Source organism: Arvicola amphibius, chromosome 14, assembly GCF_903992535.2.
Source record: "Arvicola amphibius chromosome 14, mArvAmp1.2, whole genome shotgun sequence".
Lineage (NCBI taxonomy): Eukaryota > Metazoa > Chordata > Mammalia > Rodentia > Cricetidae > Arvicola > Arvicola amphibius.
The window spans coordinates 18,522,021-18,594,109 of NC_052060.1; the positions used below are offsets into that span (position 1 = coordinate 18,522,021).

A 72,089-nucleotide genomic window follows, 5' to 3' on the forward strand; every position below is an offset into this window, starting at 1 on the left:
AGTTTTTCCCTTTTATTTAATTTTTCTTTTTCCTTTTTTCTTTCAAATTTTTGTTTTATTTGGGGTGTGCGGGGGGGCAGGGAAGGGCAAATGCGAGTGGATGGGGAAATGAATGGGTTAAAAAAACCCACTATGTAAGAGACACATAGGATATTATTTTAAGAAGAGGGAGACCTGCCGGGGCGTGGTGGCGCACGCCTTTATCCCAGCACTCGGGAGGCAGAGGCAGGTGGATCTCTGAGTTCGCGGCAGCCTGGTCTACAAGAGCTAGATCCAGGACAGGCTCTAGAAACTACAGGGAAACCCTGTCTCGAAAAACCAAAAAAAAAAAAAAAAAAAAAAAAAGAAGAGGGAGACCTGGGTATGGTAAAATGGCTCAGCAGGTAAAAGTGCCAAACCGGTAACCTGAGCTGGATCCCAGGACCCCATATGGTAGAAGGAGAGGAAACAATCCCCACAACTCTGACCTCCACAGTATACCCTTGCATCAGCACAGACACACAAAGATAAAGAGCTGCAGAATTTTTTTAACAAATATATATATACATATATACATATATACATATATACATATATATATAGAGAGAGAGGGAGAGAGAGAGAGAGAGAGAGAGAGAGAGAGAGAGAGAGACCTTCAGCCAAGATAAGATAAATGGAGAGGGTCTAGCCTCAAGATTCTGAGCCAGCTCTCAGCTCTCTCAACAAACGGAGTGAACAGGGAAGAGCCCAGACACAGCAGAGGGGAATGAGGTGTTTGACGGATGGCCTTCGATGGCCTTTGGGTCCTAGAATAGGTGAAGAGAAAAGAGCAGGATGGAAGTTGGACCAGGAGAACTGCGTCGACGTGGATGCCATTTGCCAAGGTGACACACACAGGAAGGAAAATGCAGCCCCGGCTCCCAGCAGGAAACAGGGAGCCCAGCTGAGCTAGTCTCTTTCCTCACTGGAGTGATAAAATGCCCAGGAGAGGCAACCTAAGGAAGGGTTTGTTTTTGGGTCCCATTTGAGGATGTAGTCCATCACGGTAGGGATGGAGCAGGTGGCAGGAGCGGGGGAAACACAGAAAAGCTGCTGCTTGCTCCCACAGCTTCCCTCCTCCCCTCCCCACCTTTCTATTCAGCCCACGATCACCCAACCAGGGAAGGTTGCTTGCCCACAGCCAGGGTGGGGTCTTTATTTCTTTGCCAAATCTCTCCGGAAATACCCTCACAGACATCCCTACCCATCTCCTAGGAGATTCCAAATCCAGTCAAATTGGCCATGAAGTTTAACCATCACACCCATCAAATGAGGGTTGGCCATGAAGGTGCGGGTGTCACACAGGCTAAATACAAGTGGGCACACAGGACCCTGGGGCTACGGCCAGCAGAGTAGAAGGGCTACTGCCATCACCCATGGAAGAGCAGCCAGGAGCAGAAGGGGGAACGTCTTCTATAAAACATCCCTTGAGCAGAAAGGCCAACCCACCCAGGGATCTCACAAGGGAGCGTGGCAGCGAAGTTCAAGCCCAGTCTTGCCTCTGTCACATGTCCCTCCACTGACAAAACCCAGTCAAAAGGCAGCACCAGGACCAATGTCGCTGAGCTTCCAGGTCAGCCTCCCAGGACACAGGGGAGGGCAAAGGTAGACAGTGGGACTGGAGAACTGATGGGTGTTGAAGGGAAGACGTGGAGAAGTAGAGCCAGTGTGGCCCTGGAGCAAGTCAGGCCCTGCTGATATTATTGCAAACAGCTGGAAGTTCTTTGGTTCTGTTTGGACGAACATCATGAACAGGCTAGAAGTAGCTCCCTTAGTGTGGGAAGCCCAGAACACTAGAGGATCATGGGCCAGACTTTCAAACCCAGAGGTTAGTAGCTCTAGGCCTTAGGAATCAGACTTGACTTGCAACTCTAAGCCTTTTTGCAGGAGGGGGCGGTGATGGGATTTCGAGACAGGGTTTCTCCATGCAACAGTCCTGGGCTGTCCTGGAACTCGCTCTGTAAACCAGGCTGGCCTCAAACTCAGAGATCCTCCTGCCTCTGCCTCCCGAGTGCTGGGTTTGAAGGCATGTGCCACCACTGCCTGGCTTGCAACTCTAGACTTTTAAAGCCAGCTATTTATAGCTCTAATGTCTCAAAGTCAGAAGCTGATAACTCTGGACTTTTAAGGCCGGAGACTTGTGGCCATAGGTGCTCAAGTTAGAGGCTTTTTATTCTAGACTTTGAGAGCCCTCCGCTGTGAATCCAGCAACTAATATTGCAGTTCTAAACTTCAGGTATTGGCGCCCTCAGCTCTTAGACGCCAGAGACTCTGGAACTAACTCTTCCAGTGGCTGCCGTCTAGTTCTCCCACTTGGCTTTTGCAATCTCTTGCTTTCTGCCGACTCAGTTCTTCACGGCCTCTTGCCTGATGAGTCTCAGCTCTCTGCCGTCTGCACTTTGCCGTCTTTCGGAGCCTCTGCTCTTAGGAGTCTCTCTAGAGCTCTTCAGCCACATTCCCTGCTAAGCAAGCCAAAGGTGTGCTTCCTATACCAGGAGCCCTGGGAGCCCTGGGAGCCCTGGGAGCCCTGGGAGCCCTGGGAGCCCTGGGAGCCCTGGGACAAATCATTTCCAGCTGCCCTTCTAGCTGCTGCAGCTCTTGAGTGTCTTGGGCAGAAGAAAAAAAAATCCAGGATTTTGCCTGCTGTTCTTGCAAACCAGCTCAGCACAATCAACTCATGATAGAGATAAAAGTCCATTCAGCCTTTGTACACAAGAGCACAAGGTCCCTTCTCAATGTTGTCTATCTAAGTACAGACTTCTGTAAGTGTGTGATACAGTCGGGTGGGGCCTGGTAGATAGCCAAGACTTGCTTGGGAATGAGGGAAGGAGGAGAAATATACTGATAAACCTAGTGTTTAGGGAAAAACTTTAACTCAGGGAGCAGTCAGACAAAGTTAGAGACAGATATGAGCCTACAGGAGTTTCTGGAGGTCTACGTGCCTGGCCTTGAACTTCTAGCTGCTGGGCATGGGCTCTAAGGGGCTCTAAGAGCAGGATGAAGTGGCTTTTGAGGTAAACACTGGTAAGTGTGTGGTAGTTGGGTAGTGTTATCATAGCAATTGTGACGGAACTTCTTCCCGGGTTCCACTAAGCCAAGTCATAGCTCAGGCTATCAGTGAGGACACAAGTCCCCCCTGGACAAACCAAACCCTTGAAGATTAGGGAACCCAGCCCCTCACCTCCCCTATACAGCATACAGCCTGCTTACCTCCTCCTCATAGATCTGACTACATGGGAAAGCTGAGAGACATAGCAAGGCCTGCCACAGCCAGTTCCCATGCTCAGCAACAATAAATCCAAAAGATCACCTGGAGGCTGTGGTAAGAAAGCTGCCATGAGCCGGGCGGTGGTGGCGCACGCCTTTAATCCCAGCACTCGGGAGGCAGAGGCAGACGGATCTCTGTGAGTTCGAGGCCAGCCTGGTCTACAAGAGCTAGTTCCAGGACAGGCTCCAAAGCCACAGAGAAACTCTGTCTCGAAAAACAAAAACAAAAACAAAACAAAACAAAAAGAAAGAAAGCTTGCAGTGGTCACTTGCTAGACCCTGGAAGGCACCTCAGAGAGCTTCATGATGACCCTGGCTGAGCCACACAAACACTTGGGGGTTAAACCAAGATGGTTCCTGTATGATGTAGATGGCGTATCAATGCAGACAGAACCTATTTTACCGCCCATCTGAACTCCACACCAAGGTCTTACCCTGGAGAAGACATTACTTCCATCCAGTGTTGATTGAATGCAGCAATAAAACAAAGCTGCCTGGGGACTGCTGAAATCCGAGGCTTTAGACTGATGATAAAATCTACACTAGCCAATATCCCACTACAATTAGTCAGCCACACGCCCCTGCAGAGTCCCCCCGGGAGACAGGCGCTGGCCTAGTTCAGGAACTCACCACCTCTCATTAAAGAATAATCCTTCAATTTCTTAAACTGCATAGAGAGTGCATGGGCTATTGCTATGGCATTATTATCTAATGCAAACTTACATGGCCTTTCATACATTTGAGAAGTTTCACTGAACTAAATAAAAGCAGTTAAAAAACAATTCCCTGGTGACAGATTAGAAACCTTCCTCTACATGACATTTGCAACTTCCTTCTTTTTCTCCCCAAACAAAATTTGGCAGTTGAACGTGCATTTCTTTAAGAGGTGAGATTCGGGGTGTGGGGGACTTCCATACAGTCTGCATTCCCTGTGTGGCCTGAAGACCTGAGCTACACACATAGTAGCAGTGTCAGGAATCTGTCACTTGGTGTCCCTGACCAGCCCCGATGCTGAGCTGCCCTGTGTAGAGGAAGAAAGACTCTCAGAGTAGGAGGGGCAATGTCTGCGGCAATGCCAGAAGATCTACATCTTGACTTAAATCCAAAAACAACGAGGCAAGAAAAAGAATTCTTGCTTCTGTTTAAACACAGCGTCCTCCATCTGTCCCTCCTCTTCTGTTCTATGAGAAACAAGTGAGCAAACGTGAGGTCTTCCGTATTTTATTCAACAAGAACTTAATGCACAGTTTATCCTGGGATGGAAATTAGTTCAGAAATAGCCAAGAGCTTCGATCCTGAGGGCAGGGCTGGCTGCTTCACAACAGCTGGGAGAGAAGAGCCTGGAGACCGAGTTTGAAGCCACTCTAGGCTCAGCAGGAAGGTGCCAGTGTTAACCATTGGTGTCTGCTCGAGGCAGTTTAAAAATGGAAGCTTCCACGAGTGTATTTCCTAACCAAGGGAATCTACAAAGAAACTATCCATTTATCCTTTTTAAAAAATGAAATAAAAAAACTATAGGTTCAGAATCAAAGGAATTTCAACTCCTAGGGGGAGCCCCAAGGTTATGTTTTTGTCTATGATCACAGAAATCAATTCAAGAATGCAGTTCGCCCCCAAGTTCAGGTTCCCTGCTGGAATCACATGTCTTCCTTTGGGAGTTGCCTGTGGACTGATGATGTAAGGATTAGATTCTCAATGCTTTCCTCTTCCATCCCGAATGGTTCACAAAATAAAGCAATTCCTGCCCGAGTGTGGCGGTGCACACTTGTAATCCCAGCACTTGGAGCACCACGGCAGGTAGTTTAAGTATAACCTGGGCTATTTAGCAGGGCCCTACTATGCTCGCCTTTAAACACCAGTGCTCAGGAATCAGAGGCAGGCAAGACCCCCGTGAGTTATAGGCCAGCCAGAGTTTCATGGCAAGACCCTCAAAGGAACTGATGTACTGGAAAACAAACAGAAATAACAAAATCAACTTTTTAAGAAAAGGCTTTTGGTAAAGAGCCAAGGTCAGCCCTGGAAAAGGGCTGATTAGGGGACAACAAGATGACTTCAGAGGGTAAACGTGCTTGGTGATCTGAATCTGAGGAGAAAAGAAAGCCTAGCTGCAATGGCACACACCTGTGATCCCAGCAGCCTGCGCCTGCGGGGAGATGGGAGGTGGAGGCCGGAGAACTGCCTGAGACTCTCGCACAGTGCAGTGGAAGATGCAACAGGAGAGACCCCGTCTCAGCAAGGTGGAAGGTAAGAACTGATTCACAAAGGCTTGTTTCCTGACCTCCACACACGTGCCATGGCGTATGCATGCGTGCAGTCACACATATAACAAGGGGCAGGGGAGGGAAGATTAACAATAATACTTTTTTAAAAGAACTTTTTAAAAGGCTGACTGGTGATTCCATCTCTTTGAATACAAGTTCCTTCTAGAAACATCACCACATTCTAGTCATCTTGGACAGAGGTCATATGACCTAAACACAGTAGCCAGCATGACTCCTGTAGGATCAGAGATCTTTTTTCCCCCCAATGTTGAGGTAGTCTTGATTCTTTCCTAGGTTGATAATTATTCTCTCAGCATGGTTCTTTTCAGCACTGAGAAAAATAAGATCTAGTGGCTTCAGGTCAAAGTCAATGGTTCCCATCATGCCCACAGAAGTGCACATTTGAGAATTGTTTCTCAGAGGTCACTGGCAGATTCCCTCCAGGAATGGAACCGGAGTGGAGCTAGCCATCCTGATGGGGATGTGCACACCTTACCAGTTCTGAATCTGCTGTGCACATGACTTGAAGGCATACTCTGGCTGGAGTATCCTTCCAGCAAGAGCACTCACAGTGTGGGTCCATTTCTCCTGTTCTCTCCGACAAACCTTGAACATGATAACAAATCCACGCTAAACACACTTGAAAGGATTATGGAAAATTAGAGATGCTGAGAGAATGTCCGTGTCTTTGGGGACACTGCGAAGCCGCAACAGGAACCACCTTGCAGGTTAATGGGCGACTAAAACAAAAGGTTTGTAGTTAAGACAGTTAAGAATAAGTACCCGTTTCTCAGACCTGTTGTATACTGCAAAATGGGTTTCTCAGCCTACACTAAACCTGTGACCCCAATCTCACAATGCATAGTTCCTTCGTTGTGTTTGTCTAGTAATGTAGATCAGCCAACTCCCCCCTTGAACACCTTAACTCTCTTATAAAAAGGACCTCAAGAGACCAGTAGGGGTTGCTCTCTCTAACCCGACAGGGTGAGACAGCCTGCGGGCCAGTCCTGGGTGCACCCCAAAATACAGCTTGCTTTATTTGACAATCATGGATTTGGTCTTTTCTCCTCACAATTCTCAGGTTTAACAACACAGCCCAGAAACCAGGTCTGGGATTAGATATAGGAGGAGAAAGTTGAGCAGAACCTGCTTTGGAGCGTTCTTAGACGTGTCCCTGGTGATGGTTTTAAACATGGAAACACCTCGCGTAGCTGCATTTTGCCTGTGTGTGCATGCATGCACAGGTCTGAACAGAGGGGAAAACAGCTTGGAAGGAAAGCGCTGATCTTCTATTTCAACGCGGTGAAAACGCCCAGATCTGGGTTGTTTGGATTGTCTCGATTTTCTGTTTGAGCACATTAAAACCAGTTAAATCTTATTTTAAATAATTATAAAAGGGAGGGGAAATGAAATGTAAAACAGAACGTGAGTAGTAAGTCATTTAGAGCTGAGCGCTGAGTCTCATGTTTTGGGTCTTTATTAGCTGACATTCTTAGACACATTATTTCACTCTTCCAGGCCTTTAATTTAATCTTCCCTTAGATCACTGAAGTACTGCATGCTTAAAACAAAAGGCCAGACCTACGACTCTGCTGTTTCCAGCGCAGAGGTTCTCAGCCACCAATCAAAGGTGGACAGTGCTGAGAAGAGATTCTTAGTTTCCTTTGTAGAGACTGAAGGTCTAGAGAGGAATGAAGCCATTCCCAAGGAACCAGTGGCTGGAGTTAGGGGACACTCCCTCACCATTAGGACAGCCTGGGGAACAGCAAACAAAAGCCAGTCCAGCAGAAAGACACCAGGTCCTTCTGTGGCTATGACTAATGTAAGCTGACGCACAGGAATCTGGAACTTGTCTCCACAGGCAGACAGAAGACTGGTTCTGAGGCCCCCCGTGAGTGCTTTTGAGTGGAGCCGGGCGGGGGCGGGGGGGGGGGGGGATGTAGCGGGGGGGGGGGGGGGGAATGCGGGCGGGGAGGGGAGGCTTCAAGCTGTCCAGAGAGAAGTGAGTAGGTGGATGTGCCCGCAGACCAGTGAGACCCATGCTCAAGTGAAGTAGCTAGCCCGTCAAGGCACCAGGGTAAAAGACGTGCAGCAGGGGCACATGCGGGGACGCAGCAGCACATGGCTTCAAAGGCGTGTAAGGACACCACACTGCATAGGAAAAGAGGTGGCAATATCCACAGGGACCCAGAGGCGCCTGCCAGAAGAGCAGTTCCAGCCGGCTCCACTCTGCCGTGTAAATCTCGCTCCAAAGCACTCAAATTAATTTCAGTAAGAGCTCCCTGGAGCTCCCAACTGTGTCACCCAGACTCCTCCTGTCCTTAAGAAAAACTAGAAAAGGAAAGGCAGAATTTGTCAAGAAATTAATTGAAACAGCAGTAAGAGGTTCATGTATTTGTAATAAGACAGCAATTTGCTTTCTCAAGGACAGACTCAGCGGCTCACTCTGTGCCATCTGGGGCCTGCTGACCCAGGGCCCCCAGGCTTCTGGGAAAAGACTTCCTGCCACAGCCAAACAGCTGTTCCTTGGCTAGCAAAGCAACGGAAATGTTCACCCTCACCCCTACACCACCTCTGCGCCAGCCCAGGAGCCAGACACGGGCTTCAAGTAGTATCTAGAAAAGCTAGAAAAAAATGCCTCTGGGTGTCGCGTGGGTCTCAGACAGGCTCCTCATCTATTTACCATGCTTGGTTTGCGTGTTTGCATTGAGTAATGTCCTGTTTGTGCGGGTGGTTAAACCAAACCAGAGCGTAAACACTAACCAACTTGGGGGAAGCACAGAGATTGACCTCAGACCCCAGAGCCTAGCAGGCATTTGGGACTTGGGTGCAAGCTTGTCGTTTGATACAGAGGAAAGTGAGACACTGGGCACTCACAGGACCCGTCAAGGTCACGCAAACAATGGGAGCACAGGCCTGCAGTCCCTGGCTCACAGCCCTGCTGCTCCATCTTCTAGTTAACAAACCTGTTACGAGTTGAAGAGACAAAGAAGAACAGAAGACACAGCTCCCAGCCTCAGGAGACTAGTGGGGAAAACGGAGCATAAATGACTGCGATGTTAAAAAATAATGCTAATAATCCAAGCCTTGGCAATGAGACCGTGGGAGAACTGCGTGTGCTCCCAACCTCATCTGGGGTATTGTTTCACTAGCCTACCCAAGGGCTGCCTAATGACCTCGGGGACTGCATCTCCCCGCGAGGCCTTATGAAGCTGCATGCTACCTTGTAGATCTTGTCCAGGGAAAATGTCGAGTACCCCGTGACTAGACGGCAGAGCAGACAGCATCCTAGACTGCATAATTTTTCATTCTCCAGTTTTGTTTCAGTTTTTAAATTTTTAATTGTGCTAAAATACACACAGCACAGAAGTCCCCACTGCAGCTGCTTTTCGGCGCGCGGGTCGGTGGCATAAAGTGCATTTACGGTCACACAACCATAGCCACCAATCCTTGTGGAGCGCTTTCTTCTTACAAAACTGAGAGGCCATCCACTGAATAATTGCTTCCCGTTCCAGCCCTTCGGCATTCTGTCTCTATGAATCTGGCTACTGACAACTCTAGGTACCTCATATTAAGAGGAACTAGTTGATATTTGTTCTATATTACTAGTTTATCTTACATAGACCAGTGTTCTTCCATGTGACGTGTAATGTGAGAATTTCCTTCCAGTTTAAAGGCTAAAACACATACACTATACATTATTCTTCCATTTTGCTTTTTTCATTCATCCACTGTGAGACACCTGGAGTGCTCCTGTTGTTATTCAGTTATTGTTCTGACTAGCATTTTGTCAACTTGACACAGCTAGGGTCATCCTGGAAGAGGAAATCTTGTTAAGAAAATGCCCCCATAGGATTAGCAAGAGGCAAATCCATGTGATGTGGGAGAGCCCATCCCACTGGAGCCAGGCCAGCCCTGGGCAGGCGTTCCTGGGTGTATAAGAAAGCAGGAGGAACAAGCCAGAGGGGCAGAAGGCAGCAAACAGAGCTCCTTCATGGCCTCGGCTTTAGTTCCTGCCTCCAGGTTCCTGCCTTGAGTTCTTGCTCTGACTTCCATGAATGATGGCCTATAAACTGTAAATTGAAATAAACCCTGTCCTCTCCAAGTTGCTTTTGGTCATGTTTCTTATCATAGCAACAGAAAGCAAGCTAGAATACTATTATAAATAATGATTATATGTATGTGGATATACACAAGTATGTATGAAAAACTGCTTTCAAGTCCCTTGTATATATACCCAGAAATGGAATTACAGGTAATAACCTATGTTAGATTTTTTGAGGAAGCATTATATTATTCTCTATGAAGGCTTACCATTTTACTAACAATTTTTCTACCTCTTTGTTAACAATTATTTTCTGATTTTTTTAATAGTATTATAATGATTCTGATGATTATGGTCTTATTTACAATTCCCTAGTGACTAATGATATTAAAATTCTGTCCATACTTTTGGCTATCTGCATACCTTCTTGGAATAAATGCCTATCCAAGTTTTCTGTCCAATTTTCAAATTGAGTACATTGTTGAATTTCAGGAGTTCTTTGCATATTTTGGCCATTAAGCTATTATTATACTTATGACTTGCAAATGCTTTCCCCTATTAATTACTGGGTTGCCTTTTCACCCTCTTGACAGTGCCCTGCGGTGCACTAAAGTGTTTGATTTTGATGTGGTTCAACGTACCTACTTTCCTTTTGCTGTTTACACATTGGACCCTGCACATTAACGCAGGCGATCCAACGCCATCAAATTTTCATCTGAAGGTGTTTTGTCATAGTTTTAGCACATATGTTAATCTTAGGTTCATTTTGAGTTTGGTTTAATACCTGGCAAACAGGTCCGGCTGGATCTATTGCACATGGAGACAACTCCCCAACAATACGGTGAAAAGACTGGCTTTTCCACTGATCACCTCGGTATTCTCGTCAAAAACAATCAATTACATATGCAAGGGCAACCAGTTTTGTTTGGGGGCTGGAAATTAATGGCTATAATTTCCTTTTAAATGCCTATAAGCGCCTAGCTCCCTCAAATGCACTTCAAACCACCTCTACCGTCTTACTGAGGCCTTCGTCAGCTCCTTAGTCCTTGGCAGGTGTCCTTTTTATGTTTGTAGGAGAACCACACTGTAAAAAACAAAAACCAACTCTCAAACCCTGTGCTTTATCAGTAAAGCCAAGTGTGATGGGAGTTAGGGTGAGGGTCACTTCTCCTTGGAGATTTACAAAGCTTGTCTTTTCTGAGATCAACCTTGTGAATTCTTAGGCTCCTGGAGGGAAAAAAATGGAACACATATTTCAGATGCTGGGAACAGCAGGAAGTAAATTTTCCACCCCCTCTATCTCCTTACCCAGCAACAGAGGAGCCCATCTTCACAAAAAAGCCCAGGAAGGAGCCCCATGGCTCCCTCTCTGCGGGGCTGCCACCCCCTCGCCCAGCTCCCAGGGCACACTTGCCCTACCCCACAAGCTTAGAAGGCCTAGGCCCGTCCATCACAGTTCCCTTCGACTCCCATTCAGCTTCAGCTAGGAGTCACATTTCCTAGCTGTTTCTACCCACTACACGGAGCATCTGTGAAATATTTCCTGACAGACTCTAAATGTTACCAACATCAATCACAGGGTAAGCAGCAAACAAGCATGAGACAGAACAGCCATCTCTGTCAGATCCAAAGTGGTATTCATTAGGAAACGAGGAGACCTGTAGTCTAGCAGTGAACTGGGCTTTGGCCCCAGCCAGGGTCTTTCCTCTGAAGGATGTTTCTCCCCTCGGTTGGCATGAAATCTTGCTTAGTTTTTTTTTAATTCACAACATTGTAGTCCCCTGAGCTTTTTATCCCATAGTCATGGCATCTCCCGAGGTTCTCAGAGGTCACTGTGGTCAGACACTCGTCGTGGCTGGATATGTTAGATGGTTAGTTTCCCGTGGCCCATGGGTCTCTTCTCTTTCCCTAGAAAACCATTACAGGACCATCCAGGAGGAGGCTCAACTCACTAGCCCTGAAAGCTGCTGAAACCCTTGGCCTGTGGCTTTACCCGCTGCTATTGGAACTATAGCTGTCCAGACCCCTGACCAGAAACCTCACCCGTGTCTCAGCCTTGATAGTTAAGAAAGGGTACCTCCTCCTTGATCTGACTGAGGCTGGCTAGACCTGATCACGGACAAACACAGGGGGTGGAGAGAAGACACAAGGCTCTTAACTTCGGGAGATGCACTGTTTGCGCCTCCTGTGTGTGGGGAGTGACAGGCTTGAGGTCTTCCATCTATGTCTGATTTTACCCTCTACTAGCTGAGCTTGGGCAACTAGCTGCTGAAACTTTCCTATCACCCAGTGACACCGGTCATCTTAACATTTTAGTATAGCATGCTCGTGCCTGTGGTGATGCTGGTGAAAAGAGACTGCTGTGTTGTTAATCACATAAAAACAGCTATAGTTTGGTACAGTACTTAGTGCTTGGTGAAGGTGATGAACGACAGTGCTGTTAACTCGCGTAGATACTACACCACTCCTTCTCTTACTAGCTTGGCATGCACTCCGTTTACTTATAAAGACAGCATGCGGTGGGGGGTGGGGGGGGAATCTCCTGTCCTGCCTATGCAGTCTCGTGCATCTGGTTTCCTCCTCACTTTTGAGCACATCACTACCTCTCTTGCTCGATTCAATCCCACCTCATGTTGTCTATCATGGCCTCCAAATAGACAAAACTCTGAATATGGCCGGTAAGAAGCCTTACTATGACCAAATTAAAAGTGACTTAAGACAACAAAGCTGAAGGAGTCAATAGGAACAACTCACCCCTCAGCATATCCCAGGGCACCTTAGCCTGAAGAACAAGAGTGAGTACCATGAGCCGCGAAGAACCTGTTTCACTGAAACAAGGACACAAACAAAATTTAAGAAGGCTCCATATCAGGGCTGGCAAAATGGATCAACAGATAAAGACCTTTGCCACCAAGACTGACAACCTATGATCAGTTCCTGCGTCCCACAGGATGGAAGGAGTAAACTGATCTCTGTGGGTTGTCTTCTGGTCTACACACATGCAATAGCATCTTTGTGTGTGTGCGTGTGTTCAGTGCTTGGTAATAATCAACAATTAACAAATATTAGTTAGTCCTTTAGTGCAACAGAGTAGTTTTTCTTCTATCTGTATGTGTAGATACATTAAAAAAAAAATCAATGTCAGACAGGCATGGTGGCTCCTTCCTGTAGTCCCAGCACTCAGAAGACTGAGACAACACACACACACACACACACACACACACCACACACACACACACACGGGGGGGGGCTGGGAAGAAGGGAAAGAAGGAGGGTGAGAGGAAGGGAAGAATGGAGGGAAAGGAACGAGAAAAAGTAGCATAATGCTGGAACAAGCAGGTGGAAGAAGGGCCAGAGATCTTGCTGTACGTCTCTGATTAAGACTTTCCCCAGCTCATAAAAGAGGTCACACTGTGTTATTGGAACAGCCAGGCATGTGCTCAACAAAGGAAGCCTTGCTGAGAAATGCAACAGTGGATGACTTTGTTCTGTGTTCACAGTGTGAGTGTACAAACCGAGATAACACAACTCTGAGAGGATTGATTTATTCCATAGTCCCTTGTCCAGAGAATGAAAAACTCTCCTTAAAGTGATCTACACTGTTCTCAAATCAGCCCGCTCCACCGTGACAGATTATACTCGTCTCCCTTCTCCTCTGGCAATGGAAATACCAGTGAGACATCAGTCTCCCTGCTTCTCATTTTCTCCTGAAGTAGAATGCCAATGGCCCAGAATTAATGTGGCAGTTGATTTACTGTGTGGTGTCTGAAGGCACCTGCTCAAATCCTCGGGTACCTGGGAAGGAAAATGAGAAGGCAGTCTGTGACCACTTTATGGGACTGACTCACTGGCCTGGGCCATGGAAGCTGACTGAGTAGACAGAGTGCAGAGAGGCTGACTCACTTGGGATAAACATCCTGACGCATAGATGGCCCCAGCCTGGGAGTTCCACGGTCTCGAACACTTTCACATTCTATGCCCTTGATGAGCCAGTTAACCTTCCCATACCTCAGTCATTTTATCCACAACACGGAGGTGGAACTTGCTCCTGGGATGACCGTGGGCTTAAAATGAGATAAGAGGTATGAACAGGTCAGCTTTGCAAAAGCTGGCTTTCATCTCTAAATACGAGTGAACATCAAGTTCACAGATATTAAGACCGAGATCTGAAAGTGGAAATCTGTAGCAGTTATATGGTGTGGGATTCCCCTCTGTATGCTGTGAATATGTTTTAATACCATTGGTTAATAAAGAAGTTGCTTTGGCCTGTGGCAGGGCAGAATAAAGCTGGGTGGGAAAACTAAACTGAATGAAGAAAGACACCAGAAACTTACTGGTAGGCCACAGCCTCATGGTGATACATAGAGTAATAGAGATAGGCTTTGTGTACGTTCTGAGGTTTGAACTCAGGCCCTCCCATGAAGCCCTTTAGTGACTGAGCTATCTCCCAGCCCGTCTCTAACATATTTGCTGTACAGAATACAAACTCCTTGTGGAAGAGATCCTTGCCTGCTTTCCTGTTACCCAGCACAGTACTTGGCAAACTAGGGGCAGAGATCCATAAAGTAATTGAATCTGCAGTGAGGCCATAGCATAAGGTTGGCTCGTGCTGCTGAACACACCACTCAAAATGACCAGCCCTGCTGAACTTCCTGTGCGACAGGCTTCCCCCAGCAGAGAGGGAACGGAGTACTCCTCCTTTTTGCCAGCTGCACAGTGCTGCCCGATAAAGTTGTTCCTCATGTAGTGGGTGGGCTATGGTGCTGGAGCAGTGGGGGAGAGCATGCATCCTGATCCACAACAGTCCGAAAGCAGAGAGGGACAGAGACAGAGTGAACCTGGCATGAGCTTTTAAAACCTCAAAGTCCACCCCCCACTGTCACAATTCCTCCAACAAGGACACTTCCTAATCCTTCCCCAACAGTTCCATACCCTGCTGACTAACCATTAAAATATGAGCCTATGGGGGCCATTCTCATTGAAACCATTGCACTTACAGGACCATGTAAAAATGTCTGGGGCCCTTCCAAAACATTTACAGAAAGAAGATCTCCTTCGCTACCTCCTTTGCAACCAAAGCTCAGGTTTACCTACACAGGACCTCAGCCCAGAGGCTCAGGTTTCATTCTACTTTGCTGGCAAGGGCAGTAGCAGTGGACATGCGGTGGGTTACGTCTTGGCTGCGGAGTGTTTCCAGTACCCTGGGCAAACGTGGGCACCTCCAAGCCTTCAGCGAGGGTATGTTCTTCATGTGTAGTTTGGAGTTTTGTGAGGAAGCGCTAGGCTGAGCTCTTTAGCACTTCCTACGCTGCCCAGGCTATAAGCATCATTTTAGTAATCCTGTTCTGAAACCCAGGGTCAGCTCTTACTGCGCGCAGCCTGGCCTGGTTCAGTTTACATCTGCTAGGACTCCTCGAGATCCTAACAGTAAACACAGCTTTCATCTATTCTGAATTTGTAAAGTGCCCGAAACTGGGTATGGAGTCTCCTTTGGAATTCTAGGGCGCCACTAGGGGGCACTGTGATATTTCCACTTACAGTGGAAACTCATCTGAGCTTTCAAGGTTCTGCAGGACTTACCTAAGGACTCACAAGAGGATAGTGAGATGCTGTGTTCATACATAACTCCTTGAAGCAAAATGTGGACTGTAGGCTGGGTGGTGGTGCCTGGCAGGTGGATCTCTGTGAGTTCGAGGCCATCCTGGTCTACAAGATCTAGTTTCAGGACAGGCTCCAAAGCTACAGAGAACCCAGTCTCAAAAAAACCAAAAAAAAAAAAAAAAAAAGTAGACTGTAGGGTAGACTTTGGCAGTCAGAAAGAAAACGTACTTTGTTCCATGGTGGAGTGGGCAGACGTGAACAGACGGCAGTGGTTCTCAACCTCCCTAATGCTGCGACCCTTTTCTTCGTGTTGTAGTGAACCCCGACCACAAACTTATCTTCATTGCTACTTCATAACTGTAATCTTGCTACTGTTATGAATCGTAATGTAAATACTTTTGGAAACAGAGGTTTGGCAGAGGGCTTGCGACCCACTGGTTGAGAACCACTGCTCTACAGAAGCTTCCTCTCTGCAGTAAGAATCAGTAATTCCTCACTGAAAGTGTAGGTGGCAAGATAAAGACATGGAGATATTTCTCTGTCCACCATGGATTCTGCTAGAGCAAGAGCAGGGTTAGATGACAATGGTATCCTTTGCTACCCCACAGAGAGAGTCTCTGAAACCCACCTTGGGCCCACGAGGCATTCACTGGGTAGAGGGACGCACAGCCAAAGCAAACATAAGCCCGCATTTGGCTAAAAGCCTCAGTGCACAGGCCTGCCCTGAAAATGCATTTAACACAGGTAATTTCTTTTCCATTTATTTTCCAGAACTCATTTCACTTGGCTAATTCCAAGCCAATAAATCTTAACATTAAGTCTGATTTGATGTGTGATGCAGACAGTCTAATTAAGGACAGGGTATTTTATCAGCTGCTCTAAACTGTCTTCTCTCTGGTCGGCAATTTTTTTATGCTGGTGTTGATCATCTTTTTATTCATAAGGGCTTCATTCCCATTTGTCATGGTTGCATTAACTGGGCATCTAATGAAGGCTTGGATATAGAAGTCTGTGTCTCATTTATCCTTGGTAGCAAAATTAATAAAGCAAGGGGAAGATAGCTTCCTGTTCTGAAATGCTTTTAGCCCACCTTGACTCATCTAAAATATATTTCACCGTATCTTCTAGAATCGGGACTTGGCTCAGCTTTAGGATACAGCGCCCACTTTATCCTTCACTGACTGACAGCCCCATACCTACTCCCTGCCCACTCTGTGGCTTGCAGAAGCTTGGAGAAGAGTTGCCATCGGCCTTTTTCCCCCGAATACACATTTACTGAGTACCTTCTGTAGCTGAGGCTACAAAATGGTTCAAAGGGATGGGGAAATGGCTCACTGGTAAAGCCTTACAAGCCTGAAGATCATGTAAATCTTCTGGGCATGGTGGAAAGCCTGTAATTAGAGACAGAGACAAGAGAACCCCTGGAACTCGCTGGTCATACAATCTAGTCTAGTTGGTGAACTCCAAACCAACAAGAGATGCTGTCTGAAAGGACATAGACAAGGTCCCTGAGGATGACACCACACACACACACACACCACACCACCCCCTACCCACACACAACACATACACCACACACACCTCACACATACACCACACATACACCACACACATACACAACACATACACAACACACACACCACCCCTACCCACATACCACACATACACCACACACACACATACACACACATACACCACACACCACCCCCTACCCACACACAACACATACACCACACACACCTCACACATACACCACACACACATACACACACCATACATACACCACACACACACCTCACACATACACCACACACTCATACACAACACATACACAACACACACACCACACACACACCTCACACCACACACATACACAACATACATACACCACAAATACATGCACACAACTATACGCGCATAAGCACATGGCACATATGTCTATAAAAATTTAAAAAGAAGATTCAAAGCCCAACAGAGTTAAGCAGGTTATGTCACCACTGTTGGCCAATAACCAATGGAAGAAAACTGTCTTAGCCAAAGGCTAACCGTGGGAGCAAGCTGGAAAGTTCATCTGCTCTCTCTCTCTCTTTTGGTCTCTGGGAGGGTGATCTTTCCAACTAAGCCTTCTGTTAAAAAGCCACCAAGTGTCTGTAATAGCTTTGACTTGTGGACTTCCTAGAGACACGAATGTACTCATTCCCCAGGGACACCATAATAATGAACCACTAACTGGGTGGTTTTTACCCACAAGTCCGGAGGACAGAAATCCTAAATCAAGGCTTTGGTAGAGTTGTTTCCTTCTGAGGGCTGTGAGGAAGAGCTATGTTCTAGGCTTCTCTCCTCGGCTTATGGCAGAACCCCTGTCTTTCCCCTGTATGTGTCTCTTTATATAAGGATGTCGATTACATAAGGGTAAGACCCGCCCTAATATCTTCATTTTAACTTGAATGCCCTCTATAAAGGCCCTGTCTGCAAACAAGGCCACATGCTATGGTACTTGGGGGGTGAGGATCCTCACATGTGAACTTGGGGGAGAGAAACGCCAGCAGTGCATCGCGCTGAAGCAGTTTAACTGTGGCTGCATAGCATCTGGCAGCATGCAGGGATGGGATACTGGAGGCCAAGTCAAAAGGAGGTTCAGGTTGTAAACTAGACCCCTCTCCTCTGTGAACCTCCCAGTTCTTATCTAGAGTAAGAGGAGTGAGCTGGGTTTCCAACTCTGTCCCTGAGTTCTAGGCCTGGGTTCTAGGCAGGGTGGAGCAGTATGGGTGGGGGGGGAGGGGTAGCAGTTTGGCGCCAGCACCTTCAAGCAGGATGACGCTGAACTAGCCAGAGTTTTGTTCCGGTTTTGACAAGTTTCTCTGTGTAGCCCTAGCTGACTGGGAACTCTCTATCCAGAACTGACCAGCTTTGAACGTGTGGCCTGTACATCAGAGTTCTGGGACTACAGCTCCGTGAGACCGGACCCAGCTCACACGCTGCACTGCTTTCAGAGCTTTGTGTTTCTAACTGTCGCACATAGCTGTCAGCCCCCCCCCCACACACACACACAAACCATGGCATTAATACCATGTTCAGGAGACAAGCTTTCTATTGAGTCTCAGGTCTCAGTGGTATCCACTGCTAAGCGGCACCGTACCCTGCCCCCAAGCCCCCAGCTCTCACCAGGGCCCTGTGCTGCAGTTTGGAGTGAGATGCTTGAGCTGACAAGGCTTTGACGAGCCTTGTGGCTTGCCTTCCCCACTTCCTGTCCTGTTCTACTTCACTCCTTATGAAAGTCATTACAGTTAGGACTGATTTTTTTTTCCTCATTGTATGTTGTGATTTTATACAACATGTATAGCTTTAGATAGAAAAAACTAATAATAAGATTGATAGAACCATCTCCCTTGGAAGAGCTTTATACAGCCACGGGGAAGCTAGGTAGCTTCAGCTCCCCGTGGCTGTAGACTGATGCCCACAGCTGTCATTCGAAGCTAGTGTCCCCTCACGTGCGGCACCAACTGGATCATAATCAGCCTGAGGAAACAAACGGATTTTCTTATTCAAACTGACTCTCATAACGCTCCAGCCCCTACTACACAACTAGCCATGTAATCCTCCCTGCACCATGATGAGGCATAAGACAGTGCCCCCTATGTCAAAGGCTCTCAGAGGCTCAGAGAGCCCTTGGGCAGCCAGTGCCCTGACCAGGATTCAAAAGTACACCTCTGCCTCCAAGGCCACGCACCACATTTGATACTTGACACTCTCCTTACCAGTCTCCATCAACTCAGAAGCCTTATACAGCCTCCTCCCATCCCTCACTGCACCACACACACACACACACACACACACACACACACACACACACACACACACACACTCCTCTTAGGCTCTTCATTGTGCAGTTTTCTGTGTCCTTGGTGCCCCCTAGTGGCTGATTATGGCTCATTGCACCGGAGGCCTGTGACTAAGCACTTATGTGATCCGAAAGTCAATGTGGGTGGCCCTGTGATAGCACATCTTTCTGCTCCCAGAGGACAGCTAGACCCACCATTAAAGATCTTTCTTTCATTTTTTTTCCACAGGGTCTTTCTATGTAGCTCGAGCTGTCTTAAACTTTCTACCAGGTCATCCAGGTAGGCCTCAAATTCACATAAATCCTGAGGGCCCCATGGCCCACCAATACTGTATCTAAGTCAGTCCCTAAGGAAGACCTGCAGGGGTCAAGGCAGAGGAAACAGCACCAAGATAGTATGTAACCTCTGGGGTTCCAACTCAGAACCTCCTTCCCACTCTCAGTCGGGATATGAGGGTTTTAGTGTTCTCTGCTGTGCTCACCGGGGACTTTCATTTCTCGGAGCTTGTTTGGCAAGGTGGGGGAGACATCAAAGAAACTGAAGTGAAGAACTTAATAGCTTTTCATACTCAGCTCTCTTCCCCATAGGGTGCCGTCTAGAATCTCCTCTGTAAAGGAGGGCGTGGGGGTGGAGGGGAAAGGAGTGAAGGGAGGATGGTAGGGAGAGTGAGAGACATGGGCGACCCAGAGGAGGCACTGGAATATTGAGGGTGGAATGGTACGGAAAGTCAGAGCAGGAGATGGGGGCGGGAAGTCGGGAAGGAAGATCAACCAAAACAAAGTGTCCTAACAAGGCTGCGAGGAAGCCTGCTGTTCTGTGTGCAAACGCAGACATTAAAAGGAAAGTCATCAGCAGTGGTAACATACAACTTTAATCCCAGCACCCTGGCGGCAGAGGCAGGTGAATCTCTGTGAGTTAGAAACCAGCCTGGTCTACAGAGTGAGTGCCAGGACAGCCAGGGCTGTTACACAGAGAAACCCGGAGTGGGGTGGGGTCTCCCAGGAAGTGATTAGCCAGCTTCTGCTTCTCTGTGAGCCTTGTGTGCAAAGATAAAGAAGGCATTCTCTCCACTTCTGCAAAGTAAACGCGTCAAAAACTCCAGCCCATTGAGGCCAGTGCTTGGACATGTGTGTTTGGGATTTTCCCACCATTCCAGAAATGGCTTCCAGCATTCCAAACTGAGAATAGTGCCATCAAGTTCCCTGAATGCTAAAGCGAGTACAAAGCAATCCGCAGTCTGACACCCTCCCTAAACGGCACCCCAGTTCCCAACCCCAGACTCACTTCTATAGCTTTCCTGCCCCCCCGCCACTGCATCCACCTGTGCAGGGCAAAAGGGATGCAAGACAGAGAAAGAGACAACAGCCTGTCCCCGTCACTTCCCACATACCAAATATCCCCTCCTCCTGTTTTCTTCTTTCCACTGAAAAGCCCACCTAAGACTTTAAGAAGTGGCCTAATCTGTAGCCTTCCTGAAAATCCTTTAATCACTTGTCTGTCTTATAGATCATCTGCGATACCCTGGAGATATATTCACCAATACTGGAGCCTGCGTTCACCCAAGGCTACTACCTGCTTGAAATGTGGTCAGTCCGAACTGCAATTTGCCACAGTGCAAAATGTACCTCATATTTTTAAAGATCCAAGACAGGGGAAAAATAATACTGTTTTTAAAAAATCAATTACATGATGAAATGACTTTTTAGATACACAAAATTATTGTCAAAATTAATTTCTTCTGTTTTCTTTATGTGTCTCCCAGGCTATTTAAAATGACAAACATGACTCATGTTTTATCTATCGGGACAGTGATTGGCAGTTTAGGATGCCAGAACTGGGCCCAGGGTGGAGCTCAGTGGTAGAGTAAGGTAGAATAAGCAAGGTTCTGGGTAGGCTCCTCAGCACCACAAAACAGAAAGGCCAAGCTCAGGAGTCTCAACCCAGTAACATTTCTTACCACTTGGGACAGCAGGAGGCAGACCTGATACTCTTTCCTCAGGCATAGTGCTGGCAAGGAGCAGGCTCTCTCAGACAACGGGGTAAAGTTTGCTTGGAATCATAGATACTTTCTTTCATTTTGTTTTGTTTTGGCTTTTCAAGACAGGGTTTCTCTGTGTAACAGCTCTAGATGTCCTGGAACTCGCTCTGTAGACCAGGCTGGCTTTGTACTCACAGAGATCTGCCTGCCTCTGCCTCCTGAGCACTGGGATTAAAGTCGCGCACCTCCACCGCCACCAACACCACGGGTGTAGGTCCATATTTCTACATGGTGTGACAGGCAGGCTCAGGCCATAGATAGTACCTGAAGTCGTCAGGTACCCTTCCAGACAGGCTGTCGCTCCCCTAACAAAAGCTCAGGTATGCTGCTCCTCGCTTTGTAATTATGGAGATGGCCTGAGAAGAGGTGTCAGTTCCAAACTAGTGACAGAGCTGTAGATGTGACTTTAGTCCTGCTACCCCGGAAACAGAATGCTAATGAATTTCCATCTCAGTTTACCTAGGGGGATAAAAGGTGTTTGGATAATAAACACCAGTGACCTTTAGGATTTGAATGAACCCTGAGACTCCCTTCCAATATTGCTATGTGAACTGTGTCTCAATTATTCCCATGCTTCCACGCCGGTCCAGAGAGGGAAAAATAGTTTATGTTGGGGCTTTGGACCCTGACAATGGGCTATAATTAAGTTGTTTTTTTTGTTTTTTTTTTAAAATATTTATTTATTTATTATGTATACAATATTCTGTCTGTGTGCATGCCTGCAGGCCAGAAGAGGGCACCAAACCCCATTACAGATGGTTGTGAGCCACCATGTGGTTGCTGGGAATTGAACTCAGGACCTCTGGAAGAACAGGCAATGCTCTTAACCTCTGAGCCATCTCTCCAGCCCTAAGTTGTTTTTTCTTTTAAGATTTATTTATTTATTATGTGTGTAGCATTCCTTCCATGTGTGCCCACATACCAAAAGGGGGCGCCAGATCTCATTATAGATGGCTGTGAGCCACCATGTGGTTGCTGGGAATTGAACTCAGGACCTCTGGAAGAGCAGTCAGTGCTCTTTACCACTGAGCCATCTCTCCAGCCCTATACTTAAGTTTTTAAACATGAAGTCTTAATATGAATCCCAGCCTGTCCCAGAATTTATACCCTTCCTGCCTCAGCCTCCCAAGTGCTGGGATTCCCGGCATCCCCCAAGGTGCGTAACTCTAATGTTATCTTTAAACCGCTGTTCTAAAATCTGGATACCCTACATTGTATTACCCCATAACTCAGGTAATTTCTTCGAAGCATGCACCCCCAAAGCCCAAATTACAACACACAAATTGGAATCTTAAGGAAGTTAAAACTCTAGAACCAGGAGCAGGGGAGATGGCTGGGTCAGCATTCTTACCTGGCTCACATGAAGATCTGGCTTTAGCCTCCAGAGCCCATAAATAACTGCTAGGCGTGGTGGCACACACCTGTAACGCCAACACTCGAGAAGCTGAGGCAGGTGCAGACAAGAAGATGGGGGTTAGCTAGCCAGCCAGGCTAGCCTAATCAAAGTCTCAGACTAGTGACAGACCCTGACTCAAAAAACAAGGTTAACGGCACCTGAGGACCCAGACATGAGGCTGACTTCTGACCTCTGTCTGCACATGCACACACTGCATACCTGCAAACACATTGATCCCAAACATACACATGCATCAGAACACACATGAGCATACACATAGACTCATAATCCTGGAAGCATAGCCAAACACGGTGGCTCACACCTGCACCATAGCTTTATAGCATTAGGAAGGCAGAGGCAGAAGAATCACAAGTTACAGGTAAGCCTGGGCTGTAGAGGTTTTTTTTTTTCCTCTTCTCTAAATAGAATTAATTCTGCAAGCTTCATTCTTAACAATATAGTAATGGGCAGACTCTAAATCCCAGTACTAAGTCTTGGCCCCTTCTATTATGGGTACCAGATCAGAAAAAGCACTGAGTAAGTGCCAGAGGTCAGACTGTTGGAGGTAACTTTGTGCAAGGCATGCTGCACAGAAGGAGGTAGACATGAATGGGGAGTGGAGAGCCATGGATATACCGTCATGTTCGTCAAAGCTTCTGAGTGTAAATCTGCACTACTTTCCTGAGGAATAATTCATATAAATTACACACACACACACACACACACACACACACACACACACACATTCTTTAAAATGACCTTATCTTTTGACTCAAGAATTCTATTTCTAGTAATCATAAAGAAAAAAACTTAAGGGCTGGAGAGATGGCTCAGTGGTTAAGAGAAGACTGCTCTTCCAGAGGTTCTGAGTTCAATTCCCAGCAACCACATGATGACTCACCACCACCTATAATGAGATCTGGCGCCCTCTTCTGGCCTGCAGGCATACATGCAGACAGAATGCTGTATACATAATAAATAAATAATTTTTTTTTGTTTTGTTTTTGTTTTTCGAGACAGGGTTTCTCTGTGGCTTTAGAGCCTGTCCTGGAACTAGCTCTTGTAGACCAGGCTGGTCTCGAACTCACAGAGATCCGCCTGCCTCTGCCTCCCGAGTGCTGGGATTAAAGGCGTGCGCCACCATCGCCCGGCCAATAATTTTTTTTAAAAAAAGAAAAAACTTAAAAGTAAAATATCTGGATATAAGAATACTCAACCATCACTGCAATGGCGCCGACAGGGTTGGGTGGGGGATGCGATGATGCCACAGAGCAACGTAACTAGTCACTGATAAACAGCAAATTCACTTTCGGTGTAGCTATAACAAAAAAGTCGGGTGTTTTGCAACTACTGCAAACAAAGCAAATGAATACTTACTGTCATGAAAATGTATTTAAAATAAATTCTGTGAAGAAGCCCAGCTACAGAATTCAGAATTGTATATTCGGCATGTATGTTGATTTTGCTTCAAAAAGAAAAGGAAGGAAGGAAGGAAGGAAGGAAGGAAGGAAGGAAGGAAGGAAGGAAGGAAGGAAGGAAGGAAGGAAGGAAGGAAGGAAGAAATCATTTGTAAAGACGGCCATATGGGAAAAGTTATTCTCCGAGAATATCCTTACAGAACTACCATCTCTTTACAGTAGGGCTGTACGTGGTTAGTTTATTCTGCGGTTCTTAAAATGCTGGTGTGAAGGTACAGGGATCAATAGTTCAAGGCCAGCCTCAGATATATGGCAAATTTGAGTGCACGAAGGCTATATGAGATGTTATCTCCAAAACAACAAAAAGGAAATACAAATTTTAAAAATTAAAGTTATTTTTAAAGTAATAATACTTGGTCTTCGCTATCACCTAAAACTGGAACCTACCTTCTTCTCTAAAACTTTCTAAGCCCTAGTTAGAAGTATCAATGCAAACCAAGTGTGGGGAAGCATGGCAGTAAAATCGAGGTCCAGGAATTCAAGGCCAGCCTAAGTGAACAAACAAGCTACCAACGCCTTAACATGTTAAAATTCTGACACTTTCCCAGCACCCACGCTGGAGCTTCAACCTGTGCCATCTCTTCCTTTAGTGCCGCGTGTGCACCCCTTCCCAGCGGTCCTGGTCTTCTTGGTGATTGCCTTACTGCCTAGATGAGACCCAGCCAAACCAGCCGGGTTACTTTAAAACTTAAAACTGGCTAGGGCTGAGAGCCGTTTGAACCGAAATCCAAAGGTTAAAAATAATTAAGAGCAAGTTCTAGGGCAGGCACAGAGGTCCTGGAGCCCGACTGAAGATCTCCCTGAGGATGGAGAGTAATCTGAGAGCCCGGGACAGGAGACCGAACGCCAGCCACGGCGTGGGTCGTGCCACAGCACCTATGTCTTACCGTAAAGAACGCAGACGCAGCTCCGCGCTGAATTTAGTCCCTCTGGAGACGCCGTCCGGGCGCCCGCCTCGTTCAAATCACGTGACCGAGGCTTTCGGTGAAGCAGGAAGTGTTTTGCTGCGGGGTCTAGGACCGGGGCGGATAGCGGGAGGGATGGAGGCGACTTTGGAACAGCATTTGGAGGACACGTGAGTAGTGCGTGCCGCGGGTCCTGCGCTCTGACGGGGGAGCTGGGACGGGACAAGCGACACGGACGGCGAGCGGGTGACTTCTGCGGACGCCCGGGCCGCGCGTGACTCCAGATTAAAGTTTCGCCAGGCTCTGTACGCTTCCTTATGGAGCAAGAGTCTTGCGGGCCCAAGCGAGAGAGGACCAAATCACCAGTCGCCTTGAAATCGTCCGTAGGGTCCGAGTAGCTCCTCGGAAGTTTGGGGAAGGAGGTACCAGATGTGCTAAATTAAATGCACACCCATCTCTTCTCGCGTGTGTAACCAACCCATCAGTTACTCAGCGCTTATGAAGTAAAGACATGCGTCAAGTTCTTCGGCTATCTCTAAAATTTAAAATTGGGAAGTGTAAAATGGCTTACAAGGCGCCACCTCCCCCTTTAGCTTCTAAATTCCCCCTCCCCCCAAAAGCGAATTCAGTAACTTAAGAATTCTGACAGTTGTTTTAAATGCATTGCTATCCCAGAGCATACTTTTATACCAAGAACAATACCCTATAGATAACTGCAGTGTTTGTAGCCCTATGAAGCCCATAGGTACCTGGCACAGTTCGTTGTGAGAAAATGGTTTCTTTATTTAGCTTTAGCACCATCCTGTTTTATTTTGGTTTTTATTTTTAAAGCTGATTTGAAGCGCTTAATACTTGATGCATAGAAAACTTATTTGTACTACGATAACTTAAGTATTTCTTCACATCATCTGGCTCGTCTTTCTTGTCTCCTAAAATTAGAATGAAGAATCCGTCCATTGTTGGAGTCCTGTGCACAGACTCACAAGGACTTAATCTGGGCTGTAAGTGTCTTGTGCCAGCCTCCCTTTGAGAGTCACTGGGAGTTTTGCTTTGCTAGTATTTTCTCTCTTTTATTCCTGTTACCTTTTGAACATAGAGAATATCTCCAGGTAAGACTAGGTAATTGACACCTTTCCATGGTTCTTAAAAGGCAGAAATGTTTCTCCTGGTTCTACAACTGTCCCCACTAAAATGGTTTTGAGTAATTTTCAAGAGGTCTAGAAAAGGGCTTTAAGTAAAAACAATCGTCACCGAATGCATTTCATATGCAGGGACTGTTGGGCCTATATATATATATATATATATATATATATATATATATCCTTAATTGCTTCAATAACTCTGAAAAATGGATGAGGCTGTTAATACAGCCACTCTTAACTTAGTGTCAGTAAAATAAAGACTTCACAGGTGGACATATCTGACCAACCCCATTCTCCTATTCTGTCTGCTAACATGAGCCCAGAACAGAAAGAACCCCTTGGGGCTTCATTTTCTTCACCAGGTTATTAATTATACAATGAATGAAGAATTAAGAGTGTTAGACTCTTAAGTATCAGACACCATTATTTTTTCTGACTCTACACTACATGGACCTGGCTGTCCTGGAACTCACTACGTGGACCAGGCTGGCCTGTAACTCACAGAGATCCTCCTGCTGAGTTCCACGACAGCCAGTGCTACACAGAGAAACCCTGTCTTGAAAAACAAAAAAAAGAAAAAAAAAAGAAAAGTAAACAGCTAAAGTTAGTTAGTGTCAGAAACTAGTTAAACCCAGAAATTCTTAGAACTATGCAGGACTTTTTAGAGCTCTGAGCTTTTATTGGTTCAGTAACGGACAGAGGTACTATGGTTAGTTATGTCTTATACAAAAACCAGTTATTTGGAACAAAGGTAAATATTTTGAAGCATTTGCCAGGTCGCTAATGGAAAATTTTAAGTGCATGTGTGAAAACCTAAACCTGAGTAAGGAAAACCTTCAAGGTCTGAAGTTGCTGTTTGCTGTAGACCTTCAGGCTCCAGTTTGGCCTGTAGATTTCTTATGTAGTTATAGAAAATTCAGAATTTCTGCCAGGATATTGTCTACCACCTTCGTTTCAGATGTAAGCAAGCTCCCGTTGCCTTTATTTCAGGGATCTGTTGTTGTACCTAGGATCTGATTTAGCTAATAAGACAAGCCAAGGCAATAGTACAGAATCCTTGAGACATTTGAAAATAGCCCTGCTAGCTTACACTGGCAGAAATAATTGCTTACAGATCTTCACATATGCTCACAAGGTGATCATGCAGCTGAACTTTCTGAGTAACAACTTGTTCTTTGTGATTGAGCTTAAAGAAGAAAATCAGGTTTCCCATAAGGAATTAATTAGCTTCAACAAGTTCCGCATCCACGTTGACACACTCTCATCTTTGAATCTTGGTTTTATCAAAATTCCCATAAAATAAATTTATGATCATCAGATTGATTTGAGTTACAGCTTCCTTTGTGCTCGAGAAGGTGTTCAGAGACAGTATGTATGGTGGTAGGAATGACTTTGAAAAAACTGCATGCCATTTACAACTTCACTGGTTTAAAAACAATTGCCGGACTTCCTCACTGATGTAATCAGCTGAGTACCAGGTAGGGAAAAATTTCATGTCAGTACCTAACTAAAAGGCCATGAACTGAGTTGCTTTTCAGATATTACACTTTAGGTTTATGTTCTAGACACAAGTAACAATTCCATCTCTGTCGTTAGGTCGTGGTACCCTGTCAGATGAGCATGCCGGAGTGATATCTGTTCTAGCCCAGCAAGCATCCAAGCTGACCTCTGATCCCACTGATATTCCTGTGGTCTGTTTAGAATCGGATAATGGGTGAGTACATATCAGCACATCCCTTTCTTTTTGTTCAGAAAAACTTGATTGGGTGTTCCCCTGTGTCCATCAGCAGTTCTTTAATCAGTGTACCGCAGGGCCAGTGGGCATTGAGGCCCCACGACAGACCTTCATTAAAATGAGCATAAGAACTGTCAAGAACTGCCAGTGTGCCAAAAAAAGAAAGAAAATAGTAAAAACACAAAAAATTATTGGTTGAATAGAATCCTCTAAAACAATATAAGTGTTAAAGATATTCCAAGATGAAGGTCTTTAGAAAAATGCTAAGTGAAAACAAAACTAGAAGCTGGAGAGATGTCAGTGTTTAAAAGGAGTGCTTGGTCCACAGTCCTGAGGACTGGGATTTAGATTCTAGCACCCATGTAGCAAGCTGGGCATCCCCACAAACACCTGTAACCTCAGCTCAAAGTCAGGAGAGCATCAGAGACAGGAAGATTGCTGGAGTTTGCTGACTGCCAGTCTAGCAGAGAAAAGGAGTCCCAGGTGCAGGGATAAGACACATGTTAAAGGAATCGCTGCACAGTGATAATGAACACCCAACACCTTCTTTTCACCTCTATGCATACGCAGGTGTGTGTACCTGCATACACTTGTTTGTGCACACTCACACAGACACAGATAGAATTAACCTTAAAATGCATACTATAATCAATTTGGGGGGTGGGGAAGAAGAGGATATATATACATACATATACATATACATATACATATACATATACATATACATATACATATACATATACATATACATATACATATCCAGGCAAGGTGGCTCAGGAAGTAGAGGTGCTTGTAAACAAGTCTGATCTGAGTTTACTCCCTGGAGCCCATGTGGTCAAAGGAGTCCCTGAAGTTTGTCTCTGACCTCCACACGCAAGCAGTGGCACACATACACATACCAAAAAGTAAGTAACATAATAATAAAAATTAGGGGAGGTGGCTCAGTGGTTAAGAGGTATACTGCTCTTCTAGAGGACCTGCATCCGTTTCTACCACCCACATGTGGCAGCTCACACCCACTTGTAACTCTTACTCCAGAGGATCCAACACATCTTTCTGGCCATCTCAGGCACCCATACACATATGCCACATACAAACAGACACACCCATCATTTAAAAAAAATGTTTTTAACCTAAAAATTGGACCAGGAGGCTAGGCTAATGATTTAAGGTCCTGGATTCTAACTCCAACAATACCAACAAAAATCTAGGAAAAAAAAAATCAGAACCATGTTGAGTAGTAGGGATAAGGATTAATTTCATTTTCTTGTTATAATTAGACTTCCCTTTAATTCTCAACTGTTTCATGCCCATATATGCTTTTTATTTTTTACTTATTTTTCATACAGGGAGATTTGTCTCGTAGTTTGAGAGTGTAGCCCCTTTATGGACAGGTAAAGCATGGCAGATATTATGGAAGTAGGGTTGTGGCTGACACTTCCCAACAGTGAGTGTTTGTATCTGCTTTTAGATAGGAAGATGCATTTGGTGGTATTTTGTATCTTAAACCAAACATGTTTAACCTTATACCTAAGTCCCATGTATTAAGTCTGCTGAATGTTTTCCTTTTTGCTTTTCAGGAACATTATGATCCAGAAGCACGATGGCATCACAGTAGCAGTGCACAAAATGGCCTCGTGACATCTCATGTTCTCCAGCCGCCCGACATAGGGGTTCAGTCCTACCTGTGTTAACTTGTAAAAACTAGTAAATTTCCAGAAGTTAGGTCATTCACCTCATGTCTGATGTGGACTTTTCTTATTTATGACAACCAGTTACCAAGATATCAGTTAGAAAGGATCGTAGTTTTGTTTGGGCTTTTGTCATTTTGCTCTTTGGAGACAGTTACTGCAGTCCAGTATTGCAGCCCAACATTGAAAGAACTGTGTAGCCCAGGCTGGTCTCAAACATGTGGTCTTCCTGCTTCAAAGTGCATCCTAGGAATAGGCATTTGTCACCAAGGTCCAGATCCCTTTGTATATAGAACTTTGCTGTGGTCAATAAATTGGTTCAGAGGAAAGTGTGCCTCTTTTCTGATTCTTTGAACTCTTACTTATACTCATTTTTCTTTTATCAGTTATCAAATTGTGATTTTTTTCAAAAATATCTTTATCTTGAACTGCTTGCTTCTCTTTCAGAAGTTTCTTAAATGTCTGAAATGTCTGTATTCTTATACAGGGGTGCAAGGACGAAACACTTCCCTTAATCCAAGTGACATAGGTAATTAAGTCCTTAATGAGATAAGAAACTATCTCATATGTGTTATTTTCTTTATGTATGTGTGAGTTCAGATTTGTGTGTGCATGTTGAGATCAGAGGACAATATTTTGGAGTTTATTCTATGGGATCTGGGAATCCAAGTGAGGTTGTCAAGCTTATACAACAAACACACAAACACTTTTGCTCCCTGAGTCAGGCCCAGTTTGTTTATTTGTTTAAATAGTTTCTACTACCCTTTGGCAATTTAATATTTCCCAATATAAAAAAAGTCTGGAATATCAGTGTAAAGTGCTGTTTACAGAATAAGGATTTCGGGTAGGACACACAGCCCTTGAGGTGGTACTTAAGTAAAGGGTATGTAATGTATGTATGTAATGCCCTAATTTAGGCATACAATCTGTTTATCTGCACCACTGCCAAATCTGTTGTGAGATTTATATCCTAAGCATCCTTTGTCTTATATCCTAAGCATCTAGTTCTAGTGCACAGCAGGCACTAAAGAAGCTCATATATGAGTTTAAAGCTTTTGATCAACTGGGCCTCCAAGAATAGAATGAATGCAAAGAGGGTTTCTAGCAAGAGGGAAGCGATAAGAGGGCAAATCAGAAGGTATACTTACATAACAGCAAATGCTCGAGTCTGTTAGGCAGGAGGTGAAAGAGCTAGAAGGCAGATAACTCAAGGAAATGCCTTAGGAATCCGAGACCCAGCTGTGTGGTGGTGGCTCATGCCTGTAATCCCAGCACAAGGCAGGCAGAGTTGGTCTGTAGAGTAAGTTCCAAGACAGCCAGGGCTACATAGAGAAACCCTGTCTAAAACAAAACAACCCAAAACACAATCCTAGACCTAACAGACACGGGAGGCTAAGACAGGACTGTTTTGAGTTCAAGGCTAATCTGCACTACATGGTTCCAGACCAGCCTGTATCAAAAAAAGAAGAAAAAAAATCCTGGGGTGCGGGGAGGTGGTCCAAATTTATTTTTTTCAATAAATTTTTTTTTTTTGCTCATTAATTGTAATGGCCATTAACACACACACACACACACACAGGATCTTGTATCTCAGGCTAGACTTAAATATTATTCAGACAAAGATGACCCTGAATTTCTGATCCTCCTGCCTCACTAAAAGTGCTGGGATTACAAATTACAGGTGTGTGCCACCATGCCTGGCTTTTACGACTCAGTTTTTAATAAGATTTTTTATATTCTAGACATATACTAAGCAATTTCTATGTATTTAGTTTATTTAATCTTCTGTATTGTCCCAGTTTAGAAAAGAATGGGTTCTGTGAAATAAGTAAATACAAAAGAAAAAGGCAACAGAGCAAAGAATAGGAACAAGAATTGAATTACCTAGTCTACATAGAACAGAAGAAAGACGGCTGATTTTGATTTTAGCCACATTGAATTTGATAGGGCATCCTGGTGATAATATGCTCAATAACAGGGTAAGTGCTCCCTGCACACCAAGCATAGTTCCAAACTTTCAGGTACTCTCCATCCATTGCATTTTGAATAAAATTCAGGGTTGCTAACATGGTTGCAAGATCCAGTTCCTGCCCCTGCTTATGCCATATATCATGCTACACCTGCTTACCTCATAACTCCTTTCTTCAGCAGTGTCTGTGAAGCAAACATTTTCTTATTTACTCAGAACTATTCGAGGTAGGAAAAAGTATATCCAGTTTATTAATAGAGCAAGACTTCTGAAGGGAAGACCTGAAGGCAAGATATCTTGTTACTCCGTGACAAAACACCATGGCCAAGGAAACTTAGAAAAGAAAGCCTTTAATTTCATTTACAGTTTCAGGTGGATAAGAGTTCACGATGGTAGAGCAAAGGCGTGGTAGCATCAACAGCTGAGAGATCCCATCTTGATCCGAAGCAGGAGGCTGAAAAAGCACAATGTGAATGCCAGGAGTCTTTTTGAAACGGCAAAGACTGTTCCAAGAGCACATCTTCAGGCAAGCTTTGTTTGCATCCTTTGCAAAGAGCATCACCGACTGGAGCCAAACCTTAGGAGCCGGTGAGGTTATTCTCATTCAAACTACCACACTGGAGACAGCTAATTTTCTAATCTATACAGAACTAAAGCCGAAGTATAGGTTGCATGGGATTTCCCAAGCCCATTCCCTATGACAGTTAATTTTGTGTATCGACTGGACTATGAGATCCAAGATACTTGAGTTTGTGCCTGGACAGTGTGTTTGTGGGCCTCCTGTAACCCAGTAAAAGCTCTGAACAGACTAGAAACCTTGGGTTCTTTCTCCTCTCCACTTGATTCTTTGACCTGGGGCACTGGCCCTCCGTTCCGAGACTGACTGAAATCACATCTCAGTTCTATTGCCCTTGTTTGGAATGGAATCCTACCATGCAGTTTGCTGACTGCAGATGCTGGGCTTCTTAGTCTCTATGATCATGTGAACTATTTCCTTATAGTAAACCTTACTGTCCCCACTTCTACTGCCAACTGTTTCTGACTCTGGAGAACATCATTTCTTGGGAGCTGCCAGGTAAATACTATTTGTCAGTGAGCTGGACTGTTTTATGTCGACTTGGCACAACTGGGGTCATATGAGAGAAGGGAACCTTAATTAAAATGTTAAAATGCCTCTGTGAGAACAGGTTGCAGTCAGGACTATCGGGCATTTCTTGATATTAGTGATTGTGGGAGAGTCCTGGGTTCTATTAAGAAAGCAAACTGATTTTGGTGATATTTATCCAGAAAGTTGTCCATTTCCTTTACGTTTTCCAATTTTGTGAAGTACAGGTTTTCAAAATATGACCTGATGATTCTCTGTATTTCCTCCATGTTTGTTGTTGTGTTGAGGCCTGTGTGGGCTCCAACATAGATAACTATTTTCCCTAACTAGACTGGAATGGAGTCGTGAGGAGTAATCAGACACAGCTTACACGGTCATCCTTGAAGGGCAAGATCTGATCCCCATTTATTCTCCAAACAGTTTATATATCATCCCATCAATTGAGCAGGAAGACACATTAGGCTGTATCCTAGGTAACCGGGTGAATGGCCTTTTGTCACGTCCGCATACACCTGTTTGTGAGTATGTTGTCACATAGGCCATGAATTAGCATCTCTATAAGACATCCTCCAAATTATGAAAGGAAGGAGCACCAAACATCCTGATCAGCTTTAGCCAACACCTCTCCTCAGGTGATCTACATTAACAACAAAAGAAAATAGGAGCAGCACATCCAGGCTGTTGTTAGGCTGAGACAGCTTGTCTGCAAAGCTATGTGACCACCTCAGACCGGGCCTATGGCTCTTGTGCCATACCGAAATATGGGCCTACAGTTATGTCCCCCTTTTCATTTATAAATTTTGTTAGTTTGGATATTCTCTCTCTTCTTTTTGGTTAGTTTGGATAAAGGTTTGTCTATTTTGTTGATTTTCTCGAAGAACCAACTCTTTGTCTCATTGATTCTTTGTTTTCTTTGTTTCTATTTTGTTGATTTCAGCTCTGACTTAGATTATTTCCTGCTCTGACTTAGATTATTTCCTGCTCTGACTTAGATTATTTCCTGCCGTCTAGTTCTCTTAGGTGAGTTTGCTTCTTTTTGTTCTAAAGTTTTCAAATGTTCTGTTAATTCACTAGTGTGGGGTTTTTCCATCTTCTTTATGTAGGCATTTAGTGCTATGAACTTTTTTCTTAACACTACTTTCATTGTGTCTCATAAATTTGGGTATGTTGTGTGGTCATTTTCATTGAATTTTAGGAAGTCTTTAATTTCCCCCTTTATTTCTTCCTTGACCCATTGATGATTCAGGTGAGAATTGTTTAATTTCCATGTGTTTGTGGATTTTCTGGAATTAGTATTGCTGTTGACTTCTAGTTTTAAACCATGGTGATCTGATAAGGTACATTGAGTTATTCCAGTTTTTTTTTTTTATTTGTTGAGGTGTGTTTTGTTACCGAGTGGTCAATTTTTGAGAAGGTTCCATGAGGTGCTGAGAAGAAGGTATATTCTTTTCTGTTTGGATGGAATATTCTTTTTTTTTTAAATTTAGTATCCAGTGTTCTGCCTACATGTTTGCCTGCAGGCCAGAAGAGGGCAACAGATCTCATTACAGATGGTTGTGAGCCACTATGTAGTTGCTGGGAAATTGAACTCAGGACCTCTGGAAGAGCAGTCAGTGCTCTTAAAAGCTGAGCCATCTCTCCAGCCCCCTGGATGGAATATTTTATATCAGTGTGGCAATTTCTCAGAAAATTAGGAAACAACATTCCTCAAGACCCAGTAATACCACTTTTGGGCATATATCCAAAGGATGCTCAATCGTGCCACAAGGACATGTGCTCAGCTATGTTCATAGCAGCATTGTTTGTCATAGCCAGAACCTAGAGACAACCTAAATGCCCCTCAGCCGAAAAATGGATATGGAAAATGTGATACATTTACACAATGGAGTACTACACAGCAGAAAAAAAATAATGGCATCTTGAATTTTGCAGGAAAATGGATGGAGCTAGAAAACATTATTTTGAGTGAGACAGCCCAGACACAGAAAGACAAATTATCACATGTACTCACTCTAAGGTAGTTTTTAAACATAAAGCAAAGAAAACCAGCCTACAAACCATAATCCCAGAGAATTTAGACAACAATGAGGACACTAAGAGAGACTTACAAAGATCTAATCTACATGGGAAGTTGATGTAGGTGGGTCTTCTATCTGCTGTTTCATTGGTTAATTAATAAAGAAACTGCTTGGCCTGATAGGTCAGAACATAGGTGGGTGGAGTAGATAGAACAGAATGCTGGGAAGAAGGGGAGTGAGGCAGATACCATAGTTCTCCTCTCCAAGATGGACGCAGATTAAGATCTTTCCCAGCAAGACACCACCTCATGGTGCTACACACATTAATAGAAATGGGTTAAGCAAGATATGAGAGTTAGCCAGTAAGAGGCTAGAGCTAATGGGCCAGGCAGTGTTTAAATGAATACAGTTTGTGTGTTATTTCGGGTGTAAAGATAGCCGTGCGGAAGCCGGGCGGGACAAAAAGCAGGCCTGCTCGCCTCATCACTACAGGAAGTAGAAAAAGACAAAATCTCCTGAGTAAATTGGGAGCATGGGGATCTTGGGGGAGGGGAGACGGAGGGAGGGGAGCAGAGAAAAATGTAGAGCTCAATAAAGATCAATTAAAAAAAGAAAGAAAGCAGACTGAACAAGCCAGTAGGCAGCACCCTCCATGGCCTCTGCATCAGTTCCTGCCTCCAGGTTCCTGCCCTGTTTGAGTTCCTGTCCTGACTCCCTTTGATGATGAACAGTGCTATGGAAGTGTGAGCCACATAATCCAGATAAACTTGGTCATGGTGTTTCATTGCAGCAATAGAAACCCTAACTAAGACACTTAGTTCTGATGATTCACTAGGGCTCAAATGATTCAACATTTCCCTGTGATCATGTTTATTATAGTAAAAGGAGAATTAACAAAAGGAAATGGTGTCTGGAAGAAACAACAAGGCACATTCAGGATTCTCCTTCAGTCAGGCCACATAGAGTTACTCACCTTCTGAGCACTGAGTTGTGATGACACTTATGAAACATCTTCAGTCAGGGCTTACTGGACACTCAGTGCCCAGAGGAGGCCGATCACAGGAGCATTTGCTAAACTTCCAGGTTCCCAGAAGTGAGCGAAGCATAAGTCTGATTGTTCTCTACGGGAACAGTGATCCACTCATGATTTATGAGATGGTAGGAAGTCTTCTGAAATCTTAACTTCCCAAATGCCAGTCAGTCGGAGGCCAACTCTGTAAGTCTATTATTATTATTATTATTATTATTATTATTTTTGGTTTTTCGAGACAGGGTTTCCCTGTAGTTTCTAGAGCCTGTCCTGGATCTAGCTCTTGTAGACCAGGCTGGTCTCGAACTCAGAGAGATCCGCCTGCCTCTGCCTCCCGAGTGCTGGGATTAAAGGCGTGCGCCACCACCGCCCGGCTATTATTATTATTATTATTATTAGTTATTATTATTTTCAAGATAGGGTTTCTCTGTATAGCCCTGTTGTCCTGGGACTCGCTCTGTAGATCAGGTTGGCCTGGAACTCAAGATACCTGCCTGCCTCTGCTTCCTGAGTGCTGTGAGCAATGGCGTGTGCCACTATGTCTGACTTTGTGAGCCAAAAATTTAAAGGTAAGGACTAAACAAAGGCAAGCAAAGGTTTGGCTGGATACCTTTCTTAACCTGGTAATGTTGTACTAAACTGAGTCCTACTCACAAGTTATCTGACAGTAGAACAGTCGTAAGGAATTACAGTAAATTCTTGCCAAAGAGCTTGAGGGCCAAGAGTTAAAAGGTTAAAAGCTGAGAAACTAATCATATGCTTAAAGACTCTGTAAGTCTCATTAAGTCCATGGGTATAAGTGCTGAAATGTTAACTAATATCCCAGATACCTTACCAATTCTTTCTTCTGATTAACAAGAATGATTCATGAGTTTTTGTTTGGTTTTTCTTTGTTTGGTTGGGGGGCAGGGTCTGACTTTAACCCAGATTTGTTCGGATTCACAACAGTGCTCCTTGGTTCAGCATGTGAGATTCTAAGTGTGAGTTGCCGTGGACAACAGTAAGAAGAATCCTTAACCCTTAACCACAATCTTGCAAAAACAGCATTAGCCACATTTTATAGTTTCAGAAACAAATTCTAAGAGGTTAACTTGCTCAGAATTTCAAGACTTAAAACGCAAAGTTGAGATTCTAAGCAAACAGCATCACCCACTATTCCACTATCCCTCAACAGTTTCTATTAAGGTGGTTATATAAATGGTGTGTCTGAAGGGGCTCATCTCCAAGGACTTCAGTCCTCTGAACCTAAAGATGACTGTTGCACTCCATCTCAATCTAGTCCTGGCTCCAGACAGAGCTGTCAGCACCAAGCTCAACTAACTTCATCTCTTGTGACTAAATCAGAGCTTTGCTTTAAAAGACGTTGAAAACAGTTCATGAATGGTCACTAAAAGCATTTTCTAGGGTACATAATTATCACAGAGCACTCTGAAAAGTATTCCTCTTCCTCTGGGTTTTGCCTTCTGAATGTTTATTTGATTTTTTTTTTTTTTTTTTTACCACCAACACCACACAGATGCATCATCTTTCCCATGGATACATCCTCCCAAACTAAGGCACCCTATTGCATGCATTTTAAATCAAAAAGTATTGGAGCTGGACTTTAAGAGGATGAGAAGCCCCTTGTTTAAAAAGCAAGCACACAAACAAGCAAAAAGTACAGATTTCAAGATCAAACAACTCACACTTTGGTTTAAAACACACATTGGTTTAAAATCTGGAATGTTGGTACAGGGAGATCAAAGGGACTTGCTTGTTGACTTTTGTTTTCTTTAATGTGGAAGGTGGAGCAAAGGAAGGAAACTGGACTGGAATGTTCAATTATTGGAATAATTTTCTAGGACTCAGTCTTAATCTTTTTTTTCCCCCAAAATGCAGTAAGAAAAAGGTTTCATTAAAATTCATTTTTTCATGGGAAGCATTTGAAATTAAAGTAATTATGTTCAAAATAGCAATTAAAATGGGACCTAAAACCCCAAATTAGTAATCATACTATTTAGTTAATGAGCACAAAAGAGCACACAGCAGACTGAATTTACTGAGGATTCTTGTGTGTTTGTTACTAGGGACAAAACCCAGGTACTCCAGCTAAGAATGCACTTTATCAGAGGGCAACATCTTCAGCTCTAACATTGCCATTTGTGGCCCAATAAAAAACAAAACAAAAGACCCTCCCAGTTCTAGAAGAACTGCTTCTCTTATAAACTGGTCTTGAGATTTCCTGAGGAACTTTGGACAAGTGTTTCAAAAATCTGGAGTGTTCCCTGTGTCCGTCCTTCTCTCCCCTCCCCCTCTCCCGCCCCCAGCAGGCTTAAGATGTCACTAGGAGGATTTTCTCCTTGGCTTACTCCAACCACTTTTGACCAGTGATGGAAAACGTCTACTTTGTGGGCTGGCTGGAAGGCTGGCCTGAGTTGATCTCAAGTTACATCGCCTTGCCTCCTCCCTCAGGAAGTAAAGTCCACCAGCAGGAGTGCCTGAACCACTCTGCCCTCTTAGACTACAAAAGCCTGCTTGTTTTCACCAAGCAGTGGAATGAAAAACCTTAGGAAAAAAAAGTAACATTTTAGGAAAAGTAACTTTTTTTCCTCCACAATTTTCTTGTCTAAAGAGGATTCATTTGAAGAACACATCCTTAAAGGTAAGGTAAAAATGAACTGGGTGTTGGGTTGGTCTTCTCAGGGGCCTTGGAATAACTAGAATCTGTCTAGCCTAATCATCTAACCGATGTCACACACCCTTGGTTATCTTTCTGTCCAGCCTAATCGTCTAACATGTTACACACACACACACACACACACACACACACACACACACACACACACACACACACACACACCAGCCTGCTTTAACAATGGGGAATAGGGATAACACCCTTTCCTCAAGCACATACATTCTCTTCTCACTCTTTCTCAATATATAGGTATTCACTTACTCAACTCTGTTTGAAGGTAGCACACTATGACATTCTAATCTTGAATACCTAGCATCTCTCTCCTAAGGTGGAGACTAGTCTCTCACAGATTATTCATAAATTCACTATAACACCCAGAATATTTAACCTCTCTACAGTACCCTCTATTTCTGTTCATTCATATTTCCCAAGTAGGCTTCCCAATTTTTTTTCCTGATCTAGTATCCAGTTAAGAAAGATATAATGTACTTTGTTGGGGTATCTAGTTCTTTAAAATACCTAATGCCATATAAAGGGGCTGTGTAAACCCAAGGTCCCACTCCCATTTGTTTTAAAGTCAAGGACTGGTCTGCAGAACTGGAAGGGTAACATAACATATGGCTTCCTCAAGAATTGCCTATAGGTGACGGAAATTCTGAGCTCAAGTAGAGTAGCCATTATAATCCCAGAATAACTGCTTTTATACTACAGAGAAAAAAATAAAATTTAAAAGTTTAGCCACTGATGTAGGAGTGTTTCTATCTATCTGCTGTTTCATTGGTTAATTTATTAAGAAACTGCTTGGCCTGATAGGTTAGGACATAGGTGGGTGGAGGAGACAGAACAGGATGCTGGGAGTGAGGCAGATGCCTCAGGCAATTGCCCTGCCGCTCCTCTCTGGGACAGTCACCATGAAGCCAGCCACCAGGTCAGACATGCTGAATCTTTCCCGGTAAGACACCACTTCGTGGTGCTACACAGATTATTAGAAATGGGTTAATTAAGATGTGAGAATTAGACAATAAGAGGCTGGAACTAATGGGCCAGGCAGTGTTTAAATGAATACAGTTTGTGTGTTGTTATTTCTGGGGCTAAGCTAGCTATGCGGGAGCTGGGTGGGATGAAAAGTAGGCCTGCTTGCAGCCTCTCACTACAAGCCACACACAACATATAATCCCAGCTTTCAGGAGAAGGCAGGACTGCCATGAGTTCTAGGCTAGCCAGAGCTACAAAGCATGACCAGATCTTAAAAACAACTAGAGAGTGGGGGGAGAGGGAGGGAGGGAGGGAGGGAGAGAGAGAGAGAGAGAGAGAGAGAGAGAGAGAGAGAGAGAGAGAGAGAGGAGAGAAGAGAGAGACCCACGTAAGTTTAGATCACTTCCTTGGCTACTAATGCAACTGTTTTGGATCTGCCACAGTGATCTGTCTGAAACATAAAGGAAGCACCACAATGAACAGGGAAGAAAAGGCTAAAACCCTGGATGGAGGATGGGGATGGATGATCGTGCTGCATTTTTTCCTGGTAAGTTTCTCTCCCCTTTCAAACTGCTAAACTGTCTGGAGAAAAGCTTGAAGCCTAACAAAAATCACTTCAGAAATAATGAGATTTGAGTAGACAGGCAGCCAGGAACTTACCCCAAACTACTAAGATCAAAGGCCAACCTGGCTAAACCCAGCTGAGCTACTCCTCTTGAAAGTAGAAACATTCTTATATTCTTATCCAGTCCTCTCCTCTGCCTATGATCTCTTAATCAGCGAATGCTCCAGGCTTGATTGGCAGTTCTGCCCTGGCAGCATGGCAATTGGGATTTGGGGACACTACATTTCTTATTATACTAGGGCTATCACTGGGCATTTCTAGAAAGTTATCAGTCCTGCCAGGGGTGAGACTGTAATACTCAAAATTCCAGCATTCAAAGAGACCAAATCAAAATGATTGCTGAGAGTTCAAGGCCAGCCAATCATACGTGGCAAGACCTTATCTCAAAATTAAGTGCCCACTCAGCCTAACATGTCCACAGTAATTCTAACAGTAGTCTTTGTGCTGGCTTTTGTCTACCTGACACAAACCTACACATGTCTGGAAAGAAGGAACGGCAGCTGAGGAATTGCTTCCATCAGACTGACTTGTAGGCAAGTCTGGGGGAGGGGGGAATTTTCTTGATTAATGATTGATGTGGGCGAGTCCCGTTCACTGCAACCCCTGGACAGGTGGTCCTGTGTTGTTTAGGAAAGCAAACTGAGCAAGCTGGGAAAAGCAGTATTCCTCCATAGCTTCTGCTTCAGTTCCTGCCCAACTTCATGGTAATTTATAAACTGTAAGCTGAAATAAACCCTTTCATCTCAAGTATTTAATCAGCAATAGAAAGTCAACTGAGACAGCTTCCTTCATTGATAGGGATTGGGAACACTCTGCCTGCTGCCCACATCCCCCCAGTTACTTAAACTAGAATAAACATTGTATATCTGACATGTATTGTAAAGCTAAGACTCCTTACCCTCATCTCCAAGAACGGTTGGGTTTGCTATGTGAGAAAGTGGTAATGTGCATTATCAGCGTGCCCATTCCAAACACTGATGGATCCCATCCACAGCTGTGCCTCAGCCTGTGCATCCCTGGGTCATTCTATCAACTTTGAGACACACTCACAAAACACCTCTTTCTTGACATTCCCCCCCTGCTTAGATTTACAACAAACAGCCCGCACAATGGGAGCACAAGTACTGGTGAGTAACAGACATCTGTATGAAACTGGAGGTGGGAAAACATAATACAACACCCCTCCCTAATGGTTAAAAAAAAAAGGAGAAGGCAGAGATCCTCAGCTAAGGTTTGTGTATTATAAAACAATAAAGCACACGTTGCTAAATTCTGGCTTCATTACCAAAGACTAGCATTTTTCGTCCCCTTACATAGAAACATTGCTAACAGGGAAACTAAAGATGCCTTAAGTCTGAGATTCCTGCCTGGTTAGGCCTCCTCTCAAATCATGGTTTATGGTGTTGGTATTGTTGGATAGTCTGGCTCTCCCACTTTTTTTTTTTTTTTACGTGTTTCTATTTGATTAGTTACTGCTAAGAAAAGGTACCTCGCAATCAGGTTAATAACATCTTGTTTGGGTAATATGATGATGCTTATTGAAGCATAAAAAAATATAGCAAACTGTTAACAATGAACTTGGGCCAACTCACTGCTCACAGTGATAATGTGCATCCTTACAGACCACTGCGTTTATTTCTGTATGAATTACCAAGACTACTTTCCCATAAATAGTGAAATAGTGAAAAAAATGCTCTGTGTACTTAGAAAGCTCCCGTACAAAGGCATAGGAAGGTTACACTGTAACTTATCAGACTTTATATATAACTGTTTCTGTGTTTAGTATGTCTTACCAGACATATTATATGCCTTCTCTGAATATACAGCCTGAAACACAGTAGCCACTCATTAAATACCTGCTTGTGGGGGATGAATAATCTGATAGACACATTTATAAGTAAACAAGAGGGGCTGGAGAGATGGCTCAGAGGTTAAGAGCACTGACTGTGCCTCCAGAGGTCTTGAGTTCAATTCCCAGCAACCACATGGTGGCTCACAACCATCTATAATGAGATCTGGTGCCTTCTTCTGTCCTGCAGGCATACATGCAGACAGAACACTGTATACATAATAAATAAATCTTTAAAAAAATAAGTAAACAAGAGGGTAGATGAAGTCAGAGGTGCAGAGAGGCTACAGAAAACACGTTAAGGGACAAATATAGTGGTGCACACCTGTAATCTCAGCACTTGGGAAGCAGTAGCAGGAGGCCGATGAGTCCACAGCTAGCCTGGGCAGCACAGTGAGATAATCTCAGAAAAATAACAGATTTTGGGTGTTCTGAGGTTATGAACTTTAAGTGAGACAAGTTAATCAGGAAAGTATTTTAGAGTTACATCTGTGGTGGTTAGTCCATTATTGAATGGACTAGTGAGGATTGTATCTAGACACAGGGTATCTACTGGACAAGCTGCAGCATAGGCAAGAAAACAGTAAGGCCCCAAATTTAAGGAAGATACCAAGAATAACTGAAATACAGATCTGAGCATATCAAGAGGGCAGGCTAAGATGCGGAGAGGAACCTGCACAGCAAGGAATATGAAGAGTCTAGAGTTAGCTGAAGCACTTCGGTGAGTGATGAATGCCATTCACTAGAGTTAGGAGGAACAGAAAAAAACACTCCGAACAGTTGGAATGGCTTAATCTTGAACAGAGTCCAAGGGACTTATAACCACGAACAGGCTTGATATAGTCTATATGCACCTGAAGTAGAGCAACCTACGTCTCCAATATACACTGTTTAAAACCACCAGAGAAAAGAGGAATAGGACAAATGTTGGGGGGACTCAATGCGAGATGAATGGAATCATTCAGAGAGGGGGAAAGAGCATAGAGGTAGGCAGATGTCTAGAAATTATCAGAGAAAAAATGATGCATGGGCACTGTTGAGATCACACAACAGAGATGGGAACAATCTCCTGGCTTAGCAATAAACAGCTCTCTGATAACCTTGGCCAGAGCTCTTAGATGATGGGCACTAAGCTACTGAACTTCGGTTTTCAGTGGAATACTGTAATAAAAGAATCAACAGGTCTGTGAAGGTCAGGACAAGCTAGGCTATTACTACAAAAGGGCCTGGATAGTAAGAAACTGTTATTAATTAAAAGTGACCCTAACAACTGGCAGTGATTTCAAAATGAGTCAAGGCTTATCTAAAACACACAAACGAGTAAGAACCACTTAGTATTCTTACGGGTCTAATATAACTGCTTTTGCCAGTTGGTATTTGCCCTTGCCTTTAATTCCAGCACTTGGTAGGCATAGGCAGGTGGATCTCTGCATTTGAGGCCAGCCAGGTCTACAGAGAGTTCAAGGACAGCCGGGGCTACACAGAGAAAAAAACTCTTATCTCGAAAAACCAAAACCAAAACAACAAAAAACTGCTTTTAAGTTGGAAATTAGAGGTTGGACCATTCCTAGGTTTTTGCTTGATTTGGAAGTGAGACAATTACAAAGGCCGATGAAGACTGAAGCAGGACCGACACCTGCCAAACTTGATCCAAGACACAGGATCAAGACTTTTATAGGAGTCTGCTTGCTTAATGAAGGGAAAATACAGACATTAGGATAAGTAATTTTTTTTTTTTTAGTCCCAATAGAAATAAATTATGAAGTTAAAAGTGCTGGCTGGGGAAATGCAGGAGTTCCACCTTTCCTTTCCTGAGACTCAGTGAATACACAACACAGGCTGGAGTCACACCCCCAATGCTAGAGTTAGAAGGAATAAGAAACAATCTAAACAAAGAAACGTTCTTACTAGAGACCACGAACAAACCATATTCAGATGATTAAGAACGGAGGTAAGCCGGTTGTCGGTGGCACATGCATTTAATCCTAGTACTTGGGAGGCAGACAGGAGGACCTTTGAGTTCAAGGTCAGGCATATCTACACAGTTCTAGGACAGTCAAGACTACATACATAGACTCTCAAAAAAAAAAAAAACCACACACACACACACATACACAACAGGTAAGCATTCTGTGGACATCATCACCACATAGCTCACACACAGGAAAAAAAGCTTACAAAAATGACATTTCACATTGGTGGTCCTTGCTCATAAGAAGTACACTCTATTTTGACATTTACACAATTTGCTAGTTTGTTTTTTATTTGGAGAAAAATTATAATAGACTGCCAGATTGTGGGTGCTGGAGACTGAACCTGGGTCCTCTGGAAGTGCAACAAGTGCTCTTAAATACTAAGCCATCTTTCTAGCTCCAAGTTTTGTTTTGTACTTTCAAATCAGAATGAGAAAACTGTTCAGGACTCCTTCCTGACCTTGCCAACTCTCAGTCTCTTGCCTCCAGATAAGAGATACTACTGTGAAGTAAGACTGAAAATGTTGATTCAAGTAAGGTGGGTGTTGTTCATGATTCTTTAGGATTCGAGGGATGGTAGTATCTATCCAAACAGAAAGTCTCTCCCCACCAAAGGCATCTGGAATAACCTCCTGAACTGCTACACAAGGAGACAAAAGTGGTGAATGTGGTGCCCGTCTAGGATACAAGCCTCAGTGCCTGGACCATCACTGGTATTTGTTTTCTCTCTTAACTTCTACTTCTCAACTGTAAAACAAGGGTGACACACATCCTTTTCAGACTTGAAATGGGGATTTCAAGTCTACATTTTCATGACTATTGTCCCACCACTTTAAAGAGGAATGAACTGCTTCTCACCCCCCACTGCATAACCAGAAAGCACCCAGAAAAATAGGGAAGTATTGAAACGCTGGAGCAACAGAACCTCTGCTAACAGCACTAGCCTGCTGTCTACCTAACAAGGACTGCTATGCTTTGGTGTAGGTAAATGTGTTTGTGATGGCAATGACCAAGACGTTTGCAATATTCTTCGTGGTCTTTCAAGAAGAGTTTGAAGGCACTTCAGAGCAAACTGGCTGGATTGGATCCATCATGTCAGCACTCCGTTTCTCTGCAGGTATGAAAAAGCTTGCTGACTACAGAGAATGACAAAGGTCCTGACAACACCATCGTTCCTTTAAGGTTGAAGTACTGTTCCATTCAACTTTACTTATTAATATGCATTAATATCAGTATGTAATACTGAAAGAGACGCCACAGTGTTTAAGCTCTACTTAACCTGGCAATTAAGTTGGGAAAATTAGGGTTAAACAGGAATTAAAAATCCAACTATTGGGGGCTGGAGAGATGGCTCTGAGGTTAAGAGCACTGACTGTTCTTCCAGAGTTCAATTGAGTTCAATTCCCACAACCACATGGTGGCTCACAACTCTCTGTAATGAGATCTGGTGCCCTCTTCTGGCCTGCAGACAGGATATTGTATACATAAATTAATTAATTAATTTAAAAAATCCAACTATTTGCCGGGCGGTGGTGGCGCACGCCTTTAATCCCAGCACTCGGGAGGCAGAGGCAGGCGGATCTCTGTGAGTTCGAGGCCAGCCTGGTCTACAAGAGCTAGTTCCAGGACAGGCTCTGAAAAAGCTGCAGAGAAACCCTGTCTCGAAAATCAAAAAAAAAAAAAAAAAAAAAAATCCAACTATTTGATTCATGAATGGAATTCTTTATCCCTTGTTTCTTTCTAGTATGTTAAGGCTTTCAGTCCAGTGAGCCAAGTCCTCAACCTGAAAATGTAACCATTCAGTTTTAATTATGTGATAATATTAAAAACATTAAACCAATTTCTCTTCTAGTTCTAGTTCGTGTTCAGTAATGTAATACAGATTAGTGATTCAACTTTGCACAAAACAAACGTGATTAGTTTAAAAAATTTTATTTTATTGAATATACAATACTTTAAAGCAGTTATCCTGTCTTCTTCACATTCATCAAATCACACATAAGACTAAGGGGTGCCAGAGCACATTAATATAGCACGAATCCTAACTAGTAGTATTATAAAATCCCAAAGCCAGATATAGGGGTTAATGCTGAAGATCAGAGAAGCAGAGCCAGCAGCCACTAGAGTTCTTTTGTCTCTACCAGTGCTCAGACTAAAGGGGCAATTCTGTCCTCAGACTGCATCTCCTGACTGCATCTGTCTTCAACAAACTCAGACTGTACTGAGCTCGTCATCTCCCGCCTTATATTCCTCTCTGCCCAATCCTATCACTCCCATTTCCACCCCTCCAGTGCTGGGATTAAAGGTGTGAGCCACCACTCCCTGGTTTCTAATGGCTTAGCTCTGTACTCTGATCTTCAGGCAAGCTTTATTTGTTAAAACATAAAGTATCACTACATGTTAACCTAGCACTCTCTTTTCTCTTAAGGTCCCCTGGCTGCTATTATTTGTGACATACTTGGAGAAAAACCTACCTCCATTCTCGGGACTTTCCTTGTTTCTGGTGGCTATCTGGTCAGCAGTTGGGCCACAGGGATTCCCTTTCTTTGTGTGACTATGGGACTGTTACCTGGTGAGTCTACTGTAAATAGACTATAAAAGATGAAACAAGAAACCTTTCTACTGCCCAAAGCTCCTAAATAGATTATCTGATCTGGTAACTAATAACCTAATAAGAAAGTAATTTCAAACTTGTTTTTCTTTTAGGATTGGGGTCTGCTTTCTTGTACCAAGTAGCTGCTGTGGTAATTACCAAATATTTCAAAAAACGATTGGGTCTTTCTACAGCGATTGCCCGTTCTGGAATGGGACTGACGTTTCTGCTGGCACCCTTTACAAAATTCCTGATAGATCTTTATGACTGGACAGGTGAGTCAGTCTAAGTTTCTTAACTATCAACACCAAAAGGTTAATGTTTCCCCTTTCCCTTTGATGATGAGTGAAGCTTCGAGACCAATAAATTCTGCTCCCTTGCTCCCTGGAAGAGTCCAGATCTTGCTATGTAGACAAGACAGGCCCCAAACTTGTGGCAATGCTGGGATTAAGGAAATAAGGTACCATACCACATAAAGTAAAAACACTTGCAGGTGTTGCTATAGTACGCACAAGGCTCTGGGTTTAATCCCTAGCATTGATAAAGAAGGGGAAATAAGGATGATACTGAACGGAAGAACATCTCCTTCCTTAAAAAGTATGAAAAAAAAGGGGGGCTGGGAGGTGGTGGTACAGGCCTTTAATTCCAGCACTTGGGAGGCAGAGATCTCTGTGAGTTCAAGGTCAGCCTGGTCTACAAGACTAGTTCCAGGACAAGCTACAAAGTTAGAGAAACTCTGTCTTGATAAACAAGAAATGAAGAAAGATAGATCTTCCATGGCCTGGAGGCTTTGCTAGCTCACTCAGAACTCTCTGGAATTCAATGCATGAGAGCCAACTGGAAGGCCCTTAGCAAAACAATGCTCTTCTCCTTTTCCTCTAACCCTTCACTAAAATAGATTATATGAACAAAGTATTTGTAAAAAGATTATGCTCCTATTGGACAATCATATATATATATATATATATATATGATATATATCATACATATATGTATGTATACATACATGTCTATTTCTACCTTTATATTGTTGTATTGACTCTTTCCTAATGTAGAGCATACTCAGTAATCTCATGGTGAATGGTAATCTTCAGCTGACAAACCTTTAAGAAAGCCTACATAGCTTGTTCCCTCCAAAGAAACATGTCATAACTTTGTTCAGGTCACACCAAAACCAATCAAGTACTCAGTATCTAGGGCAAGACTAGCATGTGTTCTTTCAAAAGTGTTTAAAAAAAAAAAATCAGACTGAAAGACTATCCCCTTTCCTGTTTTTCCCCATGATTCCCACCGATTCTGTATTTCCTACACCAAAATCCAGTCACTGCAATATATTTAAAATAACCATTCAGAATGTATTGTAATTTTGTACCATTCAGATTATCAACCCACCTCCAACCCCCCCCCCACTTCCTTTTCATATGACTTCTTGGTCCAACTTCCTGGTTTTCTATCTCCAAAGTATTTCATTTTTTGCAGCATGTATATTGTCAATAGATTTAAATGCTTTCAGTTAAATTAGGGAAGCAGGGGAGATGGCTCAGCAATTAAAAGCATTTTGCTATTTATTCTTTCAGATGACCAGAATTCCAATCTCAGCACCTATATCAAACATCTCACAACTGCCTGGAATTTCAGCTCCAGGGGATCTGATTCTCTTCTGGCTTCAGTGGGCCACATATATGCATGCACATGAGCATGCACACAGGCATGCATGCGCGCAGACACACACACACACACACACACACAAAATAATTTTTAAGTAAACATGGGAAGCAAAGTAGTACTTTCAAGAATTATTGGACTAAGTCTGTTGGTCTCTTCTGAGCCTATAAATAGAAAGTACCATGAACTGAAGAGTATTCTTCTCAATTTCTCTTCTACTTAGGTGCTCTTATATTATTTGGAGCTATTGCATTGAATTTGGTGCCTTCCAGCATGCTCTTAAGACCCATCCACACCGAAACAGTGAACAATTCTGATATCAAAAACAAAGGTATCAGTTTGTCTGCAACTGGATCCGAGGCAACAGACAGGACAGAAACATCATACTGCAATGAGACACAAGAGTCTTCTATCCAAGGCATTTCTATGAAGAAATCTGAACAACCGAATAAAAATTTAACTGTCTTAGAACATCAAAGTGAAGAGTTCGGCAATAGACCTCACAGGAACAGACTGTCACTTATGAGCAATGACAAAAGTTACCAAAAAAAGTTTGTTTCATGGAAATGTAAACAAAATCTTTTAGATATTTCTCTCTTTAGGAATCCTTTTTTCTATATATTTACCTGGTCTTTTCTCCTCAGCCAATTAGCCTATTTCGTTCCTACTTTTCACCTAGTAGCCAGAGCCAAAACACTTGGGATTGACGTAATGGATGCCTCCTACCTTGTATCTGTAGCTGGTAAGAAAATCTATTTCAAGCCTTCTACCTAGAAGGAAAAATAAACTTAGTTTGGTGAAATTTTATTTTAAAACTGAAGCAAGGAGAGAAAGGAGGGAAATAGCAAGAGCAATCATGAGCGGGCTGTGGAAGGCTAGGGAAAGCAAGTCTTCTGGGGCTAAGCAGAACACCTTGCATTTCCGCACACAGATCTGTCAACTGCGATCTTGGGGATCTGAGTGGGCCTAACTCACTCATTTTCAGGTGTCTAACACAGTAGATACCAATTACTTCTTGGGCAGAAACAATTTCAGAAAGCTGGTGCTAAGTGTCAACAACTAGTCTGGGAAGCTAGAAAATAGTGTAGTAACTGGAAAGATGGATTCTGAAGCCTAACTTCCCAGGTCAGGGTCTTGCCTGGATTTCCTTGCTGTGTGTGACCTTGGGCTAGACGTTCTCTGTGCCAGGATTTCCTTTCTTATCTGTAGGACAGGTATAAGGCACTGCTTTCTTTCACAGCTGTATTAGGAATGTAGTAAGTGTAATTCAGTGTAGCGCCAGGCCCACACTATTGGTATTTGATGTTAAGTAATTTCTTCTTGAAATAATTGTGAGATAACTATGACCCTTGAATGTCACTAATCCACAGGTTCATACTTAAATTAGAACATAAATTTTAAAAGTACAATTATTTTATGGAATTACAAAATGTTTTAAGATCAAACGCTTAGGTTGTAGATTCTCTCACCTAACAAAACAAGGAGTCTGAAACAAATGAAAAGGGGTAAGATCGAATCTTGGTTTGCTCTAACCCAGCAATTCTCTGTAGTTCAACTTAACTTTTCGAAAGGTTTTTTACCACCCAAGCCCTTGCAAAGCTGGATAGCTAGTTTCAGTGTGCTTCAGTCTCAAAACTGCTGTTACACTGTGCAGAGTAGGCTGGCCTTGAATTTACAGAGCTGCCCCACCTCCCCATGCTACCACACCTGGCTTCATGCTGCTCTTTTGGTATTTTAACTGCTATGTCCTCTAACAGGATATATGGTAAGAATGTTGAGTGAAAAAACTATGGTTCTGAATCATTGCTCATTACACCTTACCACCCATGTCCCAAATGACATTTTTAGACTTCTTACATATTTTCAAACTAACTACAGTGACCTTTGGAAGTCTTAAATTCCAAAGCTTCATAAACAAATATAAGTTCCAGTGTCTCTTAATATAAGATTTTAATTTCTCCCATGTTTTACCATGACTCCTCGTGACACATAAGTTTCATATCCTCACTTACAGGTTCTTTTAAGAAGCTGTAAGATCTCTTCAGCCCATGTCTTTGTTTTTGTTTTTGTTTTTTAAAGCAGAGATTCCACACAAAATGAGAAAACACACATGGGAATTTGATGGTTTCATGTTCTGCTGAAGGCAGCATTTCGTCATTTTATTAAATGTGTTTAGAAGAGGAAGTAACATATATCCTATTTCAGTATGAAATCATTTTTCCTTCATGTATTCTGGCCTCAAAACAGAGTGCTACTACTTGGAGAAAGATGTGCTTATACACTGACATTTTTACAAAGGGTGTGAGGAAACAAAGATTGCCTGACTTTGTATTTACTGTTCCAGGTATCACTGAGACAGTCAGTCAGCTTATTTCTGGATGGATTGCTGATCAAAACTGGATCAAGAAGTATCAATACCATAAGTTTTACCTCATTCTATGTGGTGTAACTAACCTGCTTGCTCCTTTAGCCACCACATTCCCACTCCTTATGGCCTATACCATCTTTTTTGCCATTTTTGCTGGTGGCTACCTGGCACTGATACTCCCAGTACTGGTAAGTAGACTCATTTGTTAATGTTAAACCACTCAATACAAGGCTCAGTAACAGTTTTCCCAAAAGAGAATTCAAACTTTGTATTATTTTTATGATTAAAAAGTTACATGAAGGAAGTCGGGCATTGGTGACACCTTTAATCCCAGCACTCGGGAGGCAGAGGCAGGCGGATCTCTGAGTTCCAGGTCAGCCTGGTCTACAAGAGCTAGTGCCAGGACAGGCTCTAAAACTTCAGAGAAACCCTGCCTCGGAAAACAAAACAAAAATTACATGAGACCCCAGAAACTCTATAGCTATCTATATCCTGTCATTATTTATCTTACCATGTGAGGAAAAGAAGCTGAGAGGATTAGCCGCATAGAACTGGAAAAGGAACAGAGACCAGAAAGATTCCAACCATCTTCTGTTCACTCCTCCCCTCCAGGGGTCTCTGATTCTTACTAGAACACAAGCATTTAAGTCTAACAAATGTGGCTTCTGTGTTAAGGACATTGTTTTTGACAAGTTTGTTTTTATTGTAAAACTGACTTAAATCCTGAATTCAAATGGAACTGAACCGTTTTTTAAAGTTTTATAGAACAGTGTATGAGGCTCAGGCAAAATTCCAGCTTCCGAAGGCTGAAATCAGCTCATTGTATCACTAAATTTCTTATAAACCTATGGCTGGTAGTCAGTCATATGTAGATCCAGTATTACTGTAAGTGCAGATTGGCAAAATACTATTTCCTAATGGGAAAATCACTAAGGTTTGGAAGGTAAATACTCTCCTGAACTACATAAAAGATTAACCTACCGAAATCAAACACCAACGTACCCCACTAATAAACTGAAAACACCACTTTGCCTAGCCAAAGTCTGTTCCCTAGTTGACTTTTATTCCTAACACTGGGAACAAAAAGTTATCCAAATCAAACCATTTAGTTTAAGATTTAAAAACAAACAAACAAACAAAAATAAAAACAAAACAAAAAAAGAATTATCTGTCACCCCTTTGTAAACATAAGACACCGGAGATGTTCATCCTTAAAATGATTAGCACTGAATTCTAATTGCAGGTTGATCTGTCTAAGAATTCAAGAGTGCACAAGTTTTTGGGATATGCCAGTTTCTTTGCTGGAATGGCTGTCCTTTCTGGACCACCAATAGCAGGTAACAACTAAGTCATACTCTTAAGCAAACTTCAATGAAGAAAATAGGAATCTAAGATCAATGGCAATAGAATTAGGTTTAAATGCTGTTTGACTTCCCTCTACCCTGATCACCAATACAGGAAACTCTGAGAGTTAATTCTGTAGATGTGCTATTTTACTTTACTGGAAATAATCAGTTTAACCTAAATGATATTGTCTGCTTGCTGGTTTAATTAAAACATTGACTACTTGCACAGAAAAAATTATCCCTAGGGCACAGGGTTAAATGTTAGGATTCTCACAGACCAAAGGTTCAATATATTTGTTCTTATTGATTGCCAAATATTTGCAGTGTCCACAAAAAGGAACTTACCTTAAAATTCACTTTGCTATTTTTAAATGGTTTGTTTTGTTTTTGAGACAAGGTTTCATTTGCCCAAGTAGAATTCAAACTCCCTTCCCGTTCCCACCTGTGATTACAAGTGTGGAATCAATTACTTGGGGTATGCAGTGGTAGGGATGGAATCAAACTCAGGGCATCCATGCTAGACAAATAATCTGCCAACTGAGCCAGCCCTCACTTTTGCTACTTTCAGACCATAACTGAAACAGTAATTCCGCCCTATCATTAAAAAACAAAAACCACTTATATTGATATTAAGTTTGTACTTTATTTTTTATGCTTATTTTCAGGCAGGGTCTCATGCAGCCCAGGCTGACTTTAAACTCACTACCTACAGGATGCTGGCTTTGAAGTCTTGATCCTCCCTCCTGCCGTCATCTCCCAAGTGCAGGAACTACAGGCCTGTGCCACCATTCTTAGCTTCTATTACTTTTTAAATGAAAAAGAACAGACTACAACAGAGTAAATTAGAAAACAGAATCACTTTATTGTGAAACTTTTATTTCATGAGCACACCTAATGCATTATAAAATATTTGTTTTCCATCAGTCAGAAAAAAAATGTTTATAGCCTTTTCTTACTCAAAGTCTAGGCTACTTAAAGCTATATGTGAGGATAAACATAAAGCTCCTGAAAGATACTAGTCCTAAGGAATGGGCAGCAGAATGTTCTAACAAGTTACGGGTAGTAATCAGGCTATTGTTAAAAGCTCATATAGATTTTTTTGTCTCAGAGTTGCTCTTGGTATCTCAAGATTATAAGACACTAAACTAAGAATGTCTCATTGCTAATGATGTTATGTGGCTAAACATCTTGTTAAAAGAAGAAGTTTCGCCGGGTGGTGGTGGCGCACGCCTTTAATCCCAGCACTCGGGAGGCAGAGGCAGGCGGATCTCTGAGTTCGAGGCCAGCCTGGTCTACAAGAGCTAGATCCAGGATAGGCTCTAGAAACTACAGGGAAACCCTGTCTCGAAAAACCCAAAAAAAAAAAAAAAAAAAAAAAAAAAGAAGAAGTTTCATGGAAGCAAGTCTTGTTTTTTTAAGTCATTTCTCTATGAAATGATAAAGAGGACTTTATAAAGACCATTAGATCTCTTCCCAAGTTCTGACTTTAGCAGCAACCAAACAAAACAAAACAAAAACCACACACCACAATGATTGTTTTCAAAGTAACTCAGTTCTCTGGAATGGAGAGGTAGCTCAGTGATAGACTACCTGCCTAACATGTGTGAGGCCCTAGGTTCAATTACTAGTACTTGAAATCCAAAACAGTACCTGACTATTAAGAGGTGTGGGAAATTACATGACTGTGTTCACTGTTAACTCTAAATTTTTACTCGTAATCTTCAGAGCTGTAGAAGTCTCATTTTTACTTACCCGTATCTAATACCAAATGAAAAGCTGAAATTCCTATAAAAGAGTATATATATGCATGTTTAAGTAGGAATCTGGCAAACAGTGAATCCTCAGACAAAATGTTTGTTTTAAATTGGTAACAGTGAATACATAAGCAATAAACTTCTCCTTCCTGTATGGGAATGAAAAAGAAAAAAACGTTAGTTCTATACAACATTTTAATAATTCTAGCAAAGATAAAAACATAGGAAGCCTATAGAAACCATGTAACTTTTTAAAAAAAATACACAATTAAAAAAATCTATTAATAGAACACATGGGAAATAAAATCATTTATACACCTTTATCATCATGAATATGACAAGAAATGTAACAGCAACACAATTCCTTAACATAGGACAAAAATTGGAAGACAAAAAAGCCAAAAACATATCCTCCTGACTCCTCCACAGAACACTACCCTGCCCACTCCAGCCAGATTCCTTCTATCCTTTTCCAGTAACTAGTAACAAATCCAACTTTATTTAAGAATATGGCCCGAATCACACTCAGTTCCCTGGCTGAGGGTGGTTAGCAAACTAAACGTAGGTTAGATGTCAAGGCACACCCAAACCTGTCAGTGTCTTGCTGATAGAGAGCCTCCAGGATTCCACATTAGCACCAAGATTGCAGCTTTGAAAAGTTGTGGGAAAATATAGTATTTGACTTTGTTATAGTTCTAGCAGACCCTTGCTAAAAAACAAATGATACAATATTACAGACAACAACTTAAGGAGAAAAGTATAATCATATTCCCAAACATAACTCAGACATTAGCCATATTACATAAGATTCCTAATCTTGACTACAAAGCATTGGACATGAGCTCAAAATTAAAGGCTATTTCATTTAAAATTAGAAGGCTCGATTAGCTACCTACAAAATAGTAAAACCGAATATCGTCCTCCCTTCTCCTACTATTCCCCACTCCCAATAAACAAATACATTATGCACATACATATAAATACTTAAATCAAGCACAAATATCTTAAAAACTCTCCTAAGCTTTTAAATTAGTTTGATGATTCCTTATATTCACACAGTAACCACTAAGCAACTTTAGTTTGCTGAAACTCAGTACACAAGACTCTTCACTATCTCAAGGCCCTCTAAGGAAACTTTTAAATATTTATTAATCTTTTTTGTTTTCTAAGACAGGGTCTCTCTGTATAGTACAAGCTTCTTAGAACTTGCTATATAGCACAGAGTGACCTTGAACTTCAGATTCTCCTAGCTTTCAAGTACAAAGATTAAAGGCAAGTATACCCTGCCCTGCTTGAGAAAAAAGTTCTAATCCTGTTCCCTCTCAGGTATTTCAACCTTGTAAATTAGAAATAACAGGAAAACTGGTTATCTTTTCTAGGCTCCGTGTATTACAGGAAAAGAAAATGGATAAAATATAAAATCAATCCATCCAAGGAAGTCTCTGCCCCTCTAACAAATAAGCTATGTCATGAACTGACAGGTTAATCCCTATTTCCAGTCATCAAGTACAATACTGAACAAAACTTCTATCCTTGCTCCACTATTTACCAAATTAACCTTTAAAGTTTCATCATGCCTATTAACAGAGAATTTCTCTGTGGCCTAAGAATTTATTAGAAGAAAACAAAATAGATCAATATTTTGGTCTGTTAATAGTTCCACTGTGAAGACTGGGGTAAGTGGAAGACAAGTGAGAAAACAGCAAAGTTCCCTGTCTGTATAAATAAACAGAAATATACTAACATTGAAGAAAATAAGTAAACTGTTTGTTCATTATTAGGTGGTTAATTTATGTCAAAACCAACCCCACACCCAGCTTTACTCTGACTCAGGGTTCCTAAGATTGATGAATATCAATGAAAACATTAGTAATAAATTCCAAATAGCTCTATTATGGTTTAAGAAGAGAAAATTATCATTCTGCCCTTGCAAAGACTGGGTGTCCAAATGCTAATCCTCTAATAAAACAGAGCACAGAGAGCCAATGCTTAAGTATCCTGATAAATCTTACAGCAAATTTCTATCCTGGGGCCTTTAGTGAGTTCCAACCTTACAAGGTTTGAATTTGCTAAACCATGTTTCCCAAGATTTATTTATATCATGACACATATAGAACACAAATATTTTACAACACAACCAAAGTAAGAGATAAAACTGCAGTACACAACCAGTGTCCTTGAGAAGCAAAAGTATCAGGTCCTGACCAGGCATGGTGGCACATACCTTTAATTCCAGTACTTGAAAGGCAGAAGCAGACAGATCTTTGTAAGTCTGAGGCTATCCTGGTCTACACAGCCTAGAAGTCTAGGCCATCCAGGGCTATCTGGTGAGATCCACATCTCAACATAAAGAAATGGAATAAAATAAAATCAGTGTGTCCATACACCTTTGAAGTTTGTCACTATACCTCCTACCCAACAGAGAAAAGTTCAGTCTCAGAATTCTCAACCTCACAGTTGAAGGACCATCAAGGAACTCTGGGATCAAGAACTTCCTGGGTCTATTTCAAATCCTAACATGATGATGATAAGTGGAAATGTAGCAGCCAGCCTAAAAGATGCTTTTTTCTTTCTTTATGAGCACTCACTCACTGTGTGAGTTTGTGTGTGGACACGCACATGCCATAATGTATGTGTGGAGGACAGAGGAAAACCTGTGGGGGTCAGTTCTCTTCTTCCATCATGAGTTCCAGGGATGGAATTCAGGCCACCAGGCTTTGTAACAAGAACCATTTTATTACCTGTTAAGCGATCTCAGCAGCCCCTAGCAGGTTTTTTGTTGTTGTTTTTTGAGACAGGGTTTCTGGCTATCCTGGAACTTGCTTTGTAGACCAGGCTTCTAACTCTTAACAGAATTCTTAACTCAGTTCAACAATCAAATTCTGAAAGATATAGTAATGAATACCTCTTAGAACAATATATCCCCTTTTTCATAAAACCACATACAAAGTGTGTTAAACATCTTTAAATTCAAAACAATAAATATTTGAGGGTAGTGACATGATGTCACAATGGTAAAATTTCCTACCATAAGTTCATTTCATGTACAAAAATAGTAAAAGTATCTTCAGGGGGACGGAGAGATGGCTCAGCAGTTAAGGCCAAGGTTCAGTTCCCAGCACCTACATGGTAGCTCACATCCATCCATAACTCAGTACCATGGGATCCAATGTCCTCTTCTGATCTCTAAGGCACCAAGCACATATATGGTGCATAAACATACATACATGAATGCAGGTAAAATACATACATACATACATACGTATATACATATGTATATACATATACGTGTATATATACATATACATACACACACAGATAGATAGAAAGAAAAACATTATTTCATCCAGCTTGAAATATGCCAAATGATCCCCTTCTCAATTATAAATATATTTTAATACCTTAATGTTTCAGACATAACATTCTCTTTAAAAGGTGTGTGAAAAGCAAAAAATTATAAACGACTCTCTTGAACCCATTTTCACCTTTGCTCTCCTGATAGTTACTAGCACTATCTACATTACTATCAAGAACCCCTAGCCTTTTCCTATAATGCTAATATTTGATACCCATTCAGAAATTCACAGTAAACACACATATATGCATAAGAGGAGGGGTTGCTGTTCCATTTTCCCTCCTTTCTAGAAAATTCCATAGCTTGGGTTAGTCACCTGTTTCTTTAGAAAGTCAGAGGTCAGTCACATCCACAGAATACAAACACTCATCCTAGCTGACCTCACTCCACTCCCTCAACTTACCCCCAAGAAACATTTAAATGAGAGAATCAAGTAAGGAATCAATAAACTCCTTAAAGTTAGCTGAATTTAAAAGGCTATAAAATATTCCATTTATACATTACATTAAAAATAGGAAATACAAATTATCAAAACAGAAGGGACAGGGAGTGTAGCTCAGCAGTAGAACACATACTTAGCATGTATGTACATGAAGCTTTGGGTTCAATCCCCAGAACCAAATAACAAAAACCCCAAACCCTGAAAGTCAGAGCTAAAATAAGAGAATGAAGAAAAGGCAATAAACAATTAACCAAGTGAATCGGGGGCAGGCAGAACAGCCAAAACACATAAGCACAGAGTATTCCTACCTCTCTCTCCATCCGTTTGTCATCTCTTAACCCAGAACCACACAGGCATATAACACAAAGATTGTAACTGGAAAGCTGGCTCAGCAGTTAAGAGGCCTGCTCTTCCAAAGGTCTTGAGTTCAATTCCCAGCAACCACATGGTGGCTCACAACAAGAGATCTGGTGCCCTCATGAGGAAGAGACCTCATGAAACCCAATATGGACAAGTTAAAAAAACCTCCATATATGGACTGCACATGCATGCTTCAGCATTGCCAGGACATAAATTTCATTCATTCATTCATCCTGGAAGTCACTTTGTAAGGCAGGCTGGCCTTTAACTCAAAAAGATCTGCCTGGCACTACCCTCTGAGTGCTGGGATTAAAGGAGTGTGCCACCATTACATTACAGACTTTTATATGGACATTTAAATGTTTACTTCTTGCTATTATTTTTAAGATGTTTTACTTAAGTTCTAGTACGTGCCATTGATGAGAAGACTGCAAGGCTTTTTCCATTCTTAAAGAGCATTCAGTTAGGAATGAAGCTCAATGGCCTACCATGCATCAGGGCCTTGATGCAATGTCTACACATGTGTGTGCTCTCACATGCACTATTTAGATTTCAGAAAAATTCCTTCAGCATATTTATCAAACAGTTCCTTCTCATGTGATATCATAGCCCCCAAGCCTTCCCTTCATAGAATTTACCAAATACATAATTTAAAATGGTTAATATCTATTTTCCCAATAAACTGTAAACTTTTATTAGTGCAGGGACCATGTTTATTAGGCTCAGTACTGTTCTTGACGCATAGCCTATTTTCAGGAACATGGTAAATACTCAAATATTAGCTCAGTAAAGAAGGTTCAGTCTTCTTTTGAAAAAAGTTATTCATGATTACTTTCTTGTAAGAAAACAGTAGTCTTCTTGTAAGAGTATCATAAAATGAAGTGATAATTTTCTCCAATCTCCACCCTAAGACATGTTTCTGATTTTTTAATGATGCAAGTTTCTACTTAGATGAAAGTGATTCAGTTTCAAGTAAGACAGGTGAGAAGCTGTATTAATTCCAGTGGCTCACAATACAGACTGGGAAGACAGACTGGGAAGATGAGGCCTCTTTCTTCAAAGTCTAAGACTTGCTTGAGAACTACAAACAGAAAAGTTGATTGACAGAAACTACTCCTTCCTTGCAGGCTGGCTATATGACTACACACAGACATACACAGGCTCTTTCTACTTCTCCGGCACCTGCTACCTCCTCTCTTCAGTCTCACTTTTCTTTGTACCGCTGGCTGAAAGATGGAAAAGCCAACAGCCTGACCTTCCAAGGACTACAATCAAGTGAGAGACTAACGAAAGAAAATCTAAACAAGCCACTGGAAACAAAAGCGTAGAACAAAAATCTTGTAAAAATGAGAAAATAAGCCATATATTTTTTGATTCCTTCTTGCTTTAATAACACTGCTAGAAATGTCTAATTGTTGGTACTTAATCAAACAGGTTAAAAACTGAATCAGGTGAAGCAGCTATCTGACCTATTAAATGAAAATCAGAATGTACCTATAATAAATACAAACTTTCATTTATGCTATGGTAATTCTGTCACCAAAATGTGACAACTGTAAACTATTTTTTTAATATAGTAATTGGTTGACTAGAGCTCTAGAATCCGAATAAAGCCTTTCATAGTGACAAGAATGGTATATCCCCTCCAAAAATAATGTATTGTTTATTAATTATAAGTAATCTTCAATTATTTTGTCAACTTCCTAGTGAAATAAAATTTGATAAAATAATCTTTATTTGAAAATCATTTGAAAGTATTACTGCCCATCTAAACATTATTATCTTTTCACTACATTTAATTATCTAAATGATTCTTCTGAGCTGTTTCATATGGAAGTTGAAAAGGAGGCTTTAAGAGGAACTATGTTTGTTCAAAAGGAGTGGGTCATTTATAGCTAATTAGTAATGAATGGCTCTTGCCTGTGAATAATGGTATTTGTCTGTGAATAATGAGCTCTTGGCTGTTTGGGTGATCTTTAAAAGGATAAAAAAGGGTTTTCAGCCGGGCGGTGGTGGCGCACGCCTTTAATCCCAGCACTCGGGAGGCAGAGGCAGGCGGATCTCTGTGAGTTCGAGACCAGCCTGGTCTACAAGAGCTAGTTCCAGGACAGGCTCCAAAGCTACAGAGAAACCCTGTCTCGAAAAACCAAAAAAAAAAAAAAAAAAAAAAAAAGGGTTTTCAAAGCAGGGAATATTGGCGTATACCAGAAGTCCCAGCAGTCAGAAAACTAAAGTGAGAACATATTGAGTTTGGAGTGCAGTGTGGGCTATGCATTATGAACTGTGTCCAAAGTAAAAAACCACTTTCTGCAATACAAATCCCTTAACATCTTTCAGAATGTTCCAACTATTATTATTCCACCCTTCACTCTTCTCTGCTTTCAAATATCTAATGATTCCTTAATAAAGAAAAACCCTAAACTGAAGTTTAAATTTGGTTCCAAGATGCACACCTTGATACTTTTCACATTAGCCTTTGTGCAAACTTTGCCATCGGCTATAATTCCAGAAGTTTGCCTTCTCTGACCAGGTCTACTCACACTTACCACTTACAATCTGGCTCACTCAATACTCAGATGGAACAACTTTCCTAACTTGTGGAATTTCACCTAACTTCTTCTTCTTCTTTTTTTTTTTTTGGGGGGGGGGGGGGGAGACTGTCCCGGAACTAGCTCTTGTAGCCCAGGTTGGCCTCGAACTCACAGAGATCTGCCTGCCTCTGCCTCCCGAGTGCTGGGATTAAAGGCGTGCACCACCACCGCCGGCTTCACCTAACTTCTTTTACAGTGCTAGAGACTGAACCCTTGGCAGCATAGGCAAGCACACTACCACTAAGCTCCATCTCCAGCTCTCTATCTATCTTTAAACTGAGGACTCTATGAGCTCACATTTTAATTTTCTCTAGTTTGCAATATCAACAAGATGTTTCCAAGGCCTGTTATAAACTTTGGAACCAAATAAATCTGAAATCTCAGCTATCTTCAAAGACAGTAAGTTGCTCTTATTTAAAAGGTAGGTTTTACACTCCTATTTATTTTAAACAGGGTCCGGCTGGCCTTAAATCCACAATCCTGCTTTAACTTCCTAGAATTACTGGTGTGTATTACCATAACCAGCTACAGGATTTTACACTTAAATATACAACATAAGTAAAAATAAGAATATCGGGCCAGAGAGATGGCTCAGCAGTTAAGAGCACTTGCTGATCTTCCAAACAATCCAGACTCCAATATCTATAATACATAGTGGCTCATATACAGTCTCTAGCTCCAAATACATGGGATGCTATACCTTTTGGCCTCCCTGGGCACCAGGAACACACAAGGTACATAGACACATGTATTCAAAACACCCATACACATAAAAGTCTTTAAAAACATGACTCCCTCACACAAGCAGCAAACTAATAAATCTAAAGCTCTTTCATTTGCTCCCAAATGACCTCCTAAGTTGCTCAAGAACTGAAACCCAACTTTCTCCTCTGTAAAATGAGGATATCATCACCTACCTACTTCATAGATTACACTGTGAAGATTAAATGAAAATATACTTTCTGAGCAAAATATCCTTCATAAACAGCAACTAATTTTATTGCTTTTCTTCTGTCTTCTATGTCAAAAGGATAAAACCAATAGGAACCACTCTAAATTTCCCTTTCCATTTTGAGGAGCAATTATTTTCAAAAGATTTCAACAACCTAGACCTTTCCTATCAAAGCAAACTGTAAGATTAACTAAAGAATTCCAAATTAACTTAACTTAGAAGGGCTTTATCAATCTTATACAACAAGTTCTTCATCCTACTAAGCAATAACAAGGCCCTCAAAATATGAATTGATAAAGGCTGAATCTCATGCAAGGAACTTGCACACACCTGTACTCTCAGAACCCAAAAAATGGAGGCAGGGAGCAGGAGGGTCATAAGTTAAAGGTCATACTGTTTAATGTTTCAAAGTACAAAGAAAGAAAAAAAAAGGAAGTTTAAATCCCCAGAATTAGAAAGCTAAAGACTTCTACAACTAATATGTAGATTGTACAAACAATACCCTACTATTTCTACTCCTTCACTGTACTATCGTTTTAATTAACAATATGATGTCACATAACTACTTTCCAGAAACCTGTAACACAGGACGATCAGCCCAAATACATATGCACTTTAAGAAAAGCACAATATTCACTATTTCCCCCTTTCCTCAAGAGATCCCTATGAGGCACATACACACACAAAATTAGATAGCATGTGTGGGTACAGGAGAAACTCAGTATGTCAACATCTAATAACATAACTGTCACCAGTTAATATAACTGTGTGTACTTTTTTCTAAATTTTCAGACAGGTTCTCATGAAATTGTCCACCTTGGTCTAAAATTCTCTATGTAGCCCATGCAGCCTTCATTTTTGCCTCAGCCTTCTGAGTAGCTGGAATTACAGACATGCACCAGTTTTCAACTAGCTGTGCATTTTCTGTATTAAGTATCTAATTTATATACTTAGGTATTTATATGGTCTTTTGTGACAGGGTCTCATACAACTCAGCCTGAAACAACTCTAGTAGCTGAGGATGACCCTGAACTTCTGAACCTGGGACTACAGGCATGTGCCACCATGCCTAGCCTAATCTTTTTTAGAGAGGTGGGCTGGGATGGGGGAAGAGGACAGGGTTTCTTTGTGACCTGGAAATTACTCAATAGACCAGGTTGACCTTGAACTCAGAGATCCACGAGCTGGGATTAAAGGATGCACTACTGACTGCCCAGCTGCCTAGCCTAATCTTAATCTTCACACAACCTTCAGAGGCTTTATCTGTAGTGCTCATTTTCCAATGAGTATTAAAAAAAAAATCAAAGAAACACAATATTCAGTAAATAGTGAAGTCAAAGCTCAAACAATCAACACAAAACCTCCCCATTTTTCCTTTATATTACCTTTACTTCTTGGCAAGCACCAGCAAATTATAAAAAGTAGCTTTATTGAAACAGCTATAAATTTGTTTTAGCTCAAAGTCGACCTAAAACTATACTAAGAATAAACCCACTCCCTAAAATTAAAACCACAACCATTAGATATTACTTGCTATAGTGTAACAACAATGCAGCTTCCAGAAAGATGACAAGTGAATAAATGAACAGCTTTAATAATTTTCTAGTCTCCCAGTGGCAAATGCCCTTGAGCTACAGGCTAATAAATACACTTTACCAAAATATTCAATTCAGGTTGACTTACATTTAGCACTTGTGTTCTTAAAAACAACAATGAAAAATTACCATGGTGATGCCATCTTTCTGGCTTCCTTAGGCATCAGACATACATGTGGTAAACAGAAATACACGAAGACTAAAAACAACAGCAAAAACAAAACAAACCTAAACACAAATACACAGAAAATAAAAACAAAATAGATAAAGCAGAAAGACAAACCTATGGTAGTACCTGGAATTACTGTAATCTGACACTGTAGGCTCTTCCTGAATTTTAGGCCAGCCTAAGTACTACACAATGAGACACCCATACATTGATCCTTTCTGGCAGAAGCTGTTGCACTATAGAATGTTGTACTATAGGATGTTGTACTGTAGGATGTTGTACTGTAGGATGTTGTACTGTAGGATGTTGTACTATAGGATGTTGTACTATAGGATGTTGTACTATAGGATGTTGTACTGTAGGATATTGTACTGTAGGATGTTGTACTATAGGATGTTGTACTATAGGATGTTGTACTATAGGATGTTGTACTGTAGGATGTTGTACTATAGAATGTTGTACTGTAGGATGTTGTACTGTAGGATGTTGTACTATAGAATGTTGTTCTGTAGGATGTTGTACTATAGGATGTTGTACTATAGGATGTTGTACTATAGGATGTTGTACTATAGAATGTTGTACTGTAGGATGTTGTACTATAGAATGTTGTACTATAGGATGTTGTACTATAGGATGTTATACTATAGGATGTTGTACTGTAGGATGTTGTACTATAGAATGTTGTTTCAGTACAAAACAATGAGCAGTGACAACATTGCCTACAACCTCGACATTCAGAAGGACGAGGCAAGGCCGTCAACAACTTGAGACTAGCCTAGATTTTACAGCAAGACCTTGTCCAAAACACAAAAAAGCCCAAAAGCTCTATTACAAACCTCTAAACTTTAGCGAGAAATTTTAGGGATGTAGAGAGTGAACTCGGATTAGAGTGACTGGGCTGGTCAGAAGAGGGTTTCCTAGACTTTTAAAGATTTTATTTTTATGTCTATGAGTGCTCTGCCTACTTGTATGTCTGTTCACCACATGTACACAGTGCCCATGGAGGCCAGAAGTGGGCAACAGATCCCTTAGGACTACAGTTACAAATGGTTGAGCTGCCATGTGGGTGCTGAGAATGGAACCTGGATCCTCCGGAAGAATAGCAAATGCTCTTAACCACTGAGCCATCTCTCCAGCCTGATAAGCTCCTGGATTTATTTTATAACTAGGACAAACTGACTATTCTTAAGCAAAAGATGTGTCTGAATGTTTGACAACAAGGAGTATGTCAAACTTTCTAGCCATCTTCCCGCTCTTGCTTCCCCCTAAAAAAAAAAAAAAAAGAAAAATCACAAATTCAATTCTGTACCTTATACAAGCTCCAGCTAGCATAACAGAAACTAATGAAAGTCATATAAAATTTTTAATAATAACCCAGTTTCAGAACATGTTTAATAAGAGCTTACTTTTCACACTGACAAACTTCCTACTTCTTTTTTCCAGACAGGATCTCACTACGTAGTCCGGGCTGGTCTTAACCTCATAATCCTCTAGCCTCTTCCTCCAAATGTTGGGATTAGTCATGGGCCTCCAACTCGACCACCCTTTACAGCACACCGCTTTCACAAAGTGACAGCTCTAGATGTGAATACAGCCAAGATGTACTTCTCTTTGGTCTGTACAACTAACACCTATGTTCTTGTAGTGGAGAAAAGATCACTTTATTCGTTTATTAGTATGTAATAATATACCCTTTTATGTTTTTAAAAGTGAAAGCTTAGAATGTCTTTCCATCTCAAAGCTAGTCAGATTTTAAGGTTATTTAGATGTACTAACCTGTAAAATGTAGGAGTTTGAATTATCAAGTAAACCAACTTCATGTCTAAATTCTACTGCTGTCTAGTAAAGCCCTCTGAAGCCATGGCAATAGGATGACTCACCAATTGGCAGGTGTCCTAAAATCTATAAACAGGTCCCAGCCTAGATAACACATGCATATGCCCCAAGAGAGGCACTCATCCTTTAGCTAAAAGAGAAAAGAGGCTAAGAATGGTCAGTAGAACAGAACTTGTTTTACAATGGGAAAAAAAGAACTGGAACTCTACAAAGAAACATAATCTGTGCAGACTTTTACAATGCCCCCACACATATTTTCTATATGCCATTTTTAACTTACCAGAAAAGTACAACAGAGTAGGATTAAAAAAAAAATCAATATTGTGACCCCCTTGAGTAAAAACTAAACTGACAGTGATAATTCTACTGAGTTCATTCCTTTAAGAAAGGTGAAGTCAGAGTCACCAGAAAAATAAATCCATATTTAAACCCTCATTATGTTTAACGACTTGATGTCAGTTTCCTTCCAAGTAAAAATTAGTAATTCCTATTAGAGAATACTTTACCACTCACTCCACTGTGGAAACTGATACCAGGCCATAGCTGGTAAGATATGGGTTTATAATATGGAATTAAAAGAAACTTACCCTTTCCCTCTGTGCAGCTGACTTCCAACCCAGTCTCTATAAAAACAGGAGGACAATGCAAGTACCAGAGTCTGGCAATTAGAACTCATCTTTTAGTTGCTGAGCAATAAAGTCATATCCAAAAGTCAGCTATAGGTTTTGTCAGTAGTTCCTAAAAAGAAACCCAGGAAGAAAAAAAAAAAAAGATGTTTAAGCAGTTACTGTACTTTAAAGGCTACCTTTAAACTTGACAATTAAAAAAGTGAGAGGGATCCAATACTGTTTTTTTAAAAAGTTTATATATGTATACGCTTCAGTCATCCCTAAAGGAAAGCAAAACAAACCAAGGGTGTCACAAAACAACAAACAACCAACAACAAAATCCCTCATCTACTTAATTCTCCACTAAAAGCCAATCTCTGAAGATAAATCATATATAATATCATAAATGTATCTAGATCAAAAGCAGATTCTTAAATTTTTGCATGCTGTACATGATGTTGGGGCTCAAACCCAGTGCCTCCCACATGCTAGGCAAGCATCTGCCAAAATTTAATGTACCCATGAGTCACCTGCAGATCTCCATCCCATCAATAGGTCTGAGGTGAGGCGCTACAATTCTTCATTTCTAACAATCTTCCAAGAGATACTAATTTTTCAATATGCATTAAAATAATGCTAGTGGGCTGTGACCAAACTTTGGGCAGCAGGGATCACAGAAGTTAAGCAATATACATATTGTACTGAACAACAATTATACTGATTTTTGTTTTCTTAAAAGGTCTGTATTTCTTTTTCTTTACTTTCTTTTCTTTTTTCTTGTCTTTTCTTTTTTTTTGTTTGTTTGTTTTATGAGGTAGGGTTTCTCTGTAGCTTTGGAGCCTGTCCTGGAACTAGCTCTTGTAGACCAAGCTGGCCTCAAATTTAGAGATCCGCCTGCCTCTGCCTCCAGAGTGCTGGGATTAAAGGTGAGCGCCACCAGCACCCGGTTTAAGGTCTGTATTTTTGAGTATGTATAAACTTAAGCCTCTAGAGCAGTAGCTCTCAACACTGGCAGGACAGTAGAATCACCTGCACACTTATAATAAAAGAAAAACAATTTCTGAGGCTTTGCAATGACATTCTATCTACCCCAATTCAAATCAACCTGAGGAAGAACCTTAACTTTGGGAATTAAAATTCCCAAAGTTCCTGAAGGGTTCTTACATATAATCAGGGTTGAGAACTCAACCTTCAGAATGCAGAAACAAACCCAATTAAGGAGTAGTTTACTGGTATGTTTCTATAAACAAAGATGGCATATCCCAGCACCTGGGAGGTAGAGACACGAAGAGAGAAGTTCCAAGTCACCTTTGGCTATATGGAGAATTCTAGGCCAGCCTGGGCTACAAGGGAGTTTGTCTAAAAACAAAAAAATTTACACTAAGCTATAAGATACACATCTTGGGCCGGGCAGCGGTGGCGCACGCCTTTAATCCCAGCACTCGGGAGGCAGAGGCAGGCGGATCTCTGAGTTCGAGGCCAGCCTGGTCTACAAGAGCTAGTTCCAGGACAGGCTCTAGAAACTACAGGGAAACCCTGTCTCGAAAAACCAAAAAAAAAAAAAAAAAAAAAGATACACATCTTGGGAGACAAGTAAACTATTAATACTCGGCTTCTACATAATAAAATGCAATTACATGGGATACTGATTTTTCAATATGCATTAAAATATGTAATAAAAATAAATAGCACATCATCGTAAATTTTATAAGAGTTCTACTTTTAACATAGGTGTACTAACAGGTTCATCTATAAAAAGAAATCATTGAGTCCTTTTCCTGGGTAAAAAGGAAATTTACTAGTTACCTCAACAGATTTATACAATTAAAATCTGCTTTGTGTAGATGGAAAGATTTTTTTAAGGTTTTTCTCTTTTTTCTTTTTAAAGATAGTCTCATTACACATTCCTGGAAGGCCTGGAACTTGCTATGTAGACCAGGCTGGTGTCAAAAATAGAGATGAGATCCACCTGCCTCTGCCTGTGGAGTGCAAGGACTGAAGGCATGTGCTAACACGTCCAACTACACCCTTTAAATTTCTTAATGAATTTAGCTTGATACCACTAAAAAATTACAAATTTTGAAATACAGAAAGTGTATTTCAGAAACTATATATGAATACAATAAAATTTTTCATGATAGTTTAATGCAACAGACTATCAAGCAGCAAATGATGATGATGTGCTAGGAAGACCATTCTGAAAGCACAGGGTGGTCAACACTTAGAAGCCGTAAAAAATAAACCTGAAAAATAAAATATCAAAAAAATAACACTTGTAGAACTATAAAGAAAACTAAGTGAAACTCAATAGTATACCACATACTTGAGCATGCAAGAAGCCTTGGTTCAATCACCACAAAATAAAATTTAAAACACTCTAAAGAGGACTATCAAGATGGTTCAGTGGGTAAAGGCACTCGCTATGAAAGTCTGGTCTGGATACTTGAATTCAGTCATAAGATTTCACATGAAAGTAGACAAAAAAAAAAAAAAAAAAAAAAAGAAAGAAAGAAAAAACAACTCCACAAAGCTGTCCTCTCACCTTCACATGTATGCCTACATACATATACCATATACACAACACATTTTTATGTAATGGATTTCTGTGTTTATGTCTGTGCACTATGTGCATGCCTTGTGACCAAGGCCAGAAGAGGACAGCAGATCCTCTGGAACTGGGTACTGTGAATAGGAATGGAAGCTGTGTCCTCTGGATCAACCAGTGCTCTTAACTACTGAGCTTTCTCTTCAGTCCCAATTTTAGAAACAAAAACAAATAACAACCAAAACACCAGTAAACAAACCCAAAAAGAATATAATCATAATCTCTATAGGTAATCTGAAATGCTAATTTCCCTTGGCCCATCAAAGCATGTGTGTATGCACACATACTAAAATGCTTTCAATTTTTAGACTTCAGTCACATTCTTTTCATATTAATATCTGACTCAAGGATACCTCAATAAGTTTCTTGTTATGTTTCACTTAACCAAGATATATAACTTTTCCAAAGTGCTCAGCCACTGGACTAAATCCCCAATTCTTGTTGATAAGGCAAAATTAAATACTAAGTAAGGACTACCTTGAAGAAATAAGAGATTAACTGCTACTTAGCAACACATGTTTCATTTTGAAACAGGGTCTTGCTATGTAATATTGAAGACAGGCCTTGAACTCTATTCTGCCTCCCAAGCACTAAGATTAGAGGCATGTGCCATAGTATCCAGCATTTAGGTAACAACTTTAAATTAGAGTACTTAGTTTTGTCCTGTTTACTCCAACAATTTTGAGCTTATCTTTTAGATTCTCAGCTCTGAAACAGAAGTTTTTGATATATTTATACTTCTTCCCAAATACTATATTTTTTCCTCATTCCTCAAACATTACCCTTGGTTTATACCTCAGCACTCTCTGCTCTCAGTACAGTGTTATTCAACACACAGCCCACTGATCGGAGAACATAGTAGAATTATCTGAAGAACTTCTAAAGGAACAAAATTCCAGACTATGCTGGTCCCAACAAATCTCAAAGTAGATAGAATGGAGGAGCAAACTTTTTACAGATATTGCAGTATCATTTGCAATTAACTGCCTACACAAATTTCTCGAGTTTACAGCTTCAATCCGACCTATGGCTTCCGGGGACAGGGTGGAGAGGGGTGGGGAGAGTAGTGAGGCAAAATAAATGATCTTGAGAACTCTAGTCAGGACAAAGGCCTAGTTAGAATCCCTGGGTCCATAGTATCAGATAGAATGTAGAAAACTTAAACAAGGCAATGTATATACAGCACTCTGCAGAATGCTTAGCGTGAAGTACTTGTATTTAGTAAGTAGTTGCTGTCAATAAGCTGCAACTGATAATCCATCTCCACTCCTGCCACCTCAAATTTGTTTGCTCTTCAGAATTTCCTATTTCATTTGACCCAATCATCATACTTCTTTTCCAGGAGTTAGTCTGTTTTGTCTTTTCCACTCAACAAGCTAATATTTTCTTATTCATGTGTGACTGCCTCTACCATTCCACATCCTCTTTTCTTTTTTAGTTAAGCCTTTCTTACCCATCCCAGCTTCAGAAACTTATTCATATTGTCATATCCATTATCACCCGCAAAAAAAATTTAAAAAAAATTCTTAGCAATTGATTTGTTACATCTTTCCTATTATCTTAAATACTACTAAACTTTCCCCTGGTGGCTGACATCTCTTTATACCTAGTTCCTTAGTGAATAAACTGTTACTTTATTCACTATCTGATACTTTCTTAATTGTCTACCCTCAGACTCTTGGTTCCAAGTATATAGTCAACATTCACACTATTGAAAACTTCAACTGGAAGATGAATGCTACAGCCACTAGAGTTGAAGAATAGCAAGTCCTTTAAGCTAAAAACCTTTTTTTTCCTTTGCTGCCAAGCTGAATTTGTCTGAGGTTTGAAGTAATTTATCATTCAATAAGTCCCTGTTAAGAATTTAAAACCAGGGGGCTTTTAAGAGAAGAGCACCTCTTCCAGAGGACCAGATTTCAATTCCCAGAACCACATGGCAGCTCTCAACTGTCTGTAACTCCAGTTCTAGGGATCTGGCATACTCACACACACACAGGCAAGCAAAAACACCAATGCACATAAAATAAAATTAAAAAAATTAAAAAGAATTTAAACTAGATCCAAGTTATTAATAAGATGCTATGAAGCCAGATGTAGTGTCATGTGCCTGTACTGTTAGCACTTAGAGAAGCAGAGGCAGAAAGACCTTGAGTTTAGACCAGTCTGGGCTTCATAAGCAAGAAGACTGTCTCAAAAAAGCCTAAGTAAACAACAAGCTTGTAACCAAATGATTTAAGTTATGAAAATGTCAATTTATAAAATCTAGGTTGTTTTGCTTATGGCAATACTTATTTTGAATACTTATTTTCAATTTTAAAGATCAAGGCTAAGTTTTTAAAAATGAACTCAAATTAATTCAGGTGTCCTAGAACAATATGCTACATCTAGATTATTCTAAAGATACTGGAAGGGGCTGGAGACATGGCTCAGTGGTTAAGAGCATTGCCTACTCTTCCAAAGGTCCTGAGTTCAATTCCCGGCAACCACATGGTGGCTCACAACCATCTGTAAATGAGGTCTGCTGCCCTCTTCTGGCCTGCAGACATATACACAGAAAGAATATTCTATGTATAATAAATAAATAAATATTTTAAAAAAAAAACAAAAAAACAAAACCTGGGCAGGCTGGCTGGAGGAGGGGAGCAGGAATTCTAAAGCCCGGCGGTGGTGCCTTTAATCCCAGCACTCAGGAGGCAGAGGCAGGCGGATCTCTGAGTTCGAGGCCAGCCTGGTCTACAAGAGCTAGTTCCAGGACAGGCTCTAGAAACTACAGAGAAACCCTGCCTCAAAAAAAAAAAAAAAAAAAAGAAAAAGAAAAAAAAGATACTGGAAAACCATACAAATACATTCAAAGAGCACTTTCCACATTTTAAAATCAGAACATTCCATCAATTAACTTTCAGTGAAAATAAGAATTTCATTAATATCAGTTTCAAAACAGTGTTATACTGTGCGCCTTCCCATTTTGCATATGGTTTTATATAATACATTAAAAAGTGCTGACCTGAAACTTTTCCCTCATTCTTGAGATGGAAGTCTGAGATTACAAAAAGCTAATCATGTAGAAATGTATAAGCAAAGCAATAGTCTTCCTAAATATCCAGTTATTTATAATATTTGACTACTAATTTATAGACTTAAAAGACTAGAAAGAGAGAAAATATAATGAAAACTGGACTCTCGAACAGGTATAAACAGTTAAGATATGCAATGAGAGCTCAATTAGGAAAGCCTAAAGTAAATCACCTCAAAAGCACATTTGGTTTAAAAACACTTGTAAAAAACACACCAAGAACCTGAAAAGGCCCAGTTTTCTCATTTTTGTCCTTCTCACTTTTATCAATATTTCTATCAGATATTTAAGCTGTGTAGCTAAACCATCTATGGATCCCAAACAAATCTATTGGGGAAAGTAAGCCAATACAAACTAGCTATAATTAGCAGATTCCCTAAGTCTTATGGAAGTTATGAACAATTCTATTCAAAATTTCCGATCCCAACAAAGTGAGCTGTTCTTGCCCACATTTGATTAATGTGCACGGAGGACCCTCAGGCTACTAGAATAACTCAACAGTGAAAATGGTTTGGGCTAAGTCAGACTTCACTGCCTATTCATTTCCCTCGAGCTGCAGTTGCTTCAATTTCATAATCTCTTTGAGGGACAAGAAAAAAAATACAAAACCATTTTGGATAAAATACCTGTAATTCCCAATAAAAAAATATCCTTGAGTGTTTTGATAGCTGTAAGTCCTCTTGCACCATTAATCAATAAAAGGTAAACTCCAAGGCTAATGGCAAACGTCAAAACTTTAAGACACAAAAGCTCAAGTCCATAATCAACATATTAACACTTTATCTCCCATGTTAAAATATTTCAGATGATAAAATATACTCAATAATGAAATATAACATAATTATCAAGAACAAAGTTGCCGAATTTCATAAACACTTAAGTGCGGGGAAGATGCCTATTAGCAGCAGCAGTGTCTAGAGACTTCAAGCAGAGAAACATTACCGAAGCATTAAATGCCCTCACCCTAGGAATTATCATTTTGACCTCTAAAAAACCCTCTTACCTGTTTACAAGTTTATACGGCTGTTTACCACTGGAACACCACCTTGCAGAGTATAACCGTGGCATCCTTGGTTGATAATCACCTGTTGCCTAGCAATCATCATCCCGCATGGAGACAAGACAGCACTAGGGCTCTTC

The 72,089-nt window shown here is 41.7% G+C and overlaps 2 protein-coding genes and 1 long non-coding RNA gene across 3 annotated transcripts; 2 read left to right on the plus strand and 1 right to left on the minus strand.

The window, feature by feature from the left end:
• Positions 1 to 10,397: 10,397 nt before the first annotated feature.
• LOC119801476 lies at positions 10,398 to 24,991 on the minus strand. Its single transcript, XR_005283196.1, has 4 exons — positions 24,834 to 24,991; positions 22,424 to 22,516; positions 12,346 to 12,419; positions 10,398 to 10,818 (listed from the first exon to the last, which is right to left on the minus strand). It is a non-coding gene; the product is annotated as an uncharacterized LOC119801476 (long non-coding RNA).
• On the plus strand, positions 24,736 to 29,748 carry Lamtor5 (late endosomal/lysosomal adaptor, MAPK and MTOR activator 5). Its single transcript, XM_038312111.1, has 4 exons — positions 24,736 to 25,021; positions 25,791 to 25,852; positions 27,590 to 27,707; positions 29,309 to 29,748. The coding sequence occupies exons 1-4, from the start codon at positions 24,753 to 24,755 to the stop codon at positions 29,367 to 29,369; spliced, it is 510 nt and encodes a 169-aa protein (XP_038168039.1). The 5' UTR covers positions 24,736 to 24,752; the 3' UTR covers positions 29,370 to 29,748.
• A 14,872-nt stretch (positions 29,749 to 44,620) lies between these two features.
• On the plus strand, positions 44,621 to 58,799 carry Slc16a4 (solute carrier family 16 member 4). The gene is made up of 7 exons (XM_038311910.1): positions 44,621 to 44,754; positions 46,066 to 46,209; positions 46,344 to 46,505; positions 48,119 to 48,637; positions 50,240 to 50,451; positions 51,507 to 51,600; positions 58,648 to 58,799. Exons 1-7 carry the CDS (start codon positions 44,637 to 44,639, stop codon positions 58,797 to 58,799), a joined length of 1,401 nt encoding a protein of 466 aa, XP_038167838.1. The 5' UTR covers positions 44,621 to 44,636.
• Positions 58,800 to 72,089: the final 13,290 nt, after the last annotated feature.

Coding starts and splice junctions, on each gene's coding strand:
- Lamtor5 (XM_038312111.1), top strand. CDS start 24,753: ATGGAGAGTAATCTGAGAGCCCGGGACAGGAGACCGAACGCCAGCCAC. Junction 25,022..25,790: donor GAACAGCATTTGGAGGACAC/GTGAGTAGTGCG, acceptor TCCTAAAATTAG/AATGAAGAATCCGTCCATTG. Junction 27,708..29,308: donor TGTTTAGAATCGGATAATGG/GTGAGTACATAT, acceptor TTTGCTTTTCAG/GAACATTATGATCCAGAAGC.
- Slc16a4 (XM_038311910.1), top strand. CDS start 44,637: ATGGCAATGACCAAGACGTTTGCAATATTCTTCGTGGTCTTTCAAGAA. Junction 46,506..48,118: donor AGATCTTTATGACTGGACAG/GTGAGTCAGTCT, acceptor TCTTCTACTTAG/GTGCTCTTATATTATTTGGA. Junction 50,452..51,506: donor CACTGATACTCCCAGTACTG/GTAAGTAGACTC, acceptor TTCTAATTGCAG/GTTGATCTGTCTAAGAATTC.